The following is a 70,801-nucleotide window of genomic DNA, read 5'->3' as shown; positions in this document are numbered from 1 at the left end:
AACAATTTTGGTAACAACGCGTATAGAGAAAATTTCAATCCTAGGCCTTACCCTAGTAATCCCTCTAATAATTATGGTAACTCCTACAACAATTCTTATGGAAATTATAATAAGATGCCCTCTGATTTTGAATCTAATATTAAAAAATTTATTACTTCACAAAAGAATTTTAACGCTATGATTGAAGAAAAATTGCTTAAGATTGATGATTTGGCTAGAAACGTTGATAGAATTGCTCTTGATGTTAATTCTTTGAAACTTAGATCTATTCCACCTAAGCATGATATCAATGAGTCTCTCAAAGCCATGAGAATTTTCATTGATGAGTGCAAAAAAAGAACCGCTAGGATGCGTGCAAAGAAAGATGCCTTTATAAGAGTGTGGTCTTCTAGTTTCTATGAAAATAAAGATGAAGATCTAAAAGTAATTGATGTGTCCCCTATTAAATCTTTGTTTTGCAATATGAATCTTGATAATGATGAGACTGAATATGATCCACCTTTACCTGGAAGGCGTTCCAAGAATTCGGAATTTGTTGATCTTGATGCTAAATTTGATAAAAGTGAGATTGAAGAAATTAAAACCCTAGATGTTGCTAAACCCACTATTATGGATTTCAAGGAATTTAACTATAAAAATTGCTCTTTGATTGATTGTATTTCCTTGTTACAATCCATGCTAAATTCTCCTCATGCTTATAGTCAAAATAAAGCGTTTACTAAACATATCGTTGATGCCTTGATGCAATCTTATGAAGAAAAACTTGAATTGTAAGTTTCTATCCCTAGAAAACTTTATGATGAGTGGGAACCAACTATTAAAATTAAAATTAAAGATCATGAATGCTATGCGTTATGTGATTTGGGTGCTAGTGTTTCCATGATTCCAAAGACTTTGTGTGATTTGTTAGGTTTCTGTGATTTTGATGATTGCTCTCTAAACTTGCACCTTGCGGATTCCACTATTAAGAAACCTATGGGAAGAATTAATGATGTTCTTATTGTTGAAAATAGGAATTATGTGCCTGTAGATTTTATTGTTCTTGACATAGATTGTAATCCTTCATGTCCTATTATTCTTGGTAGACCTTTCCTTAGAACGATTGGTGCAATTATTGATATGAAGAAGGAAATATTAGATTCCAATTTCCATTAAGGAAAGGCATGGAACACTTTCCTAGAAAGAAGATTAAATTACCTTATGAATCTATTATGAGAGCCACTTATGGATTGCCTACCAAAGATGGCAATACCTAGATCTATTCTTGCTTGTTATGCCTAGCTAGGGGCGTTAAACGATAGCGCTTGTTGGGAGGCAACCCAATTTTATTTTTATTCCTTGATTTTTGCTCCTGTTTAGTAATAAATAATTTATCTAGCTTCTGTTTTGATTGTGTTTTTGTGTTTAATTAGTGTTTGTGCCAAGTAAAACCATTGGGAAGACTTGGGGGAAATCTTGTTGAACTTGCTGTAAAAAATAGAAACTTTAGCGCTCACGAGAACTGCTGTCATTTTTATTTGGAGAGTGCTATTTAGTTAATTCTTTTTGAAGATGATTAATAGATAAATTACTCAAGTCCAGAAATTTATTTTATAATTTTTGGTGTTTCAGATCTTGCGCTAGCTACAGATTACTACAGACTGTTCTGTTTTTGACAGATTCTGTTTTTCGTGTGTTGTTTGCTTATTTTGATGAATCTGTGGCTAGTAAAATAGTTTATAAACCATAAAGAAGTTGGAATACAGTAGGTATAACACCAATATAAATAAATAATGAGTTCATTACAGTACCTTGAAGTGATCTTTTATTTTCTTTCGCTAACGGAGCTCACGAGGTTTTCTACTTTAAGTTTTGTGTTGTGAAGTTTTCAAGAACAAGGAGTGGCAAGAGCCTAAGCTTGGGGATGCCCATGGCACCCCGAAGATAATCTAAGGACACCTAAAAGCCAAAGCTTGGGGATGCCCCGGAAGGCATCCCCTCTTTTGTCTACTTCTATCGGTAACTTTACTTGGAGCTATATTTTTATTTACCACATGATATGTGTTTTGCTTGGAGCGTCTTGTATGATTTAAGTCTTTGCTTGTTAGTTTACCACAATCATCCTTGCTGTACACACCTTTTGAGAGAGCCATACATTATTTGAAATTTGTTAGAATACTCTATGTGCTTCGCTTATATCTTTTGAGTTATATAATTTTGCTCTAGTACTTCATTTATATCTTTTAGAGCACGGTGGTGGATTTGTTTTATAGAAACTATTGATCTCTCATGCTTCACTTAGATTATTTTGAGAGTCTTAAATATCATGGTAATTTGCTTAAAATCTTAATATGCTTGGTATACAAGATTAATAATAAAACTTTCTTATGAGTGTGTTGAATACTATGATAAGTTTGATACTTGATAATTGTTTTTAGATATAGAGATGTTGATATTAAAGTCATGCTATTTGAGTAGTTGTGAATTTGAGAAATACTTGTGTTGAAGCTTGTGATTCCCGTAGTATGCACATATGGTGAACCATTATGTGATGAAGTCGGAGCATGATTTATTTATTGATTGTCTTCCTTATGAGTGGCGGTCGGGGACGAGCAATGGTCTTTTCCTACCAATCTATCCCCCTAGGAGCATGCGCGTAATACTTTGCTTTGATAACTTGTAGATTTTTGCAATAAGTATATGAGTTCTTTATGACTAATGTTGAGTCCATGGATTATACGCACTCTCACCCTTCCACCTTTGCTAGCCTCTCTAATACCGCGCACCTTTCGCCGGTATCATACACCCACCATATACCTTCCTCAAAACAGCCACCATACCTACCTATTATGGTTTTTCCATAGCCATCCCGAGATATATTGCCATGCAACTTTCCACTGTTCCGTTTATTATGACACACTCCATCATTGTCATATTGCTTAGCATGATCATGTAGTTGACATCATATTTGTGGCAAAGCCACCATTCATAATTCTTTCATACATGTCAATCATAAGTCATTGCATATCCCGATACACCGCCGGAGGCATTCACATAGAGTCATATTTTGTTCTAAGTATCAAGTTGTAATTGTTGAGTTGTAAGAAAAATAAAAGTGTGATGATCATCATTATTACAGCATTGTCCCAGTGAGGAAAGGATGATGGAGACTATGATTCCCCCACAAGTCGGGATGAGACTCCGGACGAAAAATAAATAAAAGAGGCCAAAGAAGCCCAAATAAAAAAAAGGGAGAAAGAAAAGAGGCCATAAAAAGGAGAAAAGGCCCAAAAAATGAGAGAAAAAGAGAAAGGGACAATGTTACTATCCTTTTATCACACTTGTGTTTCAAAGTAGCACCATGATCTTCATAGTACAAAGTAGCACCATGATCTTCATAGTAGAGAGTCTATCATGTTATCACTTTCATATACTAGTGGGAATCTTTCATTATAGAACTTGGCTTGTATATTCCAATGATGGGCTTCCTCAAATTGCCCTAGGTCTTCATGAGCAAGCAAGTTGGATGCACACCCACTTAGTTTCTTTTTAAGCTTTCATATACTTATAGCTCTAGTGCATCCGTTGCATGGCAATCCCTACTCACTCACATTGATATCTATTGATGGGCATATCCATAGCCCGTTGATACACCCAGTTGATGTGATACTATATTCCCCTTTTTGTCTTCTCCACAAATACCATTCTATTCCACCTATAGTGCTATATCCATGGCTCACGCTCATGTATTGCGTGAAAATCGAAAAAGTTTTGAGAATGTCAAAAGTATGAAACAATTACTTGGCTAGTCATCGGTTGTGCATAATTTAAATGTTTTGTGTGGTGAAGATAGAGTATAGCCAGACTATATGATTTTGTAGGGATAACTTTCTTTAGCCATGTTATTTTGAGAAGACATAATTACTTTGTTAGTATGCTTGAAGTATTATTATTTTTATGTCAATATGAACTTTTGTCTTGAATCTTTCGGATCTGAATATTCATACCACAATTAAGAAGAATTACATTAAAATTATGCCAAGTAGCACTCCGCATCAAAAAATCTGTTTTTATCATTTACCTACTCGAGGACAAGCAGGAATTAAGCTTGGGGATGCTTGATACGTCTCCAACGTATCTATAATTCTTGATTGCTCCATGCTATATTATCTACTGTTTTGGACATTATTGGGCTTTATTATCCACTTTTATATTATTTTTGGAACTAACCTATTAACCGGAGGCCCAGCCCAAAATTGTTGTTTTTTGCCTGTTTTAGGGTTTCGAAGAAAAGGAATATCAAACGGAGTCCAAACGGAATGAAACCTTCCGGAACGTGATTTTTAGGAAAATTATGATCCGGGAGACTTGGACCCTACGTCAAGAAACAAAACAGCAGGGCACGAGGTAGGGGGCGTGCCTACCCCCACCAGGCGTGCCTCCACCCTCGTGGGCCCCCTATTGCTCCACCGACGTACTCCTTCCTCCTATATATACCTACGTACCCTGAAATGGTCAGATACGGAGCCAAAACCCTAATTCCACCGCCGTAACTTTCTGTATCCACGAGATCCCATTTTGGGGCCTGTTCCGGAGCTCCGCCCGAGGGGGCATCGATCACGGAGGGTTTCTACATCAACACCATAGCCTCTCCGATGAAGTGTGAGTAGTTTACCTCAGACCTACGGGTCCATAGTTAGTAGCTAGATGGCTTCTTCTCTCTTTTTGGATCTCAATACAATGTTCTCCCCCTCTCTTGTGGAGATCTATTCGATGTAATCTTCTTTTTGCGGTGTGTTTGTTGAGACCGATGAATTATGGGTTTATGATCAAGTCTATCTATGAATAATATTTGAATCTTCTCTGAATTCTTTTATGTATAATTGGTTATCTTTGCAAGTCTCTTCAAATTATCAGTTTGGTTTGGCCTACTAGATTGATCTTTCTTGCAATGGGAGAAGTGCTTAGCTTTGGTTTCAATCTTGCGGTGTCATTTCCCGGTGACAGTAAGGGCAGCAAGGCACATATTGTATTGTTGCCATCGAAGATAACAAGATGGGGTTTTCTTCATATTGCATGAGTCTATCCCTGTACATCATGTCATCTTGCTTAAGGCGTTACTCTGTTTTTAACTTAATACTCTAGATGCATGCTAGATAATGGTCGATGAGTGGAGTAATAGTAGTAGATGCAGGCAGGAGTCGGTCTACTTGTCTCGGACGTGATGCCTATATACATGATCATACTTAGATATTCTCATAACTATGCTCAATTCTGTCAATTGCTCAACAGTAATTTGTTCACCCACCGTAGAATACTTATGCTCTCGAGAGAAGCCACTAGTGAAACCTATGGCCCCAGGGTCTATCTTTATCATATTGATCTCCTACTACTTAGTTATTTCCTTTGCTATTTACTTTGCCTTTATTTTATTTTGCATCTTTATCATAAAAATACCAAAAATATTATCTTATCATATCTATCAGATCTCACTCTCGTAAGTGGCCCTATTGGGATTGACAACCCCTATTTGCGTTGGTTGCGAGGATTTATTTATTTTGTGCAGGTGCGAGGGACTCGCGCATAGCCTCCTACTGGATTGATACCTTGGTTCTCAAAAACTGAGGGAAATACTTACGCTATTTTGCTGCATCATCCCTTCCTCTTCGAGGAAAACCAACGCGGTGCTCAAGAGGTAGCATATATCAATATCGATAATATCAATTTGGTAGCATTAGATTCATCTTGAAATGAATTTTCAAATTTACTTATTTAGTATTATGGATGTTGATATTTTTAGCTCTGAACTTGGTCGAAGCTAAAGAGAATTTGAGTTTTCAAAAAACAAATACACCTTATATTTTGGAACTTAGTAAGTATTTGGTACGACGAGTGTGGGACATGATCGAGTCCGTTTTTCATTGGACCCCGATAAGTATCACATGTGAGGCACGAAGCAACTTGAGCCAAACGCCTCGTCATCATTGTGTGCCATGTCACTACATGCATGCAAAAATAATGAAACTGATGATGTCTACGGGAATCTTTTTGATTTTCACTTTTTAAATTATTTTATCTCTTAAATTAAAAATCCAATTAAAAAACCATTTTCACCGTTAAATCCGTCGCGACGAGATCTACGAAACTAGATCTCATATTGGTATGTTCCGATGACTTTTTTTATTAAAAGTTGTCATGTCTATTGCACATAAATTGCTATTACATTTACACTGAAGTTACCTGATATGTTTCAACTACTTTTCTTTTTTACATTTAATTTTTTTTGACATGTTATAAAAAAAGGGAATTAAGAAACTAAACTTGTCATGATGAATTACTAATATTTGCCATGGTTCATAATTAAAAGGAAATATGTCATCAATTACTTTAAAAATGCATGGTCACTAACTCAAATTTGGCATGAACCATAAACTAAAATTACCATGGTGAATTACTTAAATTTCCATGATACACGTACTAGACTTGCCATGGTTCATACAAAAAATTACCATGGTGAAAATACTAAAATTGTCATGCTCTATAAACTAAATTTGCCATGATGAATTACTAAAAATTGCCATGATCCATGAAGTAAATTTGTCGTGGTTAATTACTATAAATTGCCATGGTCAACTAATAAAATTCATGGTAAAAAATAATTGAAATACAATGTTAGCTTTAAAATCTAGAAGAGAAAATATATGAAACGTATCATGACAATTTAAATATTATGGCAACTTCAGTGTAAACATCATGACAACTTTTGGCCTAAAAAAAGTCGTCGAAACATATTAATATGGGATCTAGTTGTGAAGATCTCGTTGAGACGGATTTAATTATGAAAACGAATGTTTAATCAAATTTTTTGCTTAGGAGATCAAACATTTTTATGTCTGAAAAACAAAAAAAATTGCTGATGTCATCTGTTGTGGGAAAATGGATGGTAATGGAGGCATTTGGGCCATGTTACTTCGTGCCACATGTGTGGCACTTATCATTTGGGTTGCCTCAAAAAAAACTTATCATTTGGGTTTTCTTTTTATTATAATGTGGTGTTTCGGTGGTCCTTTTCATTTTGTGATTATGTGTTATCTGCTTTCTGCATCCATGTCTGCATATATTATATTTAAGCTAGAATATCGTAGGTTGACATTTCCTTTTCTAGGTAGTGAGAGGGTGTGTGGGATTGGTATGTTTTTATAGGCTGATTGTCGCCTATTGATTCAAAAAACCGTTGACCTAGTCAAAATCATAAACCAAATCTAAAATTGAATAGTTCAAATTAATGGGAGAGCTTGAAAATTAGGGAGCATAATGTATTATAAAATTGAATGAGAGAGCTCCTTGAGAAATGACTGGCCCAGTCAAAATCTGCTGACCCAGAAGACCTTAATTGATTATGAGGCCGTAAAAATTAAGAAGCATAGTGAACTAAAATTTTTGAATGAGAGAGCTCCTTAATAAATTGTTGATCCGGTCAAAATCGGGTTGCCCAATTCCAAATTGAAGACCTTAATTGACTGTGAGGCCTTAAAAATTAGGGAGCATATTGTATTTATAGATAGACTTATAAGGGCATGTATAGTGGCTGATAAGATGGTCTTATCTTAATCATGCCATGTAATCTAGAGAAAACAATAGATGTACAATAGTTACCTTTTAATATTATCTCTAAGAGATCATCTCTTAATTAAAAGATGACAAGTATTTTTGTCTGATTTCTCTTTCCTCCACCTCGGCGGACATCTTATGTGGCACTCTTAAGGCAGCACCGTTGTACAAACCTTAAGTCAAAAAATACGCTTATGCCCCGGAGAAATCTTCGGTATGATTGACTTAGGACGCAATACATGGCCAGCAGCAAAGAGGCAGACCACCTACAACCAATAAAAAGAGATGTCAAAATGAGAAGGAAGATAAAGGAGGAAGAGGGAAGTACCTCTGTTGCCCAAAACAGAACTAGATACTCCCTAAAAGAAAGTAGATCTATAGATACAAAACATGGTTCAAAATGTGACAACGATTACACAAAGGTCTTTCAAGTGTCACCATGTTACAATTACATAATTCAACAAGAATAAATTATATCTTTTAATATATTAAATGTATATGACTTTATCAGATAATACTCCCTCCATGGCGAATAGCTGACATCGGTCCTTGGTATTCATGTTCGATGATAGAAAAAATTGTAGTCATATGTTAGCGGAAATTATAAATTTGATATGATACAAATCATTCATGAGAGATGATACTTTTTCACCTTACTAATTATCACCTAACATAAAAAATTGTAAGCATATGATACTTTTTCACCTTACTAACTATCACATAATATAAAAACTTATCACCTTATTTTAATTAGTAAGGTGAAAAGGTATGATTTGTTTTCCGTTCGATGTGAGTAATGACCCTCCCAATAACAGAATTAATATTTTAATTAAAATATGATAAAAGTTTTGTTCGTCGCCGAAAGTAGGTGTGTGTATTTTAGTCAGGGCCAACTAATGGGCCTCTTTTTCATAATTTCTTCTATGTCACTGGCGACGTCCTACGAATTGGAAGACGTTGCAATGTGATTTTGTTCTTTAAATCCTTTTTCGTTCGATGAAGGATAGTTTGATGCGGCTCCGTCAAGGAACTTGTGAGGATTGTGTCCCCCTCCTCTCTATGGTCATAGTTGGGATTATCTTCTACCCCCTTCCCCTCGGTGTTAGCTTCTCTAGGAGGGAGATATGTTCAAATCGTGGTTCTCGGTGTCTCCATGTTGTTGCTTCTTCAAGCTTTTGGGTTTCAACAAGATTGCTTCGCTGATACGGAGGCCCGGAGACGACAACATGCATTGCTCACGTTGCGCCGCCGATAAATGCAAAAGGAATACGGTTTTGGTTTCTTCAATAACTTGTTTGTAATTTGTTTGTTCTTGTAAGAAATCCTTGTAAGGGTTGGTTTATCTAATATTACATTCGGCCTTTCGCAAATATTTACACATCAGTATGTTCATCAAACCATTTTTCTTTCGTTAAGCTATTATGATTAAAATTATTTACACTTCCATGCTAAATTGTAATGATGGTGTATGTGTGGGCGCACGTGTAAGAGTGTATGAACGTTAATTTTTCATAAATAGGACATCATATTGATAGTATGTTCATTAAACCATTTTTCCTTTTTTTTAATATACAAAATCTGGATTGAGAGCACAACTTTTCACCAAATTATGTAGTACTGGCAGTCTTCCATCCATCCTGTGGTTGGAAGGGAAATGAAGTCCCGAATGGGAAAAAAAATGTAAAAAACGCCGTTGCCGGGGATCGAACCCGGGTCACCCGCGTGACAGGCGGGAATACTTACCACTATACTACAACGACTTTGATGCTGTATTTACAAGTCTACCTTTCTAAGTTGTAATTCTTACGAAAGCATATTCAGAGCATCAAAGCTGTCTCCGAACTGTCCGCTGAGCATCGGCACATCCCAGTAGCATATTCTCACATCCCAGCTTCCACTCTTTGCTTTACTACTGGATCGTTATCAGTTTCCGACTCACTATGTTCGGTTGCTCTGGTTGTGCGACCACTCTCCACTCTTCTCCGGTGCAGATTTGCAGCCTCCGGAGGCTACTGGAAGCCTTGTAGCCTTTACCTGTGAGTAATCTGGTTTCTTTTATTCCATTCCCTTGCTTGTTCTACTTGGTAAAGTTCATGTAGTTTCAGAGCTCACCTTAGCTTCCGCTTAAGTTTGTGTAGTTTCATTGTTCTCTGTTGCTTAGTTTGGATCGGTTTCTCCTTAGAGGCTCTTTCCCTCTGATGCTAGGGGAAGCAGGATTCAAGTCCGAGAGCTAGATTGCCAAATTTTAACAGCGCTGTAAACCTTACTGTAGTGGGGCTGAGCAACCCCTCTCCTCCGCTCTCGAGTGCTCCCGGCATGCCTCCTAGTGTACGAGCCGGCGGCCCTCTAACTTGGTATTTCACCTACCTATCAATGCAATGATACGCACCCAGGCGTATTGCAGAAAAAGAAGATTGCCAAATTTTAGTTCTTGCCTTTTTGTAAATTGATGACTTGCTCTAGTATTTTAAAGATACTTTAGAATCAATAATGTAGAGAAACATGCGTCAGAAGCTTGATCTTGTGTGGAAGTGTCTTTTTGTATGTTCTGCTCGCAGAAGGTGTTTCTGTGCAGCAACAGTTTCTTCTTTGTGCGAATTGCGAAAGCAAGGAATTCCCTATTTGCCGCTTGTTTCGTAGAACTATCGACGCTACGCCGCTAGCAATCCGATCTGGGCCGGCCCATTTTAACAGCCAATCGCTCCCGGTTTTAGAAACCTTCTTGAAGGTTCCAGCTGGGTTTATACAGGTTCGGGGAACCTTCTAGAAAGTTCTAGAACCAGTTTTTTCTATTTTACTTCTTTATTGGTCTTTCTTTTTCTTTTCTGTTTTCTTTTCTATTTTTTTGTTTCTTTGTAAAATTTTCGTTTCCCCTTTCCTTTTTTTCTTTTTCAAGTCCATTTCTTTTCAAACTTGAAAAAAAATGTTTGGAATTTCAAAATATGTTCTCATTTTCACAATTTGTTCATAAACTTCACAAAATGTTTGCAGTTTCAAAATTTTCATGATTTTAAAAAAATGTTCATATCTACAAAATTTGTTCAAAAATGTAAAGGAAATGTTCACTTTCCAAAATTTTGTTCACAATTTTTAAAAAATGTTCTGTTTTTTCCAAAATTTGTAAAGAAATTCCAATATATTCAGAGAATTTCCAGTAATGTTCACACTTCCAAAAATTATTGAAAATTTTAAAAATTCCACATTCTCTAATTTTTGTTTACAAGATAAAAAAAGTTGAGCGAAATTCATTTTTTGTTGTTTTAATTTTTTGTTCTTCTTTCTAAACAATGTTTAAAATACCTATTTTTGTTCATCTTTGAAAAAAAATGTTCTAAAATTGAAAATGTTGATTTTAGAAAATTTATTCGTGCTTTTTAGAAAAATGTTTCTTTTTTGACATTCTAAACAATATCTAAAATAGAAGAACTTTTTTCTAAAATTCCTGTATAATTTTATTAAAATGTGAATATGTTTTGATTTATGAATAAAAGTTGAAAAAATGTCAATTTTCTGAAATTTTGAACGAATTTTTTAAAGTGCTAATATTTTTTTGAAAATGATAAATAAACTTGAAAAAATAAAATAAATGAAAAAGGAAAAAACAAATAACAGGAACATAAAAGAAAAAGAAACATGGGAAAAAGACCAGTTCTACAGTACACTGGTCATCGTTGATCCCTCTTATAACCCGCGTTTTGTAATTGGACAGTGTAGGTCGTCAGGTCGTCTTGCTAGGGACGAGCACTTACTAGCGTGGGGTGCAGGTTCGATCTCTCGCTCCATTTTTTTCTTGAACAGTTTCCTGCACGATAAGAGGCCGGCCCGGTTTTAGAAACCTTCTTGAAAGCAACACTTCTCAAGCTCCCTGAAAGTCGTGGGGTGCAGGTGCGCGCGCCAGTTGGACGCAAAGCACGTCGTATGCTCTCCCTGAAAGCAACACTTCTCAAGCTCCAAAAACCACAATGGACGAGCTCTGGCCCATTAAGGCATGGCGCAGCCCATCTTCAAAGCTAAGGCCCACATGCAAAATATAAATCAGAACAAAAACCCAATTATATTTCTAAAAACATGTTGCGCTAAAAAATTACTAAAATGGTAGTTATAAAAAAAACTAGAAAAAATCGGTTAAGAAGAAACCTGACTTGGCACCTGTGTTTTCGTAATTTTCTATATTTGTTTTAGGAATTGCGCAGATTTTGTGTATATATAAACCGATCGTTTAAATTTGCCAACGGTTTTTATCATTGTGTCGTCTAGATATATCGGAAATTGAAACTCCCGTTAATAGGTTTCGGTGATTTCGTTTGACGCACAAGTGTAGTTCTCATGTTGGTGAGTCCACTTCTTGCATTAGTATATATTTGATGTTATGGTGTGTTTGTGCTTCCATGTTAGTGTACACTTTTTGTTAACAAGGCTAAAGTGTACACTTTTTACATTGGTGTGCATTTTCCCGGTGCTAATATGCGTTTTTCTCATGCACAACACATGTTGGCGCAAGCATGCCCTGCTCGTCTCCCTTGTGCTTCTTATGTCTAAAAAATGTTTTTGGATATTGCTCATACTATTGATCAATGAAGCTGCTCGGTTCATAACAAAAATAAACTAGCGTTCTACTATGTTCCTATGGTTATACAAAGGTGTTATTCTTGGCCTCATTTGTAACTCACTGGGTCATGGCAAAGTGGCCAACGTCAGACTGAAATTTCTCTCATCTAGATGTTTATATAGAAATGAATGAAAAAATGACTGCCGTATTGTAGTGAGGTTTGATCGGCAATATTGTCATGATTATAAGGAAACGCACACTTCAATGTGGTATGAGGCGTATTTTGATTAAATTTTGACCAATAATTCAATTAGCATGTTGATAATGGAGCGCAAACCACAATTACAAGTAATTTCTATCTCTACGATTTAAAAAGAACGTAAAGTTCCTATTTCACCTTTCTTCCCACCGCCCTTTCTAAACCAATTCCACTTTAATTTACTTACTAAATTTCTAATCAAAATATAAGGGAATTCATGGTCAAAATTTTATGAACTTTTATTTATCTCTACACTACTTAAAAAGAACGTAAGGTTCCCATTTCACCTTTCTTCCCACCGCTCCTTCGTCCAACCTTCCATTTATAGGATAATCAATCGTCTTAATTTACTTACCTTCTGAACCAATTCCATAATTTACTTATCAAATTTCTAATCAAAATATAAGGTAATTCATGATCAAAATTTGATGAACATTTATTTACATAATCGCATTATTATTGACAGGTAAATTACAATTTAATGTATTAGGATATTTATATCCCGTTGCAACGCACGGGCATTGCTCTAGTTACTTTAAAAGGAGAAGCATCATTTTTGAGGTACACACTGATTGAGTTGGTTGAAATAGTATTTTCAAGAACCAAAATACTCCATGTATAACCGAAGCACTTCCCTGCATAATTTAGTTAGTTATTTTCACAAACAAATATCTAAGAAAATTTGACGCTTCAATGGAGAAATGAAATAAGATTGTACTTCTAGAAAGAACAATTCATGAATCATGAAGCTTAGTCTTAGCATAGAGACATCGTAGTTTACTAAAACCACTCTTCCCCGCATCTGCATCGTTCCACGGCGGACCCTAGCCGCCGAAGCCCTCAACTCTCGTGCTCCCCTCCTCCCTTTGCCATCCTCAGATGATGCCAGCGAAATAAGCCCGCGTGGCAGGCGGCGATAAGGCGTTCTCCTCATGTTGTGTGAGCATCTCGGGTGGAGTGAGGCTCGATCATCTACATCGATTATGTGTCGGCATCCTAATGTTGGTGACTTGATCCTCTCCTTGCGTCACTCCTCCAACGGGTAGGCCCTGACACGCCTGGTGGTGTGCTGGGCTGCCCTGACTTCGATCCACCAGCCCCGTTTGACGGATTGGGGTGGGGTGGCACCTCGTGCTCGGGAGATGCATCGGGTCACTTGCGCTCGAGATGTTTGCTCCTTGACATGCCATGTTGTGGTGGATGAGCGCCCAATTTGGCTGGTTTTCCTGTCGGATCCGGCTCATTGGCTTGTTGATGATGAGGTTGGTGGCATTGCCTCTGCGTCAAGGTGTGCACGGGCTAGTGGTGGCGCTTGTGTTGCTATGACTGAAAGCCACCGACGGCGGCGACGCTCATGGGCGTCGTTATCCTCCTTGGGGTGGGCGAACTCTTGGGTGAAGATTCTGCTGCAGGATCGGGCGACGACATCGTTTCTGTGTTGTTTTTATCTCTCTGTGACATCGTCCTGGAGATCTTAATCCCTTTTGCGCTTCCTTGGTACTGGATGTGCATGACATCGTGGTCGGTAGGCGCCTTGTGTGACGATGATGGCCGTAGCAAGATGAGCAGGGGCGCGACTTTGCCTTTGCCGCTGGTTATTTGACATGTTCCTAACTCCTAAGGGTGAAATGGGAGTTGCAAGATGTCGGGCAACACAGCAACAACGATGTCGTGTGATGAGTAACTGGGACCCCGTTGGTGCTGGGTGTGCTCCTTTTCTCCCGCGCAACTTGTCATCAAGTCAGAGCTGCCTAGCCCTCGGCATGTTGGGGTTGATTGTTTGGCATAGGCCAGTAAGATTTATGTGGTTCGCTCGACAGAGAGTTCTTGGGTGGTTGCCCGCAGTGAAGTCGGAATCTCTTATCCTGGGGCAATGATGACAATGACGCTTTACAGACATCCTCGACGACATTCCTCCTTGTGGTAGTGTGTGTGCCGATCATGTGGATAGTCAGGTCAACCGAGTGCCTTGTCTTGAGGGCGTACTGTGATGGTGTCCGGTTCTGTATTAGTTAACCAGGCAACTCTTTTTTAGCGAATGGATATCTCAAGGCTTAAAAAATGCATTTGCTAAACATCAGTACATGGGAAAATTCGACGTGGCAGAAATTTTGCTTTGCGCGAGTCCGAGCGACAACAACAAGCGTTGACCCCGGTGAGTCCAAGACGTGGACAAGCGGAAGCAAGCTATAGCCGACGGGAGCGAGTTTAAAACTTGATGGTGCGGGTTCGTCACCAAAGTTGCTCCAAATCAGGAAGAGGGGCTTAGAGGGATGGCCACTAGAGATAGCGGACAAAACAGTGGTCTAGGAGGTCAAGGGAAGGGCGGGGTAACGAGGCGGTGTGTGGCGGCGTCTGCCCACCCTGGGAGGGGGGGGGGGAAGTTGGCTGTTAGGACTAGGTCGGGGGGAGGGGGGTCGTGCGTGTGGGAGAAAGTAGAAGAGCATGTGGCAGCGTGATCATGGCTGTTGGTTGATGATTCAGTGGCTATGAAAATTGTTTCACGCACCTGACCGTATGGGCGGTCAAAAAACAATAATCCATGAATCCGTGTTTTTTATGAAAAAACCTTAGCCACCAAGTTATGTGCTCCTCCAAGTCGTCCCATTCGACTTCCTTGGCCGCGTCGTTGCTCAAGAAGCTTCTGCCCGAGACGACAAGACTGCCTTCGCGCCGACGGATGTCGGCCCCGCACCACGTGTCACAGCTCCGCTCAACGCACCCTCGCGATCTCCTCCGGCTGTCCTCCCTCGTGGGGCCGGCAAGGACGTGCCCGCGATGACGACGCCTCCCCGTCCGCGTCTTCAAACTTAACTCCCAAGGACAACCCATCTTCCGCCCACCCGCACACGCACCCCTCGTCCCGCTGTCACCGGGGCCCAGGCCCCCACCCGCGGTCTTAATTGGCCATCAAGCGAGGGGGTAAAACCGGACCCAAGTCGAGGGGCGCGTCACCTACGGCGTGGACGGAGCCTACCAGTTCCAAACCGCTTTTGCTCGCATCCTCGCCCTCCGTGCGGCGTCCAGACGGACGGCCCCGATCGCGTCGCGCGCCGTATAAAGGGTCGCCGCCCGGCTACGCGCACCCCGGAGATCTTTGCGTGACCGCGCAGCCAAGGGGGAAAAGAAAGAAAAGGAAAACCAACCAGAAGAAAAGCTCGGGAGGAGAGCGTGGGGGGACTAGGGAGCATGGCGGAGCACAAGGAGGAGCCGGTGGCGGAGTCCATGATGGACAAGATCTCCGACAAGTTCCACGGTGGGGACTCGTCGTCGTCGTCCTCGGACTCGGACGACGAGAAGAAGGGGTCGGCGGCGGGCGTCAAGGCCAAGATCTACCGCCTCTTCGGCCGCGAGAAGCCCGTCCACGCCGTCCTCGGCGGCGGCAAGCGTAAGCCCCCGAGCCCTGTGCTCCAGATTGGGAATTGATTATTGTTTGGTGTTAGATCCGTTGCGATCTGATCGCGTTTCGTCTCGCTTGTTTAGTGGGAACTGTTGCTGCTTTATTGCTTGGTACGGAGTCCTAACTAGCTTTAGGATAAGATGAGAGAAGCGATAGGACCCCCGGTTATGTGATTTCTCAGCTATCAGCCTGTTCTAGAGCTTGATTGGAGGGTTTAGAGTTTGTTCATAAGCAGTAAACTGAAGGTTTGGGTGTTGAATTTGGGTAATGGCGACGGTTAAACGGCGGCGCAGTTTGTCGTCACTCTGAACCCCTAATATGCTCCAGACGATCTGGGGGCAGTAGAACAGATCTGGATTGCTTAACCGCCTAGATGTTTATTCTGGTGTTTTGGCCTGATGTGAACGCTTGCAATTATTTTTTTGCTTGCAGCTGCTGATCTTGTTCTATGGAGGAACAAGAAGGTCTCCGGAGGGGTGCTTGCTGGCGCTACTGCCATCTGGCTGCTGTTCGAGGTCATGGAGTACCATCTGCTCACCTTGGTGGGCCACTGCCTCATCCTCTCCCTGGCAACCCTCTTCCTCTATTCCAATGTCTGCATTTTCATCCACAAGTGAGATTCTCCTCCTATATGAAATCGATTCAACTTATACTTGACCTGCTGCTGTTGATTGTGGTGCCTGCAGACCATTTGAATTTGCTAATTGCTTAGAACTTCTCATAATCTTTGGTATTTATGATATTTTAGGTCTCCCCCGAACATCCCTGAGGTGAAAATCCCGGAGGACATGACTGTAAACATTGCACTATCACTGCGGCATGAGATCAACCGGGGCTTCTTTACCTTGAGAGAGACTGGTCATGGTCGTGATCTGAAGAAATTCCTCATTGTATGTTGGTTATCTCTTCAATTTGGAAATGATTAATGGTTGGTGCTTTCTTGATCCTGCTCATGAACATGCGACTGTTCTTTGTATTCCCAGGTGATTGGAGGGCTCTGGCTTCTTTCTGTTCTTGGGAGCTACTGCAACTTTTTGACACTGTCATATATAGGTAATGATCACCTGTGCTGCAAGCCTATTTTCTTCACCACTCACTAAATATCGATGCAAGTTATTAATGGACACCTTTTTTTTTCCTGAGTGCAGTCTTTGTGGTGCTGTACACTGTGCCAGTTCTGTATGAGAAGTACGATGACAAGGTGGATGCTTTTGGTGAGAAGGCCATGATCGAATTGAAGAAGTATTATGCCATCTTTGAAGAGAAGGTCCTGTCGAAGATCCCGAAGAACAAGAAGCACTAGATCACAAGAGTTACCCTGCCGCGTATTGCCATCTGTGTTAATCTCAACTTGTTGCCTCATTTTGAAGGATGGTTCTGTGTCATTGCGTCTGTCTTTAGTTAATACTACTTGATACTAGTACATATAGATGTGGTGTGCTAATCCTTTTGTGAAGTGGAGTCATGCCAGCTGAAGATTGTTGATCTTCTTTTTTTTGTTTATTTTTCAACTTTCAGCATGGTTACTCTATCTGGGAGCCGGAAATGTTATGGCATTACCTGTTCTAGTGCCTAGTGATATACTACTGCGTAGTGATTTATCCAGTTTTCTTCGTTCCTTCTATTTAATAGGTACTACCTCTATAAAGAAATATAAGACGTTTAGATATTAGTGATTAGTGATTTATAAACGATCTTATAGCAGTATTTTCTTGGACACAGAGTATTATTTTGAGAGACCATTTATAGGTATTGATAGATTTTCATTCGGTTATAAGAAATATGATAATTTGATATATTTTCACCAAGTATTTATGTAAGGGTTGCAAACAGAGGGTTCGTCTAAATGATGCGACCTCCCTAGCATCTTAACATTGTAAGAGCATAATAACCGCCGGTTTACGGGATGGGAACCTTTTTTGTCCCGAATAGATCCCGCAAAATTGTCTAGAGCATGTGTATTTCGGGCCGTTTCTTCTATAATATCTAGGGGGATTTGGAGCAATTTTTGCAGGGCCTGAAAAGTAAGAAACGGTGGTTGGTGCGAGGGGGATTTGGAGCAATTTTAGCTCCCGTCATGGTCTTCCCCAAGCACGACCTCGCCGGAATGCCTTGACACCAGTCATCACAGGACCCAAGCTGCCGCTGCTCGAGGCGTGAGCTACGCGAGCTAGTTAGCTACTGCCGCTGCCTGCTCCTCGCGTCCGCCCGGACGCTCCTCGTCCTGCTCCACTCCTCGTCCTGCTCCACGACCTCGCTACTTCTCGCGCTGCGACACCTCCGTCCCAGCTCACGCCTCGTCCGGGAAGGATCTAATTGCAATCTTGCTTGTAGGGGGCTTTATACTATTTTGTAGGGACATGAAACAATTTTATGCGGGATCTGTTCTGCCGACACACATGTCATTCCGTAGAAACACACATACCATCTCGTAAAAACGTTTTACATTGTTCTCTAAGATTGTTTTAGAGGACGAAAATGCATGGAATCTGCTAGAGATGCTTTAAGGGCGTCTTTGAGGCCATCCCTCAAATCACCATTAAATGTCCAGATGTCATGGATGTTTTCTACAACCCAAACGTCAGCGGCCGCGTCTATGTGTTCGTCCCACAAATTGGGAGGAGATTTGCATTAGTTTGGACCTCTGTCACGTGGGATTTATGATAACCTTGGCCCACTAAAGTCCCCTTTCTCGGACCATTTCTCCCATTGCATTGCTTTTCATTCTTCCCTAGAAATAAAGGGTGACCTGCCGCCAGGTCCTTCAATAGCCGTCCTCTGGTGGCAACCCTCTGCCGACGACCGAGGTCGGTCGTCGGTTGTTAAGGGTGGGAGGAGGGGGGGGGGGTCACCGGATCCATACATGTGGATCGTGTAGCTTTAGGTTTTAGGCCCTTTGGGTTGTTTATCGTCTTGGCTTCACGATGGCGATGGTGACGCTCAAATAAAGAAGCTTTAGATCTTTCCCCAACGAGACGATCAATACTATGATTCGGGATGAATTTGAAATTGTTCAAGCAAGAATGACGTGGCAGCGACGACATCCTCATGGTGGATTTGTGTTCTCGGGCTCCGCCGTTTGCTCCAGTGTCGACACGGAGTCTGGGAGGTAGTCCACTAGCGGATGTAGATTGTGATCCGCTTCAACAACATTGGAAGATGGTGGATCGTGTGTTGGGTTCGTGGTTTGTGACTGGCAAGTATGGTTTCATCCTTCGACGTCTTAGTGTGCAGGGGTGATAGATCTGGAGTTCGATGGCGTGTTCGAGGTGTTGCCCCGGTTTGATTCGTTCAACGACAATGGCTTCGCCTTTGGTGAGCCACCTTGAAGGTCTACAAAACTACATACCAACGATGGAGCCGCGTCGAGCTCGGATAAGGAGGTGATCCATCATTTTTTTCTTTAATAGCTGCTATGGTGGTGCCGGAGGCTGATGACGAGCGTAGGTGGGAAGTTCAGAGAATTCTTCGGTCTTGATTGTACTCCCTCTGTTCACTTTTATAAGACCTCGAAGACATTTCAGACAATGTATAAAATAGTTCATTTTAAATTGTCTGAAATGACTTATAAAAGTGAACGGAGGAAGTATTTTTTTTTTATGTTTGATGTTTCTTTGTGCAAATGCTAATGTTTTGACGGTATTTTAGTTTTGTCATGTTGATGTGTACTATAACTTTTATATGGATATAAATGAGACACCAATTGCCATGAAAAAGAGTTTGTATTACGCGTCCGCAAGTTTCGAGGACCAAAGTTTGTAATTTTCTCTGTCGCCTCGGTGGTGCTGCTGTATCAAATGAACCCAAAGTTAGACCAGCCCACGATGCAGCCGACCCCCCAAACCTGACACTTGTCACGACTCAGGAACACGACGGCAGCACCGGCCAACACCACCACCGCGGCTCGGCTCGCTGCCCCACCTTCCTCTTTCTTCCCGCCCCCCGCCTCCCTCCCACCGCGGCGTGATTCCAGCGCCCACCACCTACACTACACAAAACCCTAGCCAGTCCCCTCCCCTCCAGCCCGTCCCCACCTCGCATGCTCGCACCCCTCTTCTCCCGAAACCCCAGCCTCCTCTTCCTCCCCGCCGTCGTCCGCATCGCCCGCGGAGCAATGTCGGCCTCGCCGGCCGCCAAGGCGACCGTCTCCGTCGAGTACGCCAAGTCCGGCCGCTCCTCCTGCAAGGGCTGCAGCGCCGCCATCGCCAAGGGCGCGCTCCGCCTCGGCGCCTCCGCCCGCGACCCTCGGGGCTACGACAGCACCAAGTGGTACCACGTCGCCTGCTTCCCCGCCTCCTCGCTCCCGCTTGGCCCCGTCGAGGAGGTCCAGGGGTTCGACTCCATTAAGGTTTGGGTGTTTTTTTTCTGTTCCATTCGTATTTCGATCTGTTCTGTTTTTTTCTTGGAGGCTAAACTCCCGGTATTTGGGGGTTGTGCAGGATGACGATCGCGAGGAGTTGCGAGAGCTTGAGAAGGTAGCACATTCCTCACCTGTTGAAAATGCCTGTTCTGTTAGCGGTCTTCCCGCCACTCCTGCGCTGAATATTTCTGCCTATTGGATGGCAATTTTGAGTAATGTAAAATTATGTTGCTAAGGCCTCCTTCGGTTCATAGGAATATTGTAGGAATTGCAAAGGATAGGAACTTTGTAGAAAAAATTCCTGTGGAGCCCTTTGGTTTATAGGAATGGATTCCTATACCTATGTAGGATAGGTATCAATCCTTCACATTTCAAAGGAAAAAAAAACATTGGACTAGACTCAATGGAAAAATTCCTATCCTATGCATCAAATGACATCTCTTTCTCTGTAGGATTTGAGATGCATGTCATCTCACTTCCTATGATTTTCCTATTCCTATACTATTCCTATCCTATGAACCAAAGGAGGCCTAAATCATAAGGTGGAACGTTGGGGGTACCTTTTTATATAATCGATTTTTTTATGAGCAAAGGAATAAGAGATTTGACTTGTGCCTCCACAGAATGTAGTTTTGCTTCATAAAAATATGAACTGTTCCATGAACTTGAGAAATCTACTCTTTTCAGAATAATAAGAGAGACCAGACTGCAGTCAGTCCATTGGAAGTACCAAGTCCGAAGAAAGCAAAGGTTTCGCCTAAAGCAGAGGTGGCAGAAAAAGGAAGTGTCTCTGTTGAATATGCCAAGTCCGCCCGTTCCACCTGCAAGACCTGCAATGCAAGCATCACCAAGGGCGCTCTTCGCATTGGCGTCTCAGCCCATGACCCCCGTGGCTTCGACAGCACCAAGTGGTACCATGTCGCCTGCTTCCCCACCTCGTCGCATCCACTAGGCCCTGTTGAGAAGCTCAAGGGGTTCGACTCCATTAAGGTTTGTGCTCTGGGAGGCTTCATTTAATTGTTATTTAGTTCTGTTTCTGTATTTTTCTTTGGTGGCTAAACTGTTACTTTTGGCCTCCAGGATGATGATCGTGAGGAGTTACGGGAGCTAGAGAAGGTAACACATTCCCCACTTGCTGAAATGCCTACGCTGCTGTATGATGAATATTTCTGAGTACTAAATACTACCATATTTTGCAATAGTTTTGTAGAAGTATGTGTTTGTCCATAAAATTTACCCATTTTCAGAATAAAAAGGGAGACCAGGCTGCAGTTGGTCCAGTGGAACTATCAAGTCCGAACAAAGGAAATTCCCATATATCTTTACCTGAAGTAGAGGTGGCTGAAAAGGCAAGTGTATTTTATGACACCCAATATTTACTGTGGATTGTTTTGTGGGCTTTTATTCTAATGAAGTTTGGATGTCAATTGTTTGAAATTTGTGGATTTGATGGGAGGTGAACAGGAGATAACAGTTGGCCACTCATAGATCTCGTTTAGACAAAGTGGTATTGTTACCACATGATATTTCTGCACATTAGTAATTGGTGCACTTTTGATCCTTGTTTGTCTCTGTGACATGCCATGTCTTACATCACAGTTTGTTTAGTTTGGAATGCTTAGTTTGATTCACCATGTGTAAAGGTAAAGTGACTTGCCTACTTTCAAATCCCTCTCCTTTTGCATCATAGTATTTAGAGGCATCAATCATGTGACGTTTATAGTTCTAAGTTTCGCTTGAAGCTTCCTTACTAAGGTTGGATAAGCTCCATGAATAAGCCAGAGGTAGTATCAGATGTTAGCCTATTATAACTTGCACTTCGCCACATTCTATGTTCTTTACGAAGGTGGTGAATGCTGATCCTTTTATTTTGAGAGTCCATCCTAAGAAATGACTAGTACACATCTTTGTATCTTACACGTTTTCTAAAAAAAAATCCTACTACACTAAATCAATTAAATAACCAAGGCTGTGAAGTGGGGTAATGTTGACAGGACAACCGAGTCACTTTTTTTGAGTGAAAAAGGTTTATACTGTAGCCACCTCCTTCCTCTTTGTTTTCTTAACTTCACCTTGGAGCTCAGCTGCATGGTTATTTTTATTTGATTTATAATGCTGGTTTTGTTTTCCATAACAGTCGTCTCCAGGGAACAAAACAGTTGGTACAGCGATACCCTTTTCGCCTTCTGATATCAAGAAAACATACAAGGTAGTCTTGTAAATCCTAGCTAGTCTTACTCAGGTGTTTCTCTCTCTTTGGCTGTTGATAAACATTTTATTGTACTGAGTTACTACATGCACACCTTGTTGTCTGTTGACGCAGGATGCTACCCTTCCCACTCATTGGAAGGCTTTTGATACCGTTATTTTCCGTGAGCAGGTGTGTTGAGGAAAAAAAAGAAAGTAACAGCTCTCAAGAATTATTTTATCCTTAAACAGTCTATATCACTCTACTACTTTTGGTTACATACCGTCTTGTAAAATTGTCAGAAAGTAACTTTGTGCAATTCTAATGTTCAGGATGATGGCCTTCATGCTTCAGCTAAGATTGCTGCGTTTGATTTCGACGGGTGCCTCGCCAAAACCTCAGTGAAGATGTATTATATTATATAATTTCCCTTCTTAAAATATGTTATGTTTGATAAGAGTGTTCTACATGCTTGTTCTGTGAATGTGGTATCAAATATTCATCGTTTTATAATGAAGACACATTTTAATTGATTTGCTACAGAAAAGATTTGTGTTACAGTTCAGTTCTATGGGCAATGTCTGTCTGGTTGGGCAATCTCATATAATGTCATCTATCTGTAAGTTATGGACTAATGTGTCCTACATCTTGTCATAACTGGAAGTGCAGAATGATATGTCTGTTAAAATCCAAAATGCTTCTTATTTAAATGTGAACATTTGATTAAAAAAAGTTTAGTCCATGCATGCATGACGTGGGCTCTCTACATAGGGCGCTCATTACCACATGTTCCTGAAGCACACGTATAGTATGCTACACTAATCTTAAAGAATCTTAAACTGTAGGAAATCACAACTTTTCATCATTCATCATTGCCCCTGTCTTGGTGTTCTTGACCTAATTGGTTTCCTTTTTTACAACCGTCCATTTCAAGTAACCTTCTCTTGAGAAAAATATTTGGTACCTAGATCTACTAGAGTTTGAGTTGTGAAAAAAAAGTGCTTATCTGATGGTCTTGAGTATAACCGTTAGGTGCTGGCTCGTGCGATGTGATCTCCGGAGACTGACTTTTTATAAATGGAGTTTCTGATTTGAATGCTTCTCTTATATGAGCTGTTACACTAGGGAGACAGTTGATAAATTTTGACCTACTGCAAATGTAGCATTGGTGCAGACAAGTGGTCTTTACAGCACAAATCAATTCCTGACAAGTTGCAAAGCCTGTACAATGATGGCTACAAGTTGGTTAGTTTCTTTCTTATTTTGATTCCATCACTTTACTCTTCTTCTGTATCTGTGTACTCCATTTCAAGATAAGTATACACATGGCGTGTTAATACAAAATCATGTTGTATGGTGTTGGCAGGTCATATTCACCAATGAGTCAAACATTGAGCGCTGGAAGAATAAGCGGCAGCAAGCTGTTGACTCAAAAGTTGGACGCCTTGACAACTTTATTGAGTGTGTTAAAGTCCCTATTCAGGTATTCTGCTAACCTATCTTCTTTTCTCTAATATTTGTGTTAAAATGTGTCTCTTATGTTTCTGATCGATCCCTTGACATAATAAATAATAATAATAAGAGCTGTAGCTTATTGTGCTTGTGTTTCCCCGCAGGTTTTCATTGCGTGTGGTACAGGGAAAGGAAAAGGCACACCGGATGATCTGTTTCGCAAACCAAATTCAGGAATGTGGTGGTTGATGGCAGAGCATTTCAATTCTGGAATTGCCATCGACATGGACCAGTAATCATTCTATTTCTGATTTTTTTTCCAGAGTCACCATTTTGAATTGATTTATTTCATAGGGCGTAAGCTTAAACATTTAATTTTGAATGTATTTTGTTATCTCTGTTCATATGTGGTTGTTGGACAAGCAGCTGACATGCACACGGTTCATTTTTGTTTGTTTCTGTGAGCTGCATGTGTCGCTTAGCCATGGTTTCATTCAGGACAATTGCTTCTTGGAGCCATGCCCCTGTTGCTAACTTGCTTATATATCAACCACACTCACAAGACTGTCCTTGTGATCTACATGAAAGTACTGTTGTAGTATGTGTAAGATTCACCACATATCCTATGTTTAGGGCTTTAGGCCGAGTGATCAGCACATGAAGCTCCATTATAGCACCCGAGGTTCTGAGTTTGCTGCTAAATCCACACAAAGAATAGGGCCTCCACAGCTTAAACAAGAGTTATGCTGTTATGCAAACTAGTATTGCTCACCTTGTTCTTATAGTGTAAGTCTCTGAGTCTGTTCAGTATGTTGCTGCAAGAATTCATGCCACACCTTTTTCTCCTTAGGATTTGGTCATGCTACATGCTCTCCTTCTGAAATTCCCTGTGCCTTTTCAGATCTTTCTATGTTGGTGATGCTGCTGGGAGAGAGAATGATCATAGTGACGCTGATATAGAATTTGCTAAGGTATGGTGAAAAAACCTCTACCCTTGAGCTACAATGCACTAGCATTTCTTCATTTGAGTTCAAACATTCAGCAACTTGAAATGCCCCTCACACTTTTACTTGTCATTTATAGAAATGCCAATGAACTGGGTTTAGAAGCATATTTTTTATTTAGAAACTGGGACCTGATCACACCATACATCAGCATTTAAACCTGTAAATTTGAAAGTTGTTCTTTTAGCTATGCAATCAATTAGGAGACACAGTTTGAAAAGCGACAGATAACAGTTAGATAGGATATACTCCCTCAGTAAACAAATATAAGACGTTTTAGATTACTCAGAGGGAGTAGATCTTAAAGCTTGTAATAGGTACCATCAGATCAAGCAATTGTTTCTTCTGGAGTTTGGAAAGCTAGCCTTAGAACCCTTGGTTATAACCTGGATTTTTCAGCCATCTTTGTGTGTTAGGAGAACTTGTTAATTGGATATTCGTAAGCCGAGATGTGAATGATTTACTCTATAATTTGATAAGTCCATGTGAATAAACTATTTAAACATCCTTTCACGATAGTAAGAATCCCATCATAATGAACTCAGTGCGCTCAGAATTTGCCCGGCATGGCTCTGGGAATAGGTGCAGATTAAACATCCTGTTCTAGTTCTAGTTCCATTATCATTTTGACTTCATGCGGTACTGTCCTTATATGGGTATAAGACCCTACTTGCTAGCTGAGGCAACATGTCAGAATGATACAATAAAATCCAAGATACCCTTTTCCAAATCCCTGCTATTGGTACGTTTGCCATTTTGCTAATCACTGATGAAATAGACTATAGTTGAACTTGAAGCTAGTTTAAAGAATGCTGGTTCCATCTAAAATAATTTAGTATGCGAAAATAATTCCATTGTTTCCTCTAGAAAGCTGGATTATCTCATATATAATCCCCCACCCATCAGGTTTATGTACTTCTCTGCGGTACCTTGTCTGCATTTCCTATGTTATTTGTTCCACCAAAAGCTTTTTATTTTTTGAACTTTTTTGTTCGATATGCTACTTCATAGTTAGTAAGCTTTAATTGGCTCTATATTGTTTGCCTTCCCATTTCTGACTTTCTGTTGTATTTTCCATTATAGGCCATCGGTCTGAAGTTTCACGTTCCTGAAGAATTCTTCGGTCCCTAGGCGTTCACTGTGAGCAGCTATGTTAGGTGGTGAATAAGATGGTTTACTAATTGCCGTAGGTCGGTGTCTCATGTTTGAAATCTAAGAATGCCGCAGTTATTCTGACGTTGCAAGATCGCTGTTTAAACTTGCCGTAGTCCTTTGGTAGTATCATGCCTGTTCGGCTAGGATCGACTTGAATCAATGTACTGGGGGCGGGGAACTGTTGGGATCTGAGTCAATGCCATACTGGGACTCGTCGATCACTGATTTCTGTCGCCCAGTTGACTCGTATAATTGTCACCAGTGTCAAATGCGGGTTCACGCCCCCCATACCTCGTGTCCCAAAAGGCAAAAGACACCATTTTTCTCTCCCTGGTGGCATCAAAGTAAGAGACGCTGGTTCTTTTCTCTAGTTCTCTAACCTTCGCTAGCGGGAACAAAATGACAGGAAACAACCGTACGTCTGGGAGTCCTTCAAAGTCCAAACCTCGAATTCTTAGAAACCCAAATTCCAAGCTCTGAACAATGCCAGAATATGTTCCTGCTGCTGTTATACTTGTTCTTGATGATTATTCACGTGGGAAACAAATCCAAGAGAAGCCCCTGTGTTAAATTGACACGGTTTATAGATTTAACACTGCAGTCCGCACTCTGCAGAATGCACAGCCTGGGAATAATTAGGCTTAGCGCATCTCAAAATAAACTTCCACTTGCATTGCTACTGACAACCAATGACTCCTTGGGGATTAAGGCCCCGTTCGGGAATTCATCAACTTCTAGAATCTGCGGAGCGGCGATTTGCTTGCTCCCTGATTTTGTACTACAGCTCCGTCCGCTTCTGGAGTGGAGCGTGGAGCGGAGTATTCCCGAACAGGCACTAAGGCCAACTCCACCGCGCGACCCTATCTTGTTTGCCCCCATTCGTTTGGGGTAAAACGGACAAACCAGACGGCCCAGCGCGTGACCGCAAACGGACATTTGTTCGCTTTGTGTCCGCTTTCGATCTATCCGCGGCCCAAGTTTGCGCCGGTTTTGGGGTGAAACGAACAACGTGCGGACGAGTGGGACGCGCGCTTGTCCTCCCCTGGCCTGCCTGTCGGTGGGAGAAACCGAAACCCCCCACGCCCTATTTGGCGCCATTTTCTACAAACCCTCCCACGTCCCTCCCGCCCACCCCCTCTCTCCCCCGTCCATGGCCGACGCCCCGTCGAATTCCGAGGGCCTGGCCGTCGACCCGCCCACAAAGGTGAAGAAGAAGGCGGCCAAGGCGCCAAGGAAGCCGCGGTCGGAGTGCACGCCGGAGGAGATCGCCAAGTTGGACGCGGAATTGGCGAAGAGGAGGAAGCGGAGAGCGGTCGTCAAGGTCAATGCCGCCGTGGCCAAGTTCGCCGCCCAGCGCGATGCGATGGAGGCCGCGCGGCGCAAGGCCGCGGTCGACGAGAAGGAGGACCTCGTCAACAAAGCGCACGCCCTTCTCATGCTTGGCATGGGCCGTCCGGCCGGGTTCCCTGCAGCGGCCGCCGGCCCCGCGAGCACAGGCTCGTCGGTCGCCCGGCCTCCGCACTGCCAGTCGCCGACGTCGCGGACCGCGCCCATGTCGCCCGGCTTTCCTCCGCCAAGGCACGACAGCCAGACCCATTTCTCGGGGTCGCCGGACGTGGGCTTGTTCGCCCCGTCCATACCGCGCCCCGCGGCCATCATCGACCTCAACGTCACGCCTGGGTCCAGCAGCGGCGGCCGGGCGTCCGTCGAGATGCAAAGGAAGCAAGCACGGGCACCGTTCACGGGCACCATGTCGCCCCCCCGCGTCTTGTTTGACGGAATGCCAACACCGACGCCAATGGTCGACGACCCCTTCTATAACCAGTACATGGAGGACGTGATCTTCGAGGGTGGGCATGGCCGTGCCTACGACCCCGAGGAGACCCAAAGTCAGGATGGCCGCGCCCAGTACGTGCCCGATGAAGAGGCCGACGACCGTGCTGACTACGACCATGGTGACTCGTGGCATGAAGACGATGACATCTATGTCGAAGGTGATGGTGATGAAGAAGAAGGCAATGGCGTTGATATTAGTGGCGAGCCATTGTTCATCGACGAGCTCATCCAAAGAGCGGAAGCACAAAAGAAGAGGAAGAGCATTTGCACGGTTTCATACACACAAGATGAGGACAAGTTGATTTGCCAAGCTTGGATGGAGATTAGCCAAGATCCGAAGACCAGCGCGCAACAAAAGGGCATTGTTTTTTGGACGAGAGTCCACAAAACATTTCATGAAAGGAAGATGTTTGAGCCCTACCAATTTACAAGCAACCGTGGCATCGGCTCGATTCAAAAGAGATGGTTGTTCATCCAACAAAAGTGCAACAAGTATTGCACCACATTTGAGAGCGTTGAAGCACGACCCGTGAGTGGTCTCGGCGTTGGGGACATGATATGCTATCCTCTTCCTAGCCCTTTCCTTGCTACGGCCATGAGACTTCGGCCGTGTATATGTTTGCATGTTCACTTCTTGTTGATCATGTGGTTTTGACATTTCAATCTTTGGAGGCATTCAAGGCCCGGCACAATGACAAGCCATTCACTCTTACGCATTGTTGGACGATCATCAACAATTGCCCCTAAGTTCAAGGACCAATACCGTGAACTACAAAGAAAGAGAGGACTAAAGACGGCCAAGTTCGCCGGAGGTGGAGATGGCGAGGCGTTGAAGAGGCCGAGGGGCAAGATCAACTCCAAGGTTGATGACATACGTGATGCCTCATCCATGGCATTGCATGACACTTTTGCATAACATGATGTCCCAAAAGGATGTGAGGGACGAGAAGAAGCGGCAAAGCAAGGAGGAGCAAATGAAGCAATACCTAGACCTTCAAAGAAAGAAACTTGAGATGGAGGAGGCGGCCAAGAGGAGGAAGATCGACATGGAGGAGGCGGCCTGGCAAAGGCAGCTCGACATGGAGGAGGCGGCCCGACAAAGGCAGCTCGACATCGAGGAGGCGGCCCGACAAAGGCAACTCGACATCGAGGCCGACAACGTCAAGGCCAGGCAGAGGCAGCTCGACATCGAGGCCACGAATGCCGCCACAAAAGCGAAGGAGGTGGCCCTTGCGGTCATGAGCGTGGACTTGTCGAAGATGAGCGACAAGACGAGGGCCTGGTTCGAGGCCAAGCAGAAGGAGATGCTCGACGCCGAAGGCCTGAACTAGGTCATCCGATCGCCCGTGGCCGTTCTTTTTGGAGGCTGGCATGGGTGCCGCCCGCCCGCTAGACCGCTGGCTGTGTGCCGGCGAGAAAACATTTATTTTGGTGGCCGGCTGTGTTGCCGGCCGCTGGCTGTGTTGCTGGCGAGGACAACTATTCATTTTAGGGGCTGGCTGTGTTGCCGGCCGCTGGCTGATGCCGGCGATGGACGTGTAGGCCGCTGGCTCTGTTACCGGCGTGATGAACCGGGGCCGCTAGCCTGAACTAGGGCTTGGCATTTGAAACGTTCTTTTGGTTTTTTAAATAGGCACGGACATGATGAGGCAAATGGATGCGGCCGCGCGCTGGGCGCACGGCCACCGCATCTCAGGTCATGTCCGGACACCATCCCAAATCCCTACCCAAACGGACAGAATCCGGATAAAACGGACGTCCGTTTGGAGTCGCGCGGTGGAGTTGGCCTAAGTCTGCAGTCTGCATAGTACTACGTACTCCCTGACAAATGTCAACGTGCTTGTCTTTTCTCTAGTTCATGATCTAGTTAGGGATTAAGTCTGCAGGAACGAGCAAAAATAGTCAGAGTGATGTGCACTATATGGTACTCCAGGAATCGCTGGGTTCATGATCAAGATCAACTAGATCCTGCCACTGCTATGAGAAGGATTAGAGGGGACTTGGCACTTCTCGATCTTCCTCGACATCATGCAGCTCTCTTGCCGGGTCATGGATAGGGCCCACCAGTGGGGCAGTGGATCAAAATTGATCGTGATAGTGCGATCAACTGTGTTGGAGACCACCGTTGAATGGTGACAAAACGCACCAGGTTATACAAGCTGTACTCATCTCTGAAGATGTACTATTCTTGATCAGTTTAGACTGCGTCAGCTGCCACCGACGGCGGTCTTTCTGGGGAACCGGCAATCGAGATGCAGGATTGATTCGCTGGTAAGTGAATCGATTTGTTTCACCAGCCGACCAAAGCATGCTGCAGCTGAGACGGACGATCTGGAGGAGGGCGCGGTGGCCTGTGTCCAAGAGGATGCGCGCCGTGGAGAACACGGAGGCGCTGTCGCTGACCACGTTCACGTCCCTGCTGATCGAGTTCGTGGCGAGGCTGGACTGGTGCACGCCGTCGACGAGCTCCCCAGGCTTGATCGAGTTCAAGGAAGAAGGCGAGGCGAGTTTGAGTAGCTACTAGGAGTTGGCCGTGTCTCACGAATCGGTCGTTCGATGCGTCTCACGAATCACGACGCTACTTTTTATTTTTGAGAATCGAATCACGACGCTACTATTCGCGCCATACCATACTATGCCAATCAATTGGGCTTGGACTTGGGCTTTTCCATCAAAAAAGCACGAAGTGGGCCACCTATGTAATCTACGAAGATTCATGTAGATGCCAGCCACATGATGGCGATGCATGCGTGCGTTCCTGGATGGATCCCGCGAGTCGATGCGTGAGGTTCCCCTCGCCTTCACCAGTCCAGATTATCCATCCATCCATCCAGATAATAGGGGCGAGTCCGTGAGTCGTTTTCTCTCGGCGAGTTTTCTCTCCCCGACGGCGATAGCCTAGGGTTTCGACGTACTCCGGCGCCGCGGCCGGATCTTACCTTCTTTTCCCCGATCGAACCTGCTGGTGATCCCCTGGACTCGGGCTGATCAAGGGAGGCCCCTCGTGACCTTACCCGGCCTTGGTTATAGTGGTTTCTCCGGCAGATCGATCTAGGGTTTTCGTTGGCGGCGACTAGACTGCTCGGTTCATGGCGTCGGGATCAAGCTCGAAGGGGCGGCATGGCAAGGAGACGACGGAGGAGCTGCTAGCCAGGTTGAATTTGCAGGAGGAGGAAGATGATGATTTCGTGTGGGAGGAGGAGTTGCCGGATCTGGGGGCGCCGGCGAAGTGGCTAGCCATAGCCAGGGTACACACTACAAGGACTTTCAGCCCTAATGCTCTTTATGGGGACATGCGTGCAGCCTGGAATCCAGCGAAAACGGTGGTCTGGAGGAAGGTGAAGGACAACTTGTTCACAGCGCAGTTTGGTTGTCTAGGGGATTGGAATAAGGCCATGCTAGAGGGGCCATGGCTTTTCAGAGACCAAGCAGTGATTTTGGTGGAGTATGATGGGTTCAAAAACCCTGATAGCATCAAGTTGGATAAGTTGGCAGTTTGGGCGCAAATCCATCGTTTACCTGACAACTTTTTGATCGAGCCTGCAGTCAGGGGGATGGCATCGCGAATTGGCGAGGTGGAAGAAGTGCAGCTCAAGCTACCGGCAGGTTTCTTTGGTGAATTTGTCCGGGTGAGGGTGAAAATCGATATCAACGCAAAAATTAAGAGGTTTGTCACTGGAAAGAAGGGGGATGAACGAGTTAGATATCAAGTAAAATACGAGAAATTACCTGTCTTTTGCTTTAACTGTGGTGAATGCGGGCATTGGCACGAGGAGTGTGGTGATGGTGTTCATGATGAGACAAAGTTTGAGTGGGGTGAATTTGTTCTGGCTGACAATATTCGCTTCAGGCAACCTGGCAGAGGTGGTTTTGGTAACCAGAGGGGACGAGGCGGCCCAAGGAATGCAGGAGGAAGAGGTAGGGGGCGAGAGCAGTATAACCCCAATCAAAGTTGGCGCTTCAATGCATATCAGAATGAACCTCGCAGGGAGGCGGGGAGGCAGGATGAAGGAGAGGACAATGCAATGACCACAGAAGTATCGGGGCCAAGCGAGCCCAAGGGTATGATCGAGGAACCGACTGCTGCAACGCTGGGGGTAGTGGTGGCAAGTAACAAGAGGCAATCTTCGGACAAGAACCATCCAGAGACAGTTCAGTCGAGCGATGATGGAGAAGGGGACGTGGTCCCAGTGAGCTCTACAGCTCTTGTAATCTCTGGAAAGCCGGACGGGGTTCCACCGATGCCGCCTGTATATGTGTCTCCAAGGAAAGAGGTGAAGCGACGGAAGAAAGATGTTGGCAATAAAGGAGCCCTGTTTAAGGAGCTGTCTGATGCAGGGACACCGAGTATGGTGACAGATGGAGTGGAACGTGGCAAGGACCAGTATGATGGATCGGCGGGCTCCTCCGAGGAGTGCCGCCGGACGCAATGAGTTCATTTTGTTGGAACTGTCGCGGCGCGGGTAAAGCCGCGACAGTTCGTGAGCTTCGCGACTTTGCGAAGAAATTTACCCCTACCGTGTTGTGTATTGTTGAAACTCAAGTAAAGGGTGCACGTGTAGAAGCTTTAGCTAACACTTTGGGCTATGATAATGCCTATGCGATAGATAGTCAAGGAAGAAGTGGAGGAATAGGGATTTTTTGGAATAATACAATAAATGTTGAGATCTTGGGTGATTCTGTTTATCATATTGATGCAAAGGTGGTAGAGGAAGGGAAAGACCCATGGAGGTTGACATGCGTGTATGGCGAGGCCCAGACACAACTGAGACACCAAACATGGGATCTCCTAAAGGGGTTGGCGTCTTTTAGCAACCTCCCTTGGCTGTGTTTGGGCGATTTTAACGAAGTTTTACGTCCGGATGAACATGAGGGAGCTGCTAATCGGAGTAATGCACAAATACAAGGTTTCCGGGATGCGGTTGACGTTTGCATGTTGATGGACTTGGGCTATCATGGCAGATTTTGGACCTTTGAGAAAAAAGTGACCGGGGGATCCTACACCCGCGTGAGGCTTGACAGAGCGATGGCCACAGCTGATTGGGCGGCGCTTTTCCCTATGGCCAAGGTTACAAACTTAACTTCGGCGTCCTCGGATCATGGACCAATACTCGTACAGTTTGAAGAGGTTTTACCACGCCCTAAACCGAGCTTCCGGTACGAAGTGATGTGGGAGTCACATGAATCATGGCGTGACACTATCAGCTCAGGATGGAGCGAACTGCAAGCGGATCAAGGAGTTGAGGGGATTCGCAGAAAATTGGAGCTTCTGTCAAAGAACCTCTCGGCATGGGAGGATGCAACTTTTGGAAGTGTTAGGAAGGAGATCAAGAAGGCAAAAGCGGAGCTAGAGAGGCTTCGGAGTGTTCCGTCTAGGACTGCTCCAAATCACCTTGAGCAAAAGTTGAATGAACGACTGGTTGAGCTCTATCATAGGGAGGAGTTAATGTGGAGACAAAGATCGCGCATACAGTGGCTGACTGCGGGTGATCGCAACACAAATTTTTTCACATGAGAGCAAATATGCGGCGTAGGAAGAATATGATTCGAGCTCTACACAATGCGCTGGGTATAAGAGTAGAGGACAAGGCTGAGATGAAACAACTTGTGACAGATTTCTATAAAACCTTGTACACGACGGAAGGTGTACAGGGGGTAGATGATGTATTACAACATGTGCCTCGGAAAGTGACACCAGAGATGAATGCTTCGCTTTGCGCTCCTTACACAAATGAGGAAGTAAAGCAGGCCCTGTTTCAGATGTTTCCTACGAAGGCACCGGGGCCAGATGGTTTTCCTGCACACTTCTATCAGCGCCACTGGGACATTTGTGGGGATGAAGTAACTAAAGTGGTGCTTCGGATCGTCCGTGGAGAGGAGACTGCTGCAAGCATTAATGATACGGTACTCGTGTTGATACCCAAGGTACAAAATCCCACTCTACTTACCCAGTTTAGGCCTATCAGCCTTTGCAATGTGATTTATAAAATAGCTTCTAAAGTGGTGTCGAATAGATTGAAGTTGATATTGCCAGATATTATCTCAAAGGAGCAATCAGCCTTTGTTCCCGGGAGGTTGATCACGGATAATATTATTTGTGCGTATGAATGTTTGCACTTCATGAAGAGAAACAGATCCAAGACAAACAGCTTTTGTGCACTTAAGCTTGATATGATGAAGGCATATGACAGACTAGAGTGGCCTTATCTAAAGGCAATTATGGTTAAGCTTGGCTTTGCACCAGATTGGATCCATACAGTTATGAGCATGATCACTTCTGTTTCATTCTCGGTCTTGTTTAATGGAGAAAGATTAGAGAGCTTCTCACCTTCCAGGGGTATCAGGCAGGGAGATCCTATTTCCCCTTACTTATTCTTGATTGCAGCGGAGGGCCTTTCGTGCCTTTTAAAACACAGTTCTCAGTCATTAGTGCTCGGTGGCATAAAGGTGGCGCCCACGGCTCCGGTAGTGAACCACCTTTTGTTTGCAGATGACAGCCTGCTGCTTTTCAAGTCTAGTGTCCAGGGGGCAAATGAGGTTTCAAACCTACTTGATGCATATTGCTTGGCTTCGGGCCAAAGGGTAAACTATGATAAATCGTCCATATTTTTCAGTAAGGGATGCCCGGAGACCCTTAGGGTGGAGATAAAGAATATACTTAATGTGCAGAATGAGTCTTTGAGTGAAAAGTATTTGGGTCTGCCGACCGATGTTGGACAGTCCAAAAATGGCACCTTCAAATATTTACGAGACAGAGTTTGGGAAAGGATAAAGGGATGGATGGAGAAACTTTTATCAGTGGCAGGAAAGGAGGTTCTCATAAAATCTGTGGCTCAAGCTTTACCAGTTTTTTCGATGTCTTGCTTCAGATTACCTCGAGGCCTTTGTGGAAGCATTACGTCACTCATTCGTCAATTTTGGTGGGGGAGCAAGAGAGGCAAGAGGAAACCATGTTGGGTAGCTTGGGATTTGATGACCCGACCGAAAAGTTTGGGAGGACTTGGCTTTCGGGATATAGAAATCTTCAACTTGGCACTTTTGTCTCGGCAAATTTGGAGATTATTGAATGATCCCTCCTCTCTTAGTGCACAAATCCTTAAAGCATCATATTTTCCACAATGTACAGTCCTTGAAGCTCAACTAGGTCCACATCCTTCTCAGGTGTGGCGATCTATACTTGATGGGAGAGATATTATCACCCAAGGAGCTATCCGGCGTATTGGTGATGGAACTACCACGAACATATGGCAACATAGTTGGATCCCAAGGGACGGAATGATGAAGCCGGTGGCCTCCTTAGTTGCTGACCCACCGCAACTGGTTTCTGATCTGATCGACCACACTAGAGCTGCATGGCGAGAGGACTTGCTTAGACAGGTGTTCATACCCATTGATGTGGAGGCGATCTTGCAAATACCGCTCTGTACACGGCGTGTGGACGATTTCTGGGCATGGAATGATGATCCAAGGGGGCGTTTTTCTGTACGGTCAGCTTATAAGATGATTGTCAAGATCAAGATTGGGCGCGAGGCATGGCTGGAGGAAAGGGAGGATCCTTCCAACTCTGAACATGAGATGAGGGGGTGGAACTCGCTATGGAACATGTCAGTGCCACCGAAACTGCGCTTTTTCACTTGGCGATTGGCGCAACACTCACTCCCTACGGGAGATGTCCTAAACCATCGTCATATGGCCACTACGAGTGCTTGCTCCCTATGCGGAGGGCAGGATAGCTGGCGGCATTCTTTGCTGGAGTGTAATGTGTCTAGGTGTGTGTGGGCACTTTCAGAAGCCGAGATGGTCGAGCACATGTGGGCAACCTCAGAACCTGACGCACGGCTGTGGCTCTTTGCCATGAATGACTCTCTTCCACCGGAGCAATTTCAGTTGATGATTGTTACTTTATGGGCGATTTGGAGTGCAAGACGGAAAGCTATACATGAGGATATATACCAGACTCCGTTTGCCACTGACAACTTCATCAAAGCTTACTTATCAGACATAGAGTTTTTGAAGAAGAAGAAGGAGGAAGCACATGGGATAGCAGTACCACGACCCCGTACGTGGATTCCACCACCAACAGATTACTACAAACTCAATGTGGACGCGGCCGTGTCACGCCCAGGTACGTTTGGCGCAGTTGGTGTGGTTTGCAGGGATGAGAGAGGTTTGTTCATGGGAGCGTCAGCTCTCGTTTTCAGAGGACTGCACAACCCCCAAGTGCTAGAAGCACTAGCTGTTCGGGAGGCATTAGCACTTTCAGAAGATCTCTATATCAACCATTTACTTGTTGCCTCCGATTGCAAGGTGGTGGTAGATGCAATCAGACAGGGAAGCTCAGCAGAATTTGGAGCCATTGTCGAGGAAATCAAGACTAGAGCAACTACCTTTATTTCATGTTCGTTTACTCATGAGTATAGGACCTCCAATACGGAGGCCCATAATCTCGCAAAGCATGCGTTATCTTTAGGGTTTGGCCGACACACTTGGCTAGGACAACCCGGCGATCTTCTTTTTGTACCTATGAACATTATGATTCAGTAATAAAGCTTTGTGAGATTCTAAAAAAAAATGTAGATGCCAGCCTAGCTCGCTCCGGCTTGGAGGGTTCCGCAGCAGCCGTGTGCATAGACACAGACCGTCAGTGGGTTCCATCGTTTCTATGGTTCTTTTGATGAGGCCCTTTTTATACACAGGAACCCTTTCTTTCGTCAAAAGGTATTGCGAACTTGTATAGTTCATATTCTTTGGCTCTACTTTTCCATTATAAAGTAAATATGTCTTTTCACAATAAGAGTTATCCATACAATGATAGTATTTAATTACTAAAGTTGGCTAAGTGGCTGAGCCTGTTAGTCTGTTCTTTTAAGATAAAGGAGCATAATCATTTTTCTTTTTATTACTATTTTCTCTGCTTAATGGATAACCACGATCATCCATGGAGTCAAGAAGGTTGCAGCAGTAGAAGCGATCGCCTGTCACGAACTTTGTATCTTGTTGAGAATTTGCTACTTCAAAATTTTGTTGTTGCCTCCGACTCGAAACAAGTGATAAGCGACATTGAGAAGGAAACAGACAGTACCTATGGACACATTATCAAGGAGGTCAAACATTGAGCATCAAACTTCAAGTACAAATACATTTTCGAAGGCCGAGCAACCAACACAGATTCAGATAGCAAAAATGCTAAACACACGGGCATTCTACGGAGCTGTTACGGGGCTAACGATAAAATCTCTCCATCGCCCCCCCCCCCCCCCCCCCACCCATTTTCAGGTGGGTGGGGCCCAACCTCCCTCTTAATCCAATAGTAACTTGCCATGTCAGGAGGAACTCGTAAAACCCAGTAATAAGTTTGTGAATGTAGCATTGTTGTTCAGATAGACTAGCTAAAATTTTGAATTCTTTGGACGAGGGGCTCGTGCCATATTTGGTTTCAACCCCATGATATTTTTTGTATCCCACTTCTTGTGGCTTTTGATCAATAAAATTTAGCTATTACCCTCAAAAAAGGAAAAGAAAAACAGACGCACCGTCGTTTTTGTTGCCTCAAAAAGGAAAAGAAAAACTCCCCTAAAGAAAAGGAAAAGAAAAACAGACGCACCGTCGTACCGCTACAATATATACGGCCGAGACCCAGCAAGACAAATCTACTCTGGATTTCTGATCTAGTCTATCTATACCAAACAGCAGTTCGAAACCTCGGGAGGACGATCGAGATGGCGACTTCCATGGTGACGGACTTCGGCGACGGCCACTGCATCGTGGCGTTCGGCCAGGACCACGTCCACACCACCCTGACCTCCTCCGGCGGCGTCGTCGACGAGTGGCTGGACCTCGTCTACCGCATCCACCGCCGCCGCCTCGACCGCCTCGTCGTCGGCCTCGACGTCGAGTGGCGCCCCTCGTTCCGCGGCCTCCCGCCGGGCCCCGTCGCGCTGCTGCAGCTGTGCGTCGGCCGCCGCTGCCTCGTCTTCCAGATCCTCCGCGCCGACTACGTCCCGGACTCCCTCTTCGACTTCCTCGCCGACGGCCGCTTCACCTTCGTCGGCGTCGGGGTCTACGGCGACGCGCAGAAGCTCAGCGCTCACTACGGGCTGCAGGTGACGAACGCGGTGGACCTGCGCTACCTCGCCGCGAACATGCAGGTGATGGGCGTGTGGCCCGAGAAGCCGCACCACGTGCGGGTCAGCGCCTGGGACGCGCCGCGGCTGACGCGGGACCAACTGCAGTATGCTTGCGCCGACGCCTTTGCATCGTTCGAGGTCGGCCGGAGGCTCTACGACGGCGAATATTAGGTCAAGGGTGCCAATGCCATCCGCTTAGTTTTCTAGGATTATTAGGTAAATAGTGTTATCTTTGCTTTGCACCCAAGCATGTCGATATTTAGTTTGCCCTGGTGTTGAACTTTTAAACTTTACAAGATACTCCTTCCGTTTTTAAATATAAGCTCTTTAGAGATTTCAATATGGACATGGACTAAATACGGATAAACATATTTTAAAGTGTAGATTCACTCATTTTGCTAGTACATATATAAGTCATATTGAAATCTTTAAAAGGGTTTATATTTAAGAACGGAGGGAGTACAAGGTAGAGAGTATATCTGGTGAAATGAATTGAAAATCATGTTTCAAATATTCCAAAATTTTGACAAAAAAGCTAGTGTAACATAATCCACAGGTTTCATACACTAGTAGAAAACGGAGCTTTAGCGCCGATTCGTAAGGGCCTTTAGTGCCGGTTCCATAACCGGCACTAAAGGATGGGCACTAAAGCCCCCCTCCCCTTTAGTACCGGTTCGGCATGAACCGGCGCTAAAGTGCCATCACGTGGCGTGAGCTCGCGCCTTGGTATGGGGGACCTTTAGTACCGGTTGGTGTTACCAACCGGTACTAAAAGTTTTTTTAAATTTTTTTTGAAAATTTTGGATTTTTTTTATTTTTATTTTTTTGAATTATTTAATGATTTAGTCTCTAATCACCTCTCTTAACTGCTCAAGTGTGGATCACTCATTCCAAATCATCTAACTTCCCGACCGGTCACCCATCCCTCTCACTACTCCAGCTCGAGCACGCTTAACTTTCGAGTTCTATTCTCCTTCGTTTCCGAGTCTGCACTTGTTGTTTTCCTGACAATAGTAAGATGTCAATCCTATTAACCCTCAGGAGTTTAGCTTGAGCATGAAGTCACACATTTCACCGTTTGAATTTGAAACTATTATTCTAAAAAACAGTAATTATTTAGTAACGCTAATATTTCTTAAATAAGTTTGACCATAGTTTGACCAGATTTGACCAAAATTCAAAAAATTGAAATAATTATTTAGTAAAACTAATATTCTTGAATAATTATGTAGTAACATTAATACTTCTTGAATAATTAATTTGACTAGATTTAACCAAATTTTTTTAAACAAATTGAAATTTGACCATATCTTTTTTTCCTTTTGGAATTTGAGGATTCTAAAAAATTCCAAACAGGCCATAGGCTGTCTCCATCGGATGCGGATTTTCGTGCTGAAATTTTTGATATATTATATGTTTTTTCCGACATCGTATGCAAAATTTATAGCCGTTTTACATTTTCCCTACACTTTTTGCAAAGCATGTCCAAATTTAAGTTTTCAAATTTTCCTAACTAGTATATGTAGTAATATAACTACCTCTCGAAGGATTTTATTTTTTGAAGTTTTTATCATTTTCTTTTGATTTTTTCAGAACTGAAATGGCGACACGGGGGGGGGGGGGGGTAGAGTTTGAAAATTGCCCTATAGTGCTGGTTTGTGTCACAAACCGGTACTATAGGTCAGACCCCTTTAGTACGGGTTCATGGCACGAACCGGTACTAAAGGTGTTCGTGGGGCCCCGGCCTGACGCCAGCCTTCCACCACCCCTTTAGTACCGGTTCGTGCCACGAACCGGTACTAAAGGTTCAACACGAACCGGCATTAATGCAAATCCGTTCGAACCGGCACTAATGGTACCATTATTACCGGGCCAAAATCAAACCGGCACTAATGTGCTTCACGTTTGATCCTTTTTCTACTAGTGATAAGCATGCAAGATATAATAAATTAAATCAAGTTCGCTTGGGAGGTGTGAAAAAGAAATCAACATCACTTTAAATAACTCATATTTTCATATGTCTCACTTTTGGTTGCCAAATTTATGTCCTTTATCATAGCTCTCATAATATTGCCTGATGAGCATATGACTATCAGATATGACCCGCCCACAATGACGGTTCACCTGTATGAAGCCCAAGAGTATACAAGGTGGTGGTTCACAGTTAGGCTTATGATAGGCCCAGGCCCAGGGGCGGCTTAGGGCCCGTAAGTATAAACCGCCATGTACGAATAGACTTGTAATGTAAGGCATGTAAGGCATGTAAGATACGTCACTGAGCCGGACACGTTGTATGAGCCGGCCGAGATTCTGTAGGCCGCAGGGCGTGAACCCGTGTATATAAGGGGACGACCCGGCGGCGGCTTAGGGTAAAAAACAAAAGATCGAGAGCCAGGTTAAGCGTATTCGCTCCTTGGTCATCGAAACCTAGCAATATCACCTCAACTGGATTAGGCCTTTACCTTCATCGCAAGGAGCCGAACCAGTATAAATCTCTCGTGTCCTTTGTTCCGTTTAACCCCTTTAAGCTTCCTAGTTGCGATGGCTCCACGATTAAGTCCTTTCACTAGGACATCTGTCGTGACAATTCCACGACAGTTGGCGCCCACCATGGGGCTTGCGCACGGTGGATTTGAGTTCTTGAAGGGCAACTTCGAAGGGCTCAAGGGATATGTTGTGGGCCGGATGACCAAGAGTCGTCGCGGCAAGCTCTACATCGACGGCGCTGGTTGGGGCCCTGACGCCGGCTCAATCGAGTACGGGTACCGGGTCCCCTTTGGCGGAATCCACGTCTTCATCGGCCAGATCAGCGAGCCGGGCCCTGAGCCGGACATCTGCACCGACATCATCGAGACAACTCAGCGTGAGAGACCCGCCCGGACTCAGCCCGCTGTGAAGCGTGCCTTCGTGGGATGCACCCATGGAGGAGAGTTTTCTGAAGGATCTGCGTCTGGTGGTGAGACGACCATCTGCTTTGACGGTGGATCGTCCATAGGGGAGACAAATTTGTTATATCAAGTGCAAGACGGTGGGCTTGGGGGCTGTTCTGATGGCAGCAGTATTTCGGACCCCTTTGAGCCGCCAAGCAGGGCAGGGATCTTCATGACTGGCACGCAGCCCGTTCAAAACTCTACGGCTGCGGCAGTGATAACCTCAGGGTCAACGGCAGCCGGGGCAGGAGGCTCTGCGCGCCTGCCGGCTCAGGTACTGATGGATCTCATGGACGGGATGACAACCCTGTTAACTGACGTGGTTAACCTGGCGGATCAGGCTCAGCACGATGCAGAAGTGGCACGGTTACGTGAGGAGGTAGTACAAGCCAAGGAAAACCTAGCAGCGGAGGACGTCAGGATGGCCGCGGAGCGGGCGACTTTAGATGCTCGAGCTCAGCAGATTCAATCAGAGGCCTTCCAGCTCATGATGGATCTGAACGCATCAAATGAGATCATGAGGAGAAGACACCAGAAGGCTCAATCACGTCTGCCTCTGACTTATGATCCTAGAAACCTCTTCCGCACACCCGGTGCAGGCCCCAGTAACCCGCCGGAGGTAAACCGGGTGGCAACGCCCGGGGCTGGGACGCCGGTTCAACCACGGGTGATGGAACCTCCTCATATGAATATTGCTTCACCTCCTTATGTACCAACACCATCGGGTCATTATTCTAACCCTTTGGAGAACATGATCGTTGCGGCGGCGCGACTGGCGGCTCTACCAGCGGAGGGTGACTCTCCGACGGCAATTGAAACCCGAAGGGTCAGAGAACTTCTTCAGACGACTCTGCCACAGCAGGAGGCATATTCTTATAGTCGAGACAGGATCCATTCGACCCCTCGCCCAAGCCAGAGCCCGAGTTATAGCAGGCACATAGATCCAGCAGTCGTTTCAAGCAACTCCCGGCGCCGTGACCAGCCGTGCGGGCATGACTCGGCACGTGATGGGGCTCTTAACTTGGTGGACCAGGACAAGATCCGTCAAGAGGTTGAGCGGGCGGCTCAACAGGCAGCTGAGCAGGCGGCTCACCAGTCTTTTTCGGTTCATCCGACGGCCTCTATTGAGGCAGGCGTGGCCACAAGGACTGGAGGTGTCCCTTGTTTGGTACCCGCTCTGCGTAATGAGCGTTTGCCAAAGGAGTTCAAGGGGCCTCGAAAGGTGCCTAATTACACGGCCGATTTACAGCTAGGGGCGTGGATTGAAAGCTATGAGATGGCCATGAAACTACTGGAGGCCAGTGACGCGACAATGGCCAAGTACTTCGCCATGATGTTGGATGGAACAGCCCGCACCTGGCTGAAGGGGCTGCCGCCCAATTCCATTGGTTCATGGGCAGAATTAAAAGCCCGATTTATTCAGAACTTCAAAGACACCTGCAAGCAGCCTATGTCAATTGTGGACCTGCGCTACCTCGCCGCGAACACGGTGGACCTGCGCTACCTCGCCACGAACACGCTGGGGAAGCCGGCGCTGCGGCACACCGGGCTGCAGGGCCTTGTGTGGCAGGTGATAGGCGTGTGGCCTGAGAAGCCGCACCACGTGCGGGTCAGCGCCTGGGACGCGCCGCGGTTGACGCGGGACCAACTGCAGTATGCTTGCGCCGACGCCTTTGCATCGTTCGAGGTCGGCCGGAGGCTCTACGACAGCGAATATTAGGTCAAGGGTGCCAATGCCATCTGCTTAGTTTTCTAGGGTTATTAGGTGAATAGTGTTACCTTTTGCTTTGCATCCCAAGCATGTCGATATGGAGTTTGCCCTGGTGTTGGAACTTAGAAACTTTACAAGATATTCCCTCTGTTTTTAAATATAAGCTCTTTAGAGATTTCAATATGAACTACATACGGATAGACATATTTTAGAGTGTAGATTCACTCATTTTATTGAAATATCTGAAAGGGCTTATATTTAGAAACGGATGGAGTACAAGGTAGAGAGTATTATATCTGGTGAAACGAATTGAAAATCATGTTTCAAATATTCCAAAATTTTGACAAAAAACCTATAGTGTTATATAACCCACAAGTTTCAGAAACGTGCAAGATATAAAATCAAATCAATATCACTTGGGAGGTGTGAAAAGAAATCAACATCACTTTAAATAACTCATATTTTCATATGTCTCACTTTTGGTTGCCAAATTTATGTCCTTTATCATAGCTCCCATAATACCGCCTCTCTCATTTTCAGGCTTTTTTTGGAACATTTGGTTTCCACTTCCTATGAAAACTTTGTTTCCACATATAGTAGTAGTCTCTTGAAATAGACTTCCGGCTCGCTTTATATAGAAAGCAACACGGCCGAATGATATAACATAGTGAGAAAGTCTTTCTTACAAAATATATTAAAGAGGAAACCGTATAACAGAAATTGCACCGCAAAAAACACACACAAATCCCCTTAACAACGCAATTTCATCACCGCCTTCGAGTCTATCAAGCGCACCCAATGGTAAGGCCCGTTGCGAGACAGGATCACTTACCGCCACACCGGTTGCCGGCCACACGACCAAGAAGTGCAGCCATCAATGGCGGAGACAGAGGGGACCAGTAGGGGCCCTGGCCCCCTTAAGATTATTGATTTGCTGCTAATTACTAGATGAACAGTGTACATTTTATAAAAAATATATGTATTAGTATTGTTTGGCCCCTGTTATTGAAACTTTGAGTTATTTGGCCCCCCTGATCCTTAATTTCTGACTCCGCCACTGGCAGCCATCACCTTCACCATGAGAGTCGACCAAAAAGTGCAGCCACCACCGCCACCATGAGACTCGCTGGAGAGCCAAACGGGCAGTCCACCACCCGCGGGCAGGCCTGGCATCCTGGACCAAACCCCTCACCGAAATCAAAACACGAGGACGTTGCCAACAAGAGGCGAAGCAACCGCCTCACGCAAATCCAGCAAGTCTCCACCTTGACTTGACGAAGGTGGCCAAGCCACACGAAGAGGCCAACCCACCGGCCCCTGCACCCGGCTCACGCCCGCCTACGCCTTGGACGGTGGGTTGATTCTTGACTATTCAGAGTTGAAATATGGACTTCTCTCTTTTGAGATATGGCACAAAACATCTAAAAAAAATATGACACATAAACTAAACAGATCCACAAGCCTTAGAATTTAACATTGTACGGAACAGGCCACGAAACATATATTTGCATTGCCACTTTGTGAGCATATCCAGTCGCACGAGGCATATGGCACATAGCTTTCCTATCCAACGTTCCATTTGAGGCTTTGTTCGGTTACACCTTCTCACAGGGGGATTGGGGTGGATTGGAGAAGGTTTTGACTTGTAGAGGGTGTATTTTTCCTGTCATCCGAACAGGCCCTGAAGGTTAAGATGCCGAGCACGAGTTAGGAAGAGAATGTCTTGGCATCAGTCAGCAATGCTATCAATAACATCCCCGAGACATGTAACCAAAAGAGCTCAGCCTCTCACCATGCACTCATAGTGAATCAGTCATACACGGTGCAAGGAGCATAATCCAATTATTCAAATGACTGCTAGTATACAACAAACGGACACGTTGCAGAAATATCCCCAGTACTTGAAGCCACATCACAGATCGTCCTAGCTATCTGAGACTGTAAAGGTGTACATTTGATCACTCGCTCGAAAAGAACTCGTAGGCCTCCTCGTATTTCTCTAGCACAACGTTGTAGAGCGGATGAATTTGCTCTAGCAAGTTCGAGTATGGGCCAAGCATGTGCTGCGGCAAGGGGCATGAAACGGAACCTGTCATTGCGCTGTACTGGCTAACTGAGAGGCCACTCAGGCAGTAGCATGAGTGATAGTGGTCTCTGTTCTTTCCAGGTTTATCCCTCAATCCCCCCTCCGGCACCTGTGTGTTTCAGCAGTAGACATAGTTTCAATTACAACATGAACTTTCAAAGCTGAAGAATTATATCCCATCACGAAATGCACGCTCGAAAATTTGAAGTTCCGAAAATAGAAACTCTAGATATCTATCTATGCAAGAAGTAAGATGTTCTTTTTTTACCTGTGCACAAAGCAGGATATATTGTTGCAGAGCAATGTTGTGGAACAGCGGACCTATTTGGTTGCTCTGCTTCATAAAATCAAATCCAATCTTCGCATAATCCACTATCAGAGAACAAAAACACACAAAACGGTGACATAAATCAAGATCAGACCCAACACCTTGTAAATCAAAGCACTAGACACTAGTATGTAACGCAGGTTATGAAGCATTAGAAATTTGTATTCAAGTTACAAATATGTGTCGAAGGTACCAAGGCAACAAGGTGACCAAATGACACTAGTGCAGTAATGCACGTTACTTACGAATATACTCCTGATGAACTAACAAAAACTTGAAAACACCAATAATCACACCATATTGAATTGCCAAACCCCAACTCATCACAATTCCAAAAGAGAGTTTATATTTCTTCAATGTGTTACAGTTTATAAACTCAGCAAAGAAGATATATAAGCATAATATTTAATGTAAGTATAACATGGAATCTCAGTTAATTATTTATTTCACCAGATATTTGAAGCAGAAATATGTTTTTAATGAACAAAAGCACACTGGTACCACAAGATAATTTTCCATAAGAAAGTATTGAGCACAAAATACTTACCAACAGAAGATTTTTCTGAAGCCAATCCAGATGAGCTGGTCCCACAAGAATCATCTACCGAGGATAATTTGCTGGGCTGTGATTGTTTAGATTGTTCATCAGACCCTGCCATTAGCTTTTGAGCTAAAGCAATAGCAGCTCCCTGGACATACACAAGACATCTGTCATATATGGAGCAGAACATGTGGCTTAAGAAGTTCAAATACATAGCGGTATTTTACCTGCCAAAAGGAGTAGCAACCATCAACCAATTTATTTGTCCGTCCTTGGAATCCGCATTCCACTCCTTGACGAAATGCCACCCAGCCCTAAATGATGAGGCCCTAGTTAGTGTTGCAACAAACAATGATGTGACAACACATTACATATGTGGCCTCATATATTTCCTAGAAAAGGTTCACTTTTCAACCTGGAACTTCCGCAAGAGTCCACTTCCAACTCTGAACTATTGCAAAAGTCAACTTCCAAATTTGGACTCTAAAATCGTCTAAGTTGCAACCATGAAATAACAAAACCGTCCGCTTTACAACCTTAGTTAGTTTCACAACTGGCTTCGGCTGACATGGATATCATGCCACTGACATATCATCAAACAAAACAGTCCCGTGCCAGATCTTTTTCTCTTTCTTCTCTCTTTACAGTTTCACAGAAATTAAGAGATTTTTGATATTTGCAAAACACCCAAGATTGTAAAGTAGACAGCTCCGGTCGTTAGAGGTTGCAACTTGGACATATGTTTCGGTTGTTAGATTTGTCTGATGACATGGTAGTAACATGGTGAACACATGGCATCCATGCCAGTCAAAAATACTCGCAAAACTACCCGAGGTTGTGAAGTGCACAGTTTCAGTTGTTACAGGTTGCAACTCGGACAATCTTTTAGTCAATTGAGAGTTGACAAGTTACCTTTTTCTATTTCCTAAACATAAAGCAATAGATTTTTAAATAATATCCGATACATTTCTCCTTTACATAATTGAAAACCAAAGGGCCAAGTTCAACTAATTGCAACCAAAATTAGCACACACACATACATACTGTAATAGAAGGAAAACTGAATAAAGTAGTAGGAGGGGTCGTCTTACAATCAAGCTAGGCAAATCGAGTTTCTCCACTTCATTAAGCAGGACCATTGCAGCCAGCCCACAAAAAGTGTACCTTATCAAAGCAATTTTTATTTAAACTTTTTAACAGATACATAAAAATCATCAGAGACCCCCCGCAAAAAAAAAAAATCATCAGAGAACATCCTTAGAAACGTACCCACCATGAGCTTCAGCAGAAGGTTCTCCCGCAATCCCACCTTCATAAGTTTGACAACTGGGGGGGATATAGTGTATGAATTAACCAATCATTCTATAGAAAAAGGTTATCTGAACAAATCAACCACATATTTTAAAATTGCAAAATTGAAAAAACACATTAACCAAAGCAAACCTTGCTATGTAGTTTCCAACACCTTTTGCCAGCTCATCATCAAGAATGTTCACGAGGCTGGCAACCTAAATCTCAACAAGCATAATATTAGAGAATGGCAACAGAAACATTAAGAACTACAAGAAACTCACCGATATTGCAGTATAGCAAGCGCGGACATCAATTTCACCACCATCATGCATTCTGGTTGAAGGATTTTCAATGGAGTAACAGACATTAGTCAGATGGAACTTGGTATGGAAATAGTATTTTTCCTTGCCCTATGCACTATCGAGAAAACACACCTGAAAGCACCTGATTTGTCCTTCATTAGAAGCATAAACTTGTACAGATTGTCCCTGATTGACAACTTAGAACGGTTAAGAAAACGACACAGATATAAATAACATCTTTCTCCAAGAGCGGACATAGAGTTACCTTTTTATTGATGATAGTGCTCTTTCACTCCCTATGGTTACAAGTGTATTTACAGCAGCGTACGATGTAGCGAGATGAGGTAACTACCAAAGAAAGGTGAACAAAAGGATGAAATTTAAAACTGGTCAGTGGAAATTATCATCTTGAATGAGTAGATAAACATGAAACGGCAGATCAATTAACAAAAAAAAAAGATTAATGCTATCTCTGAACTTCCAAAAGACGGAGAAACAATACCACTACAAAAGCTAGCTTTGCCAACTACAGCAGGCTTCTTGAGTTATCTGAACACATTAGGTCATCAAATAGACAAATACCAAACACACAGATACATATTTCATATAAAACATATCTCCGAAGTTCTTATAACCCTAAAATGATTTGTCAAAGTTATTTTGTATATTCATGTGAGCATGCCAAGTAGCCTAGGACGGTCTAAGCACTCATTTTGAAGCAAACATTTGAAAGTAATGTCAGATCCAGTATCTCTACAGCCCAGCATTCACATGGCCTGTTCCAAATTCCATGGTTGCCTAAAATTGCATTTCAAGAACTAATGCAAAAGATTGACCAACCTAAATGTGGGGAATTAAAAAGAGTTTGAGGTTAGAGCAAACCTGCCCAGGTCCACCACCATATCCACCATGTTTGTCCTGAAACAATTATAATTAAGCCACCATAAGAGAAAGAAAATGGTAATATTCAGAAATTACTGTATCTGCAAATGGGTATCTCCAGTGCTTTAACTATGTATGACCAATACTACTTGCATTTTTCCATAAAAAAATCATATAAGATTTACTGTGTCGTGCAACCAGAGCATATTGTCTCAGCAACTTTTTTAGTTTCTATAATCTATAGTATGTATATATGCAAAACTACACGTGGATTGAGAGGTTTATTCATGTAGCCCCACCACCTTAAGCAGTTTGGTAAAGCGGTTCCATTCAATCTTGTTTTTCATATCAGCAAAGAAGAGCAGAAGTTTGAAACAAAGCCTTAAACAGTCTGCTTGTAAAGTTTTCAGCATATATATCCTTAAGCATAAGTGTTATCAAAATTTAACTGCAAACTGCAGCAAGATATCCATACAATTATATTGTAACAGATCAACAAACCTGGCATCGAGACAAGAAGTCCACAATATCGTTCTCGAGGTCATCATCAAGCGTTTCATCCAGCAACGCAAGCCCATGAACCATCCAATAGCATAACCAAGGCCGACTGGAAGAACCAGAAGAAAATTGTAAGCAAAGTATAAATCAGGGACGGCACTTAAGTTAATTTAACACTGGAGAAGCATTACTTGGCATCGAGCACATGGAAGCTAGGTGCGAGATGCCTCAGCCCTTTCATCAAATACTCGACATGTTGATCACGCCACAGCTCTAGCCTGCAGCCAAAAAAAAATAACGATCAAAGTTCGGTATAAGCAAGTGGAGAACATCATAGTCTCAAGTCAGTGTTGTTCCAAATTAAAGGGCACACTTATATACGACACCTAATTGACAGCACTAAGCTTCTATGAGCAAACATTTTGGTACCACAATCAAGCAATTCCTCCCCCCATCTGCCACATAGGTGAACTTATCAGTGAGCTTCCAACTTCGAGCAGAAGCCAAGCAAACCTATCTGATCTCCGCACCCTGAAACCCATCTCTCGCACCCAAACCCGCTACTCCCAAACACCGCGAACAGCAGGCTAGTAGCTAAAGAGAAGTACTAATATGGAGCGTGCTTGAGGGTCCCTTACATGACGGACTTGGCGTTGGGCGCGGCGTCGAAGAGGACGCGGTAGATGTCGGCTACCCGCGCCTCCACCTTCATCTGCTCCACCTGCGTCACGGTGAGCCGGGGCAGCTCCGCGGCCGCGCCGTCCTCCGACGGGTCGCCCCCGGCAGCAGGCGACTGTGGCTGCGGCTGCGACGACGAATCCATAGGCGCGGCGGAGGCAGGCGGACCGCCGCTCCGCTGTGCGCCGCGGCTGCGAGCTGTGTCTCCGTGCGGCCGCGAGGATCTCAGGGAAAGGCGGACCATGTGCGAGCTTGGTCCTTTGGACTGGGGTAGTAGAAAACTAGAAATTCGATGCAAAGGGAGGAAGGCCTGAAAGTGAAAAGCCCAGCCCAGTAGGTAGTGAGGCCCAGTGGACCGACCCAGCTTCGGGGCGAGGCCGTGTGCTAGCTATACCCACCCGTCCGGCTCGAGCGGGGGGATCATTCCCACCACCACACCGCGCACGCACGGCCGCGCCGCCGCCGCCGCCGCTCCACCGTAGGGCAGCCTCCTCTTTCTTTTTCCGCTTGGCGGCTGGGGCTCTTCGTCTCCGGGAGGGTTTCCGCGGCGCACGGAACAGCAGGAGCACGCCGCGCTGAGAGGTGGAGGGAGATGGCTGCCATGGTTGGAGCGCGCAGGGCTCTCTTCGCCGCCCGCTACTCCCCTCGCGGCGAGCTCGCGGCCGCGCTCCTCTCCCCCGCCCGTCGAGTCGGTTCTCCTCACAGGTACCGCACGCCTGCGCCAAGTCCTTGGACCAGTCTTCCCCTGCCTACTAATCATGATTTCATCGTCCAGTGGTTTAGTCCTCTCTGTGAACTTGTGCTCATTTGCGATAGAAACAGAGCCACATGAGTTAAACATAGAAGTTTTTTTTTTCCAAAAAATATGTAGTAGAAATCAATTTCGGCCGGAGCTTGAGATGGCAGAGATACTAAACACATACGCCCACTCATAGCACCTTATAATTTCAGTGTGCTGAAAATAGCCGGCCACCTCAATCCCCTATAATTTCAGTGTTCACATAGCCAAACAGATTGCTTTGACGTCCCCAAATGGCCACTGTGATTTCTTCGACGCATATTTCTTGCCTGGAAATTAACGTGACATATTTGCTATTCTGTTTCAGTCTTCCAGCTGAAAGAGGATGCCCGCGTTTTTTGGTTCCGCATCGAGGCGCTGGCAGTGTGGCATCCGAACAAATTGATGGAGACTATCACCGTGATTGGGGGGTGCAAAACGCAGGGAACTACGGAGAGTCCCGCCCAAAACACTCACCTGATCATTTCAGCCGCCCCTTGCAGAGGGATCCCCCTTCAGCTCATTCTTCAGAAGGCATTGATAGAAATAAAGGTGTGCATGCTGATGGCGGTGTCAATGCACATTATGGACGCAATTCTGAACAACCTTACCAGAGCGGTGGATCGTATGGCTTACCAGATAGTCGCCAGCCATATACCGGTGCAAGAGTGAATAACGAGCCACCTGGATATACTGCCAGGCAATCGTATGGGGGCAATAGTGCATATGGCCACCAAAACCCCAAGGGCGATATACCAAGTGCTCATCAGCAGCAGAGTGTCATACCTGCTATTAATGGCCTTTCTGCAGATGGTAATGTGCGAAGAGGTCGTGACGTTACTGGATATGATTGCAGCTCTGGATACAATTCCCGAAGTAACCAGGAGAGCTATACTAGTGGGCAGTATGGATATGGCCCATCAGCACAGTCACATCAAAGCCCAACTGGAAGTGACCAGCAAGTCTTTCATCAACAGAAGGTTGATCGAATATCTAATGGTAATTACTTCAACAAGCCTGGCAATCCTGCGTCACAGTATCCAACTCCAAGCAGTTCCCGTAAGGAGCATGTTGCAGGACCTCAACAAGGCCACAATGGTGATTTTGGATACAATACCAGGCAGCCTGATCAGGCAAGTAGTGCATACAATCACCCAAGTTCTAATGGAGGTCCACCAAGTACTCAGCAGCAGCACAATGGCACTGGATATGCCACACACAACTTTGGTTACAACACCCAAAGTAACCAGCAGAACTATAATGGTAGGCAGAATGGATATGGTCCTTCAGGACAGTCATATCAAAACTTAACTGGAAACGTTCAGCAGCAGAATGATTATCAAAGTCATGATCATGCAAATAGGCCTGTGAATTCTGCCTCACAGTATCCAAATACTAGCCATTTCCATAAGGAGCATTTTCCAGTATTCCAGCAAGGCCACAGAGGTGATTTTGGATACAATGCTTCACAAGCATATCAGAGTCATTATACCACTAACAAAATTGACAGGCAGAGAAATCATCAAGAGCATTTCATGAATGTAAACACAGATGTACAGCACAGCCATAACAGAACTTATCCAGAATCTCATTCAGATATTCAACCTATTACGTCAGCTGGGAACAACTTGAGCAGTAAGCCCTATCAAGATAACATGTATTTCCAGCATTCACTGCCTGGCAGCCTGCCAAATAATGGATCACCTTCTGAAGTATCTGATGAAGCCAGCGGCATATCCAAAGGTACTATTGAGGAACTGGATAAGTTATGTGAAGATGGGAACATAAAAGAAGCTTTGAAAGCTCTACCGGTGCTGCAAGGAAAAGGCATTGTACTGCATGCTCCTCAATACTTTAAACTGATGCAAGCATGCGCTGATGCATGTGCTCTTGCAGAAGCAAGACAAATACATGATCAAATATCTCAATCAGAACTAGCTGTTGACATAGATGTTAACAACAAAATTTTGGACATGTATGCTAAATGTGCCTCGATGGAAGATGCAAAGAAACTTTTCAGTACTATGGCGCAGCATGATTTGACATCTTGGAGCACTATAATCTCAGGGTTTGTGCATAATGGTCTTGGTGAAGAAGCAACTGACTTTTTTGATCGTTTTAAGCAGACTGGAGATAAGCCAGATTCTGGCATGTTCACACATGTATTTTTGGCCTGTGGAATTTTGGGATCGGTTGACGAGGGCATGTTGCATTTTGAATCAATGCAGAAGGATTTTGGTATAATTCCTTCCATGGATCATTATGCGAGCATTGTTAATATGCTTGGCCAGTCGGGCTATGTTGATGAAGCTCGTGAATTTGTTGAACGGATGCCTATGGAACCGAGCGTCGATATCTGGGAAAGTTTGATGAATATGTGCCGACTTAATGGATACTTAGAGCTTGGGGATCGTTGTGCTCAGATTATAGAACGCCTGGATCCTTCTAGGCTGAATGAGCAGTCTAAAACGGGTCTTTTCCCTGTAAATGCTTCAGACCTTGCAAAGGAGAAAGAAAGGAAAAAGGCTAATACTGCTGAAGCTAGGAGCAAAGTTCATGAATACAGAGCAGGGGATCGATCCCATCCAGAAACCCTTAAGATCTATGAAGAGCTGAGGTACTTGGCGGCTCATATGAAGGAGGCTGGCTATATTGCGGATACTCGATTTGTGCTTCACGACGTTGATCCAGAAACTAAAGAGGATGCCTTGCTAGCTCACAGTGAGAGACTAGCTGTTAGTTACGGTCTTATAACCAGTGCTGTCCGTTCGCCAATTCGGGTTATAAAGAACCTTCGCTCCTGTGGAGACTGCCACACCGCTCTTAAGATAATCTCTAAGCTTGTTGGCCGTCAGATCATTGCGAGGGACGCAAAGAGGTTCCACCATTTTGAAAATGGTGTGTGCTCTTGCAAAGACTATTGGTAAACAGAATGTGACATGTCTACGCTGTTATAAAATTTTATAGGTAGAGATCCAAAATCAGTTGTGTAAATCCTGAAGGTATGTTGCCTATGAAACATTTGGTTTAACCACAGGTTTCATGTCAGGGACACGGTGTATCCTCTCTTCTATGTAACATCCTATTAGTGTTCTATACCCTGGAATTTATTAGCTTGAAGCATTCTTTATCTGATGATGCTCCCTCACAAGTCATTATGCATCGGAAACTAAAGATATACACTTGGTTTGCAGGTATTCTGTAGTTCGTACTTGTTGGTAACTTTTTGTGCTAGATGACTTGTACGAATCTTACTGGTTACCCCTTCTTTTGTACTCCTTTACTGGTGGCTTTTATATGCTTTAGCGTTCCAATAAGAGGATTTTTAGTTATTCTGTGTATCAGGAAAGAGCCTCACTGAAGAAGTTTGCAACTTGGAGCTTTGATGGTAAAAGCAGTGACTTGGGTGCACTTCTGTAGCTGGAATCGTGCCAAGCGGTGAAATGGAAGTCCAACACGTCATACAAATTTTCAAAAAATCTACTGTACAACATTGACCCAGGTTGCATACAATATCTTGTAAAATCTTACGTCAAAATTCGATTTACATGTGGCCCACTGGAGCATCGTACGAGTAAGGTCGAAGTGGCATGGTTAGCATCCGGCTTTGAATTCTGCGCGCGCCCGAGCTCTGCTGATCTAAAATTTGGGATATAAAGCTATGCTAGTGTAATTTTCTGGAGCGGGGAAAGACAGGATCTCGCATTCCCAAGTGCGGAGTTGGAGAAATCATAGGGCAAATGCCTTCGATAACAAAAAGGGGATTGCTAGTTCGCACCAATCCAAAATTAAAACGATCTGAAAACGGTTCGTTGGCTTGTATGATCTTTCAAATGATCTAGTTTTGGATATGAGTTGAGCCACAACCCATGTAGTAGTAGTTCTTTTTTACTTCACAAGCGGATTATGGGCTTGTAGAACTTTAAATCAGAAATGTTATCTGTCAAACCTCAGCTTGGAAGGAAATGGCAAGCGAACGATTTTTCTTGGTAGTTTTTAAGGAAAAATGCCTTTCTTCTAAAGAAACTACCATGTTGTTTTGAAGAAATTGTCATCTGTAAGTGCATCTAGTGCCATCCCTAGTTGGAGTATTGACGACAAACTTAGTTGAGGGACTAATGTGTTTATGAGAATTGCAAAATAACACAGGTAGTAATCCTTCATTGATTCGGTTTACCTATCAGAGATGACCCCTAAAAATGTGTGAAGACATGAAAGACAATGGTGGTCTGTGAAGAGATTCACATTGAAGATTATGACATGAGAAGACATCGCATGAAGACTATAGATTGCGAAGACATAGTTGTTTCGTAGTTCCCTTTTCTTCTTTGTTGAATCATATGAACCACCGTACTGTTAAGTGGGGTCCAAGTGAATAAAGTCAGAGTGACTGAATTGATGCTCAACCAAATCCTATGTCTTCGAGCGAAGACAATGAGAGCAAATCTTATCCAGAGCTGGATAAGTCAGCTTTACTTGTAGCCCAAGTCAAGCTGCCACGTGTGTTTGAAATCTGACCGTTGGACACGTGTCAGTTCCTTAGTGACCCAGGGTCATCTCGGACAAATCAGGTCGGGTTGCCTCCTGGCTATAAATAGCCCACCCCCTACATTATAAATTGGTGTCTACTCAGAGTTAGTGCACGGCTTTTGTCGTTTGAGAGCAACCCACCTCCGAAGCCTTTGAGAGAGAAATCCTTGCGAGGACAAAGCCCTAAACACCCAGAGCCAAAGAGTGTTAGGCATCACTGAAGTCTTTCTATCTGCGTGATCTAAAGACTTGTTACACTTGAGGACTATGAATCCTCCAGTCGGTTAGGCGTCGCATTATGAGCATCCAAGAGTCATTGTGGATCGTCGGTGAACGAAGTCTGTGATGGTTTGGAAGTCTACCTTGAAGACTTACCAAAGTGATTGGGCGAGGACTGTGTGTCCTTAGCTCAAGGAGAATAAGATGAAGACGCGGTCTTCTGAGTTGAATATCAGCCTCCCTAACCAGGCGTATAGTTGTCACAGCAACTGGAACTGGTCCAACAAGTCCCTGTCCTCACCAAGCAACTGGTTCTATCCTTTACCTCTCTTACTTACAGTTTGTCTTCGTGAAGTCATTGCCTGCTTGTATGATATGATTGACTTCATTGTGTAAAGACTGTTGTTGTTTGGCTTCATACTATCTTCCATCCTGATCTATACTACCTAGCTACTGATAGTCTCCGTGCTTTCACTTCATTGCTTACTTGACTATGGCTTGTCTAATGTAGGCTACCTTTCGCTGCATATCAATAGGTTCATTTCTACTGCTTGTCTTCAAAGCCCCCGTGTTTTGAAGACGTTCATAAAAATCACATATTCACCCCCTCTAGTCGATAACTAGCACTTTCACCATCCCCTCAGAACTAAAGCAGCCAAGAGAATCATTTGAAATACCATCCTCTCCTAGTGATCGTTCACCAGCTAATAGGGAAAATGCTTCGTTCTAGTCACCCGGTATGATTCAATCAAGAGTCGGAGAAGAATGTGAAACACTAGCTTCTTGATTTTTGTTTTCTGTGGACATGTATCCAAGAGTTGAGAGGTAGGTTTCAGGACTTTTAGTAGCCCGAGGAGACCCCAACAGGGCCTAACAAGGGCTCACCTACTACAGTTAGAGCATCTACAAACGGAGTTAGCAAATCCATGCACGCATACGTCCGCTGTCGTGCCCGCGAATATCATCGGGCGGGTTCTCATTTGTCCTCCCGGACAACCATACTCCCATATGCCAGCCCTCATATCCATGGATGTCCATCATATAGTATAAATTCATCATCAATTTGACAATTCAACGATACAGATAAATGAGAATTCAACATGCCAAAATAAAATTCAATAATTCACACATAGATAGGTGATACGTCCATTTTGCATCATGTTTTTCTACTGTTATTTATAGTGTTTTTATGCTTTTTAACACTTTGTGGAGTAATTCTAATGTCTTTTCTCTCATAATATACAAGGTTTGCACAAACAGGGAGAATGCCGGTAGTTGGAATTCTGGACCTGAAAAAGCTATGTTAGAGATACCTATTCTGCACATCTCAAATGAGCTGAAATTTTATGGAGAATTATTTTGGAATAAATAAAAAATACTGAAGAAAAGAACTACCAGAGGGGGCCACCCAGGTGCCCACTAGGCACCAGGGAGCGCCACCCACTCCAGGCGCACCCTGGTGGGTAGTGGGCTCCTTGGCCCACATCTGATGCCCATCTTCTAGTACATAATGTCTTTTGACCTAGAAAAAAAATAAGGAGATGACTTCCGGGACGAAGTGCCGCCGTCTGAAGGCGGAACTTTGGGCAGGAACACTTTTCCCCTCCGGCGGAGCGATTCCCCCAGGGGAACTTCCCTACGAGAGGGGGAAATCGAAGCCATCGTCATCACCAACAACCCTCTCATCTTTGAGAGGCCAATCTTCATCAACACCATCTCATCTCAAAGTTCATCTTTTGTGTTCAATCTTTATATCAAAACCTCATACCGGTACCTGTGGGTGACTAGTAGTGTTGATTACATCTAATAGTTGTTGCTAGCCCATTTATTTGGTGGAAGATTATATGTTCAGATCCATTATGATATGTATTACTCCTCTGATCTTGAGCATGAATATTATTTGTGAGTAGTTGCCTTTGTTCTTGAGGCCAAGGGAGAAGTCATGTTGCAAGTAATCATGTGAATTTGATATCCGTTCGATATTTTAATGATGTGTATGTTGTGATTCCCTTAGTGGTATTATGTGAACATCGACTACATGACACTTCACCATCTTTGGGCCTAAGGGAATGCATTGTGGAATAGTTATTAGATGATGGGTTGCTAGAGTGACAGAAGCTTAAACCATAGTTTATGCACTATTCCGTAAGGGGCTGATTTGGATCCACATGTTTAATGCTATGGTTAGATTTTATCTTAATTCTTCTTTCGTAGTTGCAGATACTTGCGAGGGGGGTTAATCATAAGTGGGAGGCTTGTTTAAGTAAGAACAACAACCAAGCACTGGTCCACCCTGATGTCGCTTGAACTACGTAGGTATTTCCTCAAAGAGGAAGGGATGATGCAATACAACTACGGTAGGTATTTTCCTCAGTTATGAAACCAAGGTATCAATCCAGTAGGAGAACCAAGCAACACTATGTAAACGGTACCTGCACACAAAGAACAAATACTTGCAACCCGATGCTTATGAGGGGTTGTCAATCCCTCTTTTGGGTACGGCGCCAAAAATTGTCAAGTTGATGGGATAAAAAATGTGATAGATTGGATAAAGAGATCTCGATAAAACGCGAAATAAAATAAGTAACAAAAAAGTGCACCAAGGTATTTTTGGGTTTTTGGAATAATAGATCTGAAAACAAAAGCAAATAAAAATAGATCTCAAAGCAAATATGATAAAGAATAGACCTGGGGGCCGTAGATTTCACTATTGGCTTCTCTCGGGAAATAGCACACGGTGGGTAAACAAATTACTGTTGGGCAATTGATAGAAAATCGAATAATTATGATGATATCCAAGGCAATGATCAATATATAGGCATCACATCCAAGATTAGTAGACCGACTCCTGCCTGCATCTACTACTATTACTTCACACATCGAACGTTATCCAGCATGCATCTAGTGTATTAAGTTCATGGAGAAACGGAGTAATGCAATAAGAACGATGACATGATGTATACAAGATCTATTCATGTAGGAATAACTCCCATCTTGTTATCCTTAATAGCAACAATACATGCGTGTCTTACTGCCCCTTCCGTCACTGGAAAAGAACACTGCACGATCGAACCCATCACAAATCAACCATGTGACACATGTGGTAAGTAATCCAAACTATTCAAAAAAAGCACATCTTCCCATGGCAAGAAAAATCTATCTAGTTGGCCTAACTAAACCAAAGATTCAAAGAAGAAATACGAGGCTATAAATAATCATGCATATAAGAGATCAAAAGAAGACTCAAATAATATTCATGGATATAGATCTGAACATAAACTCAAAGTTCATCGGATCCCAACAAACACACCGCAAAAAGAGTTACATCAAATAGATCTCCAAGAGACCATTGTATTGAGAATCAAAAAAGAGAGAGGACCCGTAGGTCTATGATGAACTACTCACGCATCATCGGAGAGGCACCAATGAGGATGATGAACCCCTCTGTGATGGTGCCTAGATTGGATCTCATGGTTCTGGAACTTGCGGCAGCTGGAATTGTGTTTTGTCGACTCCCCTAGGGTTTTTGGAATATTTGAGTATTTATAGGGCAAAGAGGCGGTGCAGGAGGTCACCGAGGTGGGCACAACCCACCTGGGCGCGCCCTGGTGGGTTGTGCTCCCCTCGGAGCCCCCTCTGGTACTTCTTTGGCCCATCAGGTGTCTTCTAGTCCAGAAAAATTCTCCAAAAAGTTTCGCTGTGTTTGGACTCCGTTTGGTACTGATATTCTGCAAAGTAAAAAACAAGCCAAAAATAGCAATTGGTACTGGGCACTATGTCAATAGGTTAGTCCCAAAAAATAATATAAAGTTGCTATAAAATGATTGTAAAAAAATCCAAGAATGATAATATAACAACATGAAACAGTAAAAAAAATAGATACGTTGGAGATGTATCACACTCACATATCAAATTATCAAAGTAGCGAACGTGAATCAAACCAACATGATGAAAGTGACTAGATGAAATTCCCGTGTGCCCTCAAGAATGCTTTGCTTATTATAAGAGGCCGTTCTGGCATGTCCTTTGCTATAAAAAGGATTGAGCTACCTTGCTCCACTTTTTTTACCGTTATTGTTACTTGCTCGTTACAAATTATCTTGCTATCAAACCACCTGTTACCGACAATTTCAGTGCTTGCAGAAATTACCTTGCTAAAAACCGCTTGTCATTTCCTTCTGCTCCTCGTTGGGTTCGACACTCTTACTTATCGAAAGGACTACGATTCATCCCCTATACTTGTGGGTCATCAATAGGCAATACACGAATGATTCAAACATCTTCATTTTTTGCTGTCGTTGATCCTCTTCTTCATGTCGATCAACAATTCTTTCCTTCATCATCCAAGATAGTGTTCTGCAACATGATCCCCCCCCCTCTCTCTCTCAATTCTTCCAATGTCGTCGTCTTTTCAAGCTCCCATTCTGGAAAAAAATTGCCTCTCCAATTCTATTTTTCCCGTCTCCATGTTTAACCTCTCCTAATCGAACTCCATCTTCTCCCTTTGTGCATCTATGAAGATCTTGTACCTCTCCTCCTTCTTCACCTCCTTGGTGGAAAAAATGCTTGTCCCAGTGGTAGACGTTTTTGTTGCCACGCCATCACGCGTGATCATGTCCTTCTCCCACTTGTTTCCCATCACCGGCCGGTTCCTCTTTGCGTGGCGGCTTGTATGTTCGTCCCTCCATTTTTCTTTTCTTCATCATCCAATCCAATTCATTGAATGGAGCTAGAAACATCATTTTTCTTCATCTTCTTTGTGTCTCTTTAAATATCCTCAAGGACGGTTTGCCACTTTGGTTTCTCATTCAATTTCATCCAAAAATGGGACAAAGTGAATGGCTTCTTCTTGGTTTGTTAGTACAAAGCCACTGCCAAAGTTGCATGGCTTTGGAATCCGATGCGGCTTTGGTTCCGATCAAGCACTTATTCGAGGAAACCAACAAACTTGCTCACATTCTCTTGGATGGTGAATCATCTATGTTGGAGAGAGCACGCATTGTGGTCGTTAATGATTCGGTATGGCATCACATAGGGTTTTTGCTCATGATAAAGTTTGTGAATTTTTCCAAATATATAATGCCTTTTTGCTCGGTTCCACATAACGGATCCATGCTAGTGTTCGACTAACAAAACATCTTCAAATTGTGTGAATGCCAGACCTCTTGGCTTCACTACCTTTTTTTATGTTTGCCCTACATCATACATAGGGGAATTTATATCCCCATGTCAAATTGCAAAGGCTCTTGACAATCATTTATCATGTTTAGCATTATTTCCTACAATATGCATCACAACTAAACTATCATCCTACAAGTTTGATTGAATGGTATGTGCAATAAAATGAATGAACAAATGCAAATATCATAGGGGCAGTGAATGTACGCGGTCTTATTGGGGCATACCATCGAACAACATGAGGGCATGTCGGCCCGGGCCTTGGCCGACACCGTCTAATGCCTTTGGAGCTGCAATGAGTCGACCATCATGTCCGCAGTAGTGGTGTGTTCCGAAAAGCTATCCGGGATGCTTGGCCACATGGAGGCGGGAACCGAGTGGGGCTCTACCAATGACTTGTTTTTCCCACGGACAGATCGGTTCGTGTTGCCACACTACTCACACCAAAGTCCATGTCATCATCACCATTCATCTTCGCACCGCTCCTCTCCGTAGCTACCTTCTCAACCACTTCACGCTCCCGCTTCTTCTGGCGGCGCTACCTCTGGGCGACGTTCTCCGCCTTGCAACTGACCACCACGGTGGGGATCCCCACCGATTCTGCTAAGGCATCATCCATGTCAATGGTGATGAACATGGTAGTCAACGATGACAACAACTATGGTGGATGAGGACGGTATCTCGTACATTGAGTAAGGGAGGAGGTGGGTGGCTGTGCAGTGGCGGGAAATGGAGGACGTGCATGGGAGGAGTGTGGTCCAAGTGGTGGACTAGTCAATTTGGAGCGGATTTTGGATGGATCCAGTTTGTCGGAACCAATGTGGCAGAAGCGCCCGACTATGTATGGGCTGTTGGGAAATGTTGCATGAAAAAAAAATTCCTACGCCCACGCAAGATCTATCAAGGAGATGCACAACAATGAGAGGGGAGATTGTGTCTACGTACCCTCGTAGACCGTAAGCGGAAGCGTTTGACAACGCGGTTGATGTAGTCGAACTTTCTTCACGATCCAACCGATCGAGTACCGAACGTACTGCACCTCTACGTTCAGCACACGTTCAGCTCAGTGACGTCCGCGCCTTCTTGATCCAGCAAGACGGCGAGGTAGTGGATGAGTTCTGGTAGCATGATGGCATGGTGACAGCGATGGTGAAGTTATCTCAGCAGGGCTTCGCCTAAGCACTACAAAAATATGACCGGGGGTGTAAACGGTGGAGGGGGCGCCGCACACGGCTAAGCAATTGTCTGTTGTGTGCTAGGCGCCCTAGGTGGGAGGGAGGAGCAGCCATGGGGGGTGCCCAAGTAGGGGGAATCCTACTTGGGGTCTCTCCCAAGCCGCACCCCCTTTCCTTATTTAGAGCGTGGGGAAAGGTAGGGGAGGGTGGCACCCCCCTTTCCTTTCTCCCATGAGAGGGGAAGGCAGGAGGGGCTAGTCCTCCCCCTTTTCCTTTTCTAGGGCTGGCCAAACAAGGGAGGAGGCGCACCAGCCCCCTTGTTGGCTGGTTTGTCCCCTCCTTTGGCCCATAAGGCCCATAACTTGCCGGGGGTGCCCTGAACCCCTTCCGGTGACCCGATTCTTTCCCGGTACGTCCCGAAACACTTCCGGTGTCCAAATACCATTGTCCTATATATCAATCTTCACCTCTCGACCATTTTGAGACTCCTCGTCATGTCTGTGATCTCATCCGGGACTCCAAACAACATTCGATCACCAAAACATATAACTCATATAACACTGTATCGTCAACGAACATTAAGCGTGACGACCCTACGGGTTCAAGAACTATGTAGACATGACCGAGACACCTCACCGGTCAATAACCAATAGCGGAACCTGGATGCCCATATTGGCTCCTGAAGGAAATATGCCCTAGAGGCAATAATAAAGTTGTTATTTTATATTTCCTTATTCATGATAAATGTTTATTATTCATGCTAGAATTGTATTGGCCGGAAACCTTAATACATGTGTGAATACATAGACAAACTCGGTGTCCCTAGTGAGCCTCTGCTTGACTAGCTCGTTGATCAAAGATGGTTAAGGTTTTCTAACCATGGACATGAGTTGTCATTTGATAACGGGATCACATCATTAGGAGAATGATGTGATGGACATGACCCATCCGTTAGCTTAGCATATTGATTGTTCAGTTTTATTGCTATTGGTTTCTTCATGTCAAATACATATTCCTTCGACTATGAGATTATGCAACTCTCGGATACCGGAGGAATACCTTGTGTGCTATCAAACGTCACAACGTATCTGGGTGATTATAAAGCACTACTGCAGGATGCTGCTAACGCGACACTACGATCAGAGACCCTTCGAGAAACTGTGTGCGATGCGATAATCGCAAACGGTGGTGTATGAAAACCGTCAAAAAGGTGCAAAACGTTTGCGATGGAGGATGCATCAAACACGGTTCAGATTTTAGTTGCGTGTGCGATGAAGGGCATACGGTTCAGTTTAATCAACTATTTGCGGTGAGGAGGAACAAAAGAAACGGGCAGCCAGATGAAGGCGTGTGCGATACACAGCATACGGTTCGCTCGGATGAATTGTTTGTGATTAGGCAAAACAAAAGAAACGGGCAGCCAGATGAAGGTGTGTGCTATATACAACATACGGTTCACTCATATGAACTGTTTGTGATTAGGCAACACAAAAGAAACGGTCAGCCAGATCAAGGTGTGTGCGATATACGACATGCAGTTCACTCGGATGAACTGTTTGTGTTGACACAAGAGAACAAAAACTGTTCAACTTAACAAGACGTGTGTGTTGTGCGATGGGATTGCATACAGGACAACAACAACACACACACACACACACACACACACACACATATATATATATAGAGTAGCACTATTCTAATCCCGGGATTAGAATAGTTATTTGGATCACGACACACCCTATAAGGCCCGATTAGTTGCTCCCAAACTTGCCGAAGGAAAAAAAACCACCAGCCCACGAACTGCCCAGATCGTCATGGAGCGCCCACCCCGACCCCCCCGCGCCGCTCGCTCTGGATCCCCCGCCTCCGCGCCTCCCGCGCCGCCGCCTCCCTCCCTGCCCCGCGCCGCGGCCGGGCTCCCTCCAAACAACCGCCGCAACTGGACCTCGCCATCGCTGGACGCCGCCAGTCCGACAACCACCGACGCTGACAAGATACCCGGAGCGCGCATAGGATCCCGCCTAACCGCCGGTCCCCGCGACCCAGGTGGCCGGCGGAGCGGTCAAGCTGCTGCCCCTGCGGGAAGCCCGCGTCGGATCCCGCCTCTCCCCATGTGCGCCGACGTCCACCGCTAGCCCCCAAGCGCGCCGCCCAGGGGCCCCATCCCCAGACACCATCCTTCATCGTTGGCGCACCATGGACGTTTTCCTCTTCTGCCTGGAAATTCTTCTCCAACCTCTTGCCTCGCCATCTTGGCATTCCTCTTGCTAGCCTGCCCGTCCTGCAGATTCAGCTGGAACATGCCTTGGCCTACTGGAAGTGGCCTCGACCTGCAGCTGGGCGCCCACCGCCACAGGTGTCTACCACCTATAGCCGGCGCTGCATGCCTAGGCCATTCAACTTTGCCATAGTAGGCCGTTCAACTCCGCCCGTGCTCCTTTGGGATGATTTGATAAAAGTTCATTTTGCAAAACTTCACTAGTTCATACAGCAAAACTAATTTGTTTGCAGCCATTGCCTCCTCCAAAGCGAAGTTATTATACAAAAAAGCGGTGATCTTCTCATGAGCACTGCCCCAACAGGAACATCTCTCAACTACTATAGTACCTTAGTGTGGAATTTATGTAGAGAACAAGTTCTTATTCTATGCTCTGTACATGCTTGTTTACATTGTCAATGAGAACGAATACTTTTGTTCTTCAGCTTGTTTTGAGGATGTTTGATTGTTATTTATTTTTTGCAAGTTCAAAACTCCAAGTTGTGTATCAGTATAGTTACTTAGCTATATTGTTCTTGTAGGCACATATTTGAAGAGTTAAATAAAATGGAAAAGGAATGCATCAGTATAGCTACTTAGCAGAAAATGGTCAAAGAGTATGTTGCTTCGTTGGTTTTTTGTCTGCTTGTATTTGAAAAATTAAATCAAAGAAAATTCAGCAACTTGTGTACGTATGAGGACAACGTGGGAACAATGTTCTGTCCACCATATGTTTTTCCCAATGAGTTTGTTTGTCTTCCATTTTGTATGTTAGGAAAATTGATGCCAGAATTTTTTGTCTTAGAAAGAAGTTCAAATAAATAGACCGGAGAAGGTCACATGTGTGTAACAGGAAAAAGTTTGTGGTTTGAAGGAGGACTGAAGTTCAGCGAGATGTGGATGTGAAGGTTCAGAGATGTTTTTTAGTATATTCATACATGTTTTTCCTCTCTTGTTTTTTATTTCTTAACTTATTCATAATTGATTAGATAAATTCTAAGGCAACATGTGGTTGTCTGAAAAACTTATGGACTCTTGTGTGTACGTAAAACATTTTGATTAGTATACGCTTTAGTTTATGATTCTTTCTTTCCACTATCACTCAAACTTGGTGTTCCTAAAAAAATATGGTGCACCTCCCGTTTGCTGAGTCTTCGTGCCCACAATCTTGTGGTTAAATGACCTTTGTGAAATGTGATGATTCTTCGTACACTAGTTTGTGCAAAAGGAAAAATAATATTCAGATGTCTACATCAAAACTCTAGTGCATAAAGCAGATGTTTTGTGTTTATCTCTGAAAAATTGCCCACTATTGCAGGCCGGCTTTGCCTGCTACAACAAAAAAATAATTATATGTTTTTGCCTAGTTTAGTCAGTTATTGGAACCAAAAAAGGGGCTGAAGGTCAAAATGTTTTATTCGTGAAGGTCAAAAGTATGTTAAGTATATTTTCTGGAACACTGACACTCTTTGTACATCATGTTGTCAAGTTATTCACACTTGCATTTTCCAGAACAGAAAAAGAAAAGATAGGGTGTTTTAACTTAGTAACCCGCACCAGCCGACACACCACACTTCCTTCTCTGGCTGGTGTGTATTTAGATAAATGGTTGCTAGAAGTTCAAGCGCTCGGTGAGGAAAAGTTCAAAAATTTCTTGTGAGAGGTTCACCGTGTATTTAGATGTCCAAAATACGTTAAAAAATGTTGTTTTTGGGTTTTTAAAATAATCTCTCAAACAAGAGAGAAGTTCAAAATGATAATAACCAGAAGTTCACATACTGCATGGTGTGTGTTTCGTATAATAAAAATACAATAAAGTAAAACAGAGTGAAGTTCAAACAGACATGCCCCAGAAGTTCAACTACTTCACACAGTGCAAAAAACAGCACGTCAAAAACAGAGTGAGGTTCAAACAGACATGCCCGTGAAGTTCAACTACTTCACGCAGTGCATTTCCGTTCGCGATGAACGCAGAAATCATGATCTCGCCATTTTCTAATTTACCTAAAAACTACAGGAATATCATTTGTGTAAGTTTCAAGTCCTCGGTCGGAGAAAGTTAAAAAAATTATTGTGAGAGGGGTTTGTACAAAAGGAATATCATTTCTGTAACACTGACGATGGATGAGAAAATTACAAACGAAAATACGTCACAGAAGTTCAACTAAAAACAACAGGAAGTTCAATTACTACAGTGGATGAATTTTAGATGAAAAACTTTTAAAATTGTCGCGAATATGAAAAAATGATCAACACGAGAAAGTTAAGTGCTTACAGCAGCTTTCCACTGGTATATCACTTGCTCAATTTCGGTGAGTGGGTGGAGAGTTACGAGCAGTGGATGGAGACCTACGAGCAAAAAAATCACGTGAAAAACAGAGTGAAGTTCAGGTACACGCGCTGAGAAGTTCAGGTTCTTCACGCGGTGCATTTTCGAAGAATCTGTTTCGCGATATAGGCAGACGCATGATCCCGCCATTTTCGAAATTACTTGAAAACGGCTAAGAATCAGAGAAAACCATCAACATGAAAAAGTTTCACATTTTCCGTAGCTTTTCAACGGTATATTATTTGCCCAATTCCGTGTAGCGACCAGACCTCAAACGGTCTGATCTCTGTGCTCCGGTGTCATCCCTGGATCAGTAATGCTGACACCACACAGTACTCGGAGGATTTATAGCAGAGTAGCAATCACACACTTAATACATCGAGTGTCTCAAAAGAGAACTTATTACAATAAATATGGCTTAAGGCCATCTAATAATGTTAACAGCGGAAGGCTTGGAAGATAAGTGAGTCCATCAACTCCAACGGCATCACTGAGTATAGAACCACGACCTAAAAACTCCTTAATCGTCTTCTGAAAAGTCTGCAACATTAACGTTGCAGCCCGAAACGGGTCAGCACATGGAATATGCTGGCAATGTAACACATAGAGAGTAATGGAATGAAACAGCTATACTATATGCATATTTGGCTGGTGGAAAGCTCTATGGTTATAGTTTTGCGTAAAGCCAATTTTTCCCTACTTCAAAGGAATAAATTTATTTAACTATCATGGTAGTGGTTAAACATTGAGAATGGTTGACAGCATTCTCAATCCCAATTAAGCATCATCATTAAACATAACCCAACAAAATTAATTTAGAGTAACATGTTGAGATTCACATGAAAATCCAAGTACTAGATACTCAAGATGTCCATAACCGGGGACACGGCTAATCATGATTAGTTTATTACACTCTGCAGAGGTTTGCGCACTTTTCCCCACAAGACTCGATCGCCTCCATTTGGTTTCTCGAACTACATGGTGTTTGAGAAGACGGACGACCGAGACATAGTCTTTCAGAAGCGCTTGCACCTTACGATCGGGTAGACCATACCACCTACATCCCCTACATCTGCTAGTCTACCACTGTAAGAGTTCGCACAACTTAGTCAACTATGCTAGAGCCCATAATAGCTTGTGGCTGCACACGGAAGTTTCTAATATGAATAGTCTCATGATCCCTTTGAGCCTGGGTGGCGGTCCAAAAGAAAACAGGCAAGTCCTGGAATACCCAAGTGCCTCAATCCACCCAGATGTGTATTTAAGTTGCCACCTTAGATAAACCATTAATTAACAATCTGACATCTGTCATGGATATCACTCACCCAATCCACGTCTAATAGCATAGCATGGCATAATAAGCAAACGTAGAAGTAACTCCCAAAGGTTTGATAATAAACAGGTATTAGGTACTACCTCAACTACTTCCCATCCCACAATTTAATTAGATCCTAATCATGCAATCTGTGAGGATTGATCTAATGCAATAAAACTGGGTAGTAGAAAAGGTATGATCAAAGTGTTACTTGCCTTGCTGATGATCCGCGAAACCTAACGATCCGAAGTAACAAGCGGCGCACTCCGGGTATTCTATTGCAGACAAACAAACAAGCATACAAATAAGTACTCATCTAATGCACAGGTAAAACTCAGATAAGAGATCTAACCAGAAGGTTCAACTTAAGAACTCCGGTTGGCAAAAGAATCAAATCGAACAAAGCAACGAAAGTCAAATGGCGAAAGAAAACAACTTCGTTCTAGTAATCTGGATCTAGGGCAAATTTTACAGTAGCAAAATCTTGTTTAAGTTGGTTAAACGGATAGAGAGGGTTTCGAGACGAAACTCTAGGCGCTTGAATCGCCTGATTCCGATAAACGAGCGAAAAATTATACTAAAACGAGAATCGGATCAGGAATCGCGATCAGAAAAATCGCGGATTTAATCCGAGAAAAAGAAAAAACGACGAACGCTCGCTAGAACGAACGAACGGACGAACGCTCGCTATTTAAATAAACCGGAAAACCGATCTATTTAAAAAAACCGAAATTAGAAAAAAACCGATGAAAACCGATCTTTTTTTTCTAAAAAAAATCGTTGGCACGGAAGTTGAGGCGGTGGCGAACCTCGGCGGCGGAATCCGGCGGGCGGCGGCGGCGAGGCGGCGCGGCGGGCGGTGGCGGCGGCGCGGGTGGCGACTGGGGCGGGGTCGGGCGGCTGGGCTAGGGTTTCCCCCGGGTGGGCTGCCCCGGCTTATATACCCTAGTCGGGCCGGAGTCCTAGTCGGACACAGCCCGTTAGGTCGGTTCGTTTTTTTTAAATTATTCCGCTCGGAAGAAAAATAAAATGAAATACTAAATGGACTCCAAAAATTTCGAAATAAATTTTCACGGGCTTCTAAAATCAAGCCGCACAAGGTGAACATTTATTTGGGACCTAAATGCACTTTTGGAAAACACACATTTTTCCTAAATTCAAATAAAACACCGAAAAACTCCGAAATAAAATCTTACTTGATTTTATTATTAAATCCTCAATATTTCTTTATTTGGGAAAGTCATTTTATTCCCTCTCTCATATTTTTGTAATAGAAATAATTGATGATAAAATAAATAAAATCAAATGATTCTATTCTCAAAATTTGAGAAAACTCAAATATGAAAATAACGAAATCCCCAACTCTCTCCGTGGGTCATTGAGTTGCGTAGAATTTCTAGGATAAACCAAAATGCAAAATAAAATATGATATGCATTGATGATCTAATGTATAACATTCCAAATTGAAAATTTGGGATGTTACATTCCGATAAAGTTTGTAGAAATTATGGCGAAAATACGTTTTTTGCCATTTTCGAAACTGACTTAAAACCGTAAAGATTTGGGAGAAATAATACATACCAAAAAGTTTCGCATTTGTTCAAGCTTTCCAACGCCAAATCATTTGCTGCATTCGGACGCACTGTTAAAAAATTAGCTCGAAAATACGAACTCGGTAGGACCTGGAGCATTTTCTAAATTACTCTTAAACCATTCAAAATTAGAAAAAAACTTTCAAGATGAAAAAGTAGCGCATTTTCATAAGCTTTCCAATGCCATATCATATGCCTCCATTGGATTAGCCGTTTAGAAATGACATCGAAAAACGAACTCAGTTGTTCGGTTTATGAAATTTTACATTTTTTCTAATTACTCTTTAACCATAGGGAATTAGAGAAAACTTTAAGCATGTGGAAGGAGCGGTTTTGCAGCAGCTTTTCAACGCCATATTATATGCCTCATTCCGATAAACGGTTTAGAAATGCGATCAAAAATATGATTCACGTTTTTTGTGCGAAGAAAAAATGGTTTTCAAAACTGCTCTTAAACCGCTTATATTTTGCCAAAAAGTTAAGTTGGGTCATGATACTGATGTCCATAGCTTTCCAACGGTATATCGCATGCCCCATTTGGGCAATGTTGCTGGAAGTTCAACCTAGTTCACAGGGAAGTTCAACGTACTACTAGCGAGGCAGGTCAGGTTGTGATCAGAATATTATTCTGATCCCGTGATCAGAATAGTGTTTATGTGTGTGTGTGTGTATATATTTATATAGGACAACAGTATTCTAATCCTGGGATTAAAATAACTATTTGGATCACGGGGCGCCTATATAAGCAGCGACGGGATCCTTCTAAACTCCCGAATCGGTACAGTGGACGTAAAAAAGGAAAAAAATCTCCACCCACCCCTCACCACGATCCCCTCCCCGATCCCATCTTCCCTCTGCTACGAACCGCACCATGCCGCCACCATCGCCTTCCTCCATGGCCGGCGCGGCCACCGCCGCCTCCCTCCCTGGCCGGTGCAGCCACCACCTCCCTCCGCCCGTGCAGCCACCGCCGCCTCCCTCCCCGGCCCGCCCAATCACCGCCGCCTCCTTCCCTGGCCCGCGCAGCCGCCACACCTCCGCTTCCCCCCGCAGTCGAGCCACCTCCCCGGATCCCCGATCCCCACGCCGGCGCACGCCCTCCCTGGAGAGCCCCGCCGCTGCGCCCCCATCCTCACCTCCAAGCGCCGCCATCCCTCGCGTGCTAGCCCGCCCTTCGCCGTGTAGCGGACCCAGCCACCGCGTGGATCACGCCGCCCCCGCAAACCTCATCGCCGATCCAGTCGAGGGGGCGGCTGGATCCAGCCGGCCACGACCCCCGGCAAGGCATGGGAAGCGGCGTGCACGGGGCGGCCTCTTGCTCCCGACCGATGTAGTCGTTGTCTGCACCGCCGTCCTACAGTGCAACCCCCCGCTGAACCACCTTGCACAAGCTCTGGTCATCTTCCCCACGCTCGACATCGCGCGACGCCGGTTCTTGGACTTCCAACTGCAGTGCAGCTTCCTTCCTCGAGTACAGGTTGCCGGTTCGCCGCAAGCTGGCCATATGGTCGCCATCGCTTGTGTGTTACCTGTTGTTGCTTCTCTCAGCGACCTTCCCCGACAAATTTCATCGAACTTCCCCATGATCATGGTTCCAAAAAAATATGGAAGTTCAAAAAGTATTGGTTGGGCAGCATGCACATAGTCCCGCCTCTCCTCTTTCTTGTGCTCTAGGAGAACAGGCCAGGACGCAATAAAACATCGATGGTGAATTTATGCTGAGAGTAGATTCTGGTTACGTGCTCTATATATGCTTATTGATATGCCAAATGAGAACCGGTACTGTTTTTCTTCAAGTTGTTTTGCTGATGTTTGAGAGTTAAAATTGTAGATGTTTAATGGATATGAGACTTCTTTTGATCTTGCACTGTTAAAAAAAGAGCAACCAAAAACTTTCCTACATGTAGATGCATCTGCGCTCACATCTTCTGACATCCTTCCTGTATGTTATGTACTTAAATGTGCTTAATGAAAAATAAGTTTCTGAGAAGTTCATATATTATTACGTGGACAGGTCATGTAGAAGAACTACCCAGTAATTGAAAATTTTAAAGACAACAAATTTCTGTAGTGATTGGTACGTGTCCAGTCCAATGTGTTGATCTTCTTCACTCCGTATTCACATTCTAGAAAATTGTGTTCTGTTGTTTTGGCAACTCTTCCTTATGTAAATGGCTCTACGCTGAGCACTTCTAACCTGTCGTGGAGAAGTTATGTATTAATTAATTATGAACTTTTACAAATGGAATTGTTTTTCCA

At 44.0% G+C, this 70,801-nt stretch overlaps 5 protein-coding genes and 1 non-coding gene across 6 annotated transcripts; 4 read left to right on the top strand and 2 right to left on the bottom strand.

The window, feature by feature from the left end:
• Nucleotides 1-9,278: 9,278 nt before the first annotated feature.
• On the bottom strand, nt 9,279-9,350 carry TRNAD-GUC (transfer RNA aspartic acid (anticodon GUC)). Its single transcript has one exon. It is a non-coding gene; the product is annotated as a tRNA-Asp (tRNA).
• A 6,127-nt stretch (nt 9,351-15,477) lies between these two features.
• On the top strand, nt 15,478-17,403 carry LOC123061978 (reticulon-like protein B1). Its single transcript, XM_044485273.1, has 5 exons — nt 15,478-15,786; nt 16,231-16,411; nt 16,547-16,688; nt 16,782-16,851; nt 16,947-17,403. The coding sequence occupies exons 1-5, from the start codon at nt 15,588-15,590 to the stop codon at nt 17,099-17,101; spliced, it is 747 nt and encodes a 248-aa protein (XP_044341208.1). The 5' UTR covers nt 15,478-15,587; the 3' UTR covers nt 17,102-17,403.
• Nucleotides 17,404-19,723: 2,320 nt separating this feature from the next.
• Nucleotides 19,724-26,178, top strand: LOC123061976 (polynucleotide 3'-phosphatase ZDP). The gene is made up of 13 exons (XM_044485272.1): nt 19,724-20,146; nt 20,238-20,273; nt 20,846-21,148; nt 21,239-21,274; nt 21,406-21,507; nt 22,296-22,367; nt 22,482-22,538; nt 22,679-22,755; nt 23,510-23,591; nt 23,713-23,829; nt 23,963-24,090; nt 24,700-24,769; nt 25,886-26,178. The coding sequence occupies exons 1-13, from the start codon at nt 19,838-19,840 to the stop codon at nt 25,931-25,933; spliced, it is 1,437 nt and encodes a 478-aa protein (XP_044341207.1). The 5' UTR covers nt 19,724-19,837; the 3' UTR covers nt 25,934-26,178.
• Nucleotides 26,179-37,460: 11,282 nt separating this feature from the next.
• LOC123058527 (Werner Syndrome-like exonuclease) lies at nt 37,461-42,570 on the top strand. The gene is made up of 2 exons (XM_044481241.1): nt 37,461-37,935; nt 42,367-42,570. The coding sequence occupies exons 1-2, from the start codon at nt 37,513-37,515 to the stop codon at nt 42,568-42,570; spliced, it is 627 nt and encodes a 208-aa protein (XP_044337176.1). The 5' UTR covers nt 37,461-37,512.
• Nucleotides 42,571-44,326: 1,756 nt separating this feature from the next.
• Nucleotides 44,327-49,433, bottom strand: LOC123061975 (protein farnesyltransferase subunit beta). Its single transcript, XM_044485271.1, has 14 exons — nt 49,130-49,433; nt 48,683-48,769; nt 48,495-48,600; nt 47,994-48,029; nt 47,377-47,459; nt 47,244-47,297; nt 47,091-47,142; nt 46,960-47,024; nt 46,786-46,842; nt 46,608-46,680; nt 45,744-45,830; nt 45,523-45,664; nt 44,916-45,019; nt 44,327-44,756 (listed from the first exon to the last, which is right to left on the bottom strand). Exons 1-14 carry the CDS (start codon nt 49,411-49,413, stop codon nt 44,520-44,522), a joined length of 1,467 nt encoding a protein of 488 aa, XP_044341206.1. The 5' UTR covers nt 49,414-49,433; the 3' UTR covers nt 44,327-44,519.
• A 142-nt stretch (nt 49,434-49,575) lies between these two features.
• Nucleotides 49,576-53,082, top strand: LOC123061974 (pentatricopeptide repeat-containing protein At4g32450, mitochondrial). Its single transcript, XM_044485270.1, has 2 exons — nt 49,576-49,874; nt 50,276-53,082. The coding sequence occupies exons 1-2, from the start codon at nt 49,762-49,764 to the stop codon at nt 52,872-52,874; spliced, it is 2,712 nt and encodes a 903-aa protein (XP_044341205.1). The 5' UTR covers nt 49,576-49,761; the 3' UTR covers nt 52,875-53,082.
• The last annotated feature ends 17,719 nt before the right edge of the window (nt 53,083-70,801 follow it).

This window comes from Triticum aestivum, chromosome 3A, assembly GCF_018294505.1.
Source record: "Triticum aestivum cultivar Chinese Spring chromosome 3A, IWGSC CS RefSeq v2.1, whole genome shotgun sequence".
Lineage (NCBI taxonomy): Eukaryota > Viridiplantae > Streptophyta > Magnoliopsida > Poales > Poaceae > Triticum > Triticum aestivum.
This window is presented reverse-complemented; position numbering and strand designations above follow the sequence as displayed.

Coding starts and splice junctions, on each gene's coding strand:
- LOC123061976 (XM_044485272.1), top strand. CDS start 19,838: ATGCTCGCACCCCTCTTCTCCCGAAACCCCAGCCTCCTCTTCCTCCCC. Junction 23,830..23,962: donor GTGTTAAAGTCCCTATTCAG/GTATTCTGCTAA, acceptor GTTTCCCCGCAG/GTTTTCATTGCGTGTGGTAC. Junction 24,091..24,699: donor ATTGCCATCGACATGGACCA/GTAATCATTCTA, acceptor GTGCCTTTTCAG/ATCTTTCTATGTTGGTGATG.
- LOC123061974 (XM_044485270.1), top strand. CDS start 49,762: ATGGCTGCCATGGTTGGAGCGCGCAGGGCTCTCTTCGCCGCCCGCTAC. Junction 49,875..50,275: donor CGAGTCGGTTCTCCTCACAG/GTACCGCACGCC, acceptor ATTCTGTTTCAG/TCTTCCAGCTGAAAGAGGAT.
- LOC123061975 (XM_044485271.1), bottom strand. CDS start 49,413: ATGGTCCGCCTTTCCCTGAGATCCTCGCGGCCGCACGGAGACACAGCT. Junction 48,770..49,129: donor CCCAACGCCAAGTCCGTCAT/GTAAGGGACCCT, acceptor TTTTGGCTGCAG/GCTAGAGCTGTGGCGTGATC. Junction 47,460..47,993: donor ATGGTGGTGGACCTGGGCAG/GTTTGCTCTAAC, acceptor TTTCTTTGGTAG/TTACCTCATCTCGCTACATC.
- LOC123061978 (XM_044485273.1), top strand. CDS start 15,588: ATGGCGGAGCACAAGGAGGAGCCGGTGGCGGAGTCCATGATGGACAAG. Junction 16,412..16,546: donor GTCTGCATTTTCATCCACAA/GTGAGATTCTCC, acceptor ATGATATTTTAG/GTCTCCCCCGAACATCCCTG. Junction 16,852..16,946: donor TTTGACACTGTCATATATAG/GTAATGATCACC, acceptor TCCTGAGTGCAG/TCTTTGTGGTGCTGTACACT.
- LOC123058527 (XM_044481241.1), top strand. CDS start 37,513: ATGGCGACTTCCATGGTGACGGACTTCGGCGACGGCCACTGCATCGTG. Junction 37,936..42,366: donor TGCGCTACCTCGCCGCGAAC/ATGCAGGTGATG, acceptor CTCGCCACGAAC/ACGCTGGGGAAGCCGGCGCT.